The sequence below is a fragment of the Saimiri boliviensis genome, chromosome 10 (genome assembly GCF_048565385.1).
Source record: "Saimiri boliviensis isolate mSaiBol1 chromosome 10, mSaiBol1.pri, whole genome shotgun sequence".
In the NCBI taxonomy this organism is placed as follows: domain Eukaryota; kingdom Metazoa; phylum Chordata; class Mammalia; order Primates; family Cebidae; genus Saimiri; species Saimiri boliviensis.
The window spans coordinates 41305645-41377733 of NC_133458.1; the positions used below are offsets into that span (position 1 = coordinate 41305645).

At 37.0% G+C, this 72089-nt stretch overlaps 1 non-coding gene across 1 annotated transcript; it reads left to right on the forward strand.

Annotated features, from left to right (window-relative positions):
* Positions 1–34815: 34815 nt before the first annotated feature.
* On the forward strand, positions 34816–34943 carry LOC120365493 (small nucleolar RNA SNORA25). The gene has a single exon (XR_005580418.1). It is a non-coding gene; the product is annotated as a small nucleolar RNA SNORA25 (small nucleolar RNA).
* Positions 34944–72089: the final 37146 nt, after the last annotated feature.

The window sequence follows — 72089 nt, forward strand, 5'->3', positions numbered from 1 at the left end:
GTTGGAGTAGCGACATGAAAATTATAACCTTCTGAGATAGTTTGGAATGTTCCCAACCAAATCTCATACTGAAGTGTAATCCCCAATGTTGGAGGTGGGGCCAGATAGGGGGCGATATGATCATGGGGGCAGAATTCTCTGGAATAGTTTTGAACCATCCCCCTTGGTACTGTCCTCACAATAGCGAGTGAATTCTCCTGAGACATTCTCTTTTAAAAGTGTGTAGCCTCTCCACTTTCGCTCTTTTGCTCCTGCTCTGGCCATGTGATGTGTGTACTTCCCCTTCACCTTCTGCCATAATTGTAAGTTTCCTGTGGCCTCCCTAAAAGCTGAGCAGATGCCAGCATCATGTTTCTTGTACAGCCTGTAGGGCTATAAGCCATTTAAGCCTCTTAAAAAAATAAATTATACAGTCTCAAGTATTTCTTTTCAGCAATGCAAGAACAGCTGAATACATTTTTAAACAGCTCAGTATTTCTAGGGGAAGTGTGAACAGTCAACAATAATGATGCTTAATTTATTTAAACAACAACAAAAAAATCAAGGATAGATGACTGGGAGACTAAAAATCTGCCTCAATAAATAGGCAAAATCTGTTGCCAATTTCCAGACTTGAGCCTGATATTAGACCCAGAATCCACTGGTTGAAGAAGCTGGATTCCCAGAAAGAAGGATCCTGCAATCTTATGACAAATGTGTGTGGAAATAATTTCCCCAGTCTTTCCACATAAGAGATCCTCAACATTACTGGGTAACTGGGCATTGGAAAAAAAGAAAACAAGACATTCTGAGGATTGTTGGACACAGGAGTTAAAGAGACACTGATTTCCAAGCATCATAATGAGTCCTCTGCTGAAATAGGAACATATAAAGGGCAGATAAAATTAATAGACGATTGGCTTTTGTCTGTCTCACAATGAGTCTACTGTGTGTATAAAATACTCCATGTTTATTTCTCAATTCCCCAAATATGTAACTGGCATGGGTATAATTGTCAGAGACCTTACTTTGGATTCTTTGGCTTCTGTGTGGGGTTAGAACTATCATAGTGAGAAAGGCCAGCTGGAAGCTTCAATACTTTATATGATTTGGCTATATCCCCACTCAAATCTCATCTTGAATTATAGCTTCCATAATTCCCACATGTTGTGGAAATGATCCAGTGGGAGATAATCGAATCATGGGGGTAGTTTTTCCCATACTGTTCTCATTGTAGTAAATAAGTCTCACAAGAACTGATGGATTTATAAAGGGAAACCCTTTTTGCTTGGTTCTCATTTTCTCTTGCCAGTTGCCATGTAAGATGTGTCTTCCTTCCCCTTCACCTTCTACCATGACTGCGAGACCTCCCCAGACATATGGAACTGTGAGTCAATTAAACCTCTTTGTAAATTACCCAGTCTTAGGTATAGGTATGTCTTTATTAGCAGTGTGAGTCTAGACCAATACACTACCCTACACTTTTTGCCAAGAAAGTAAATCAAAAGCATATTACATTCCTGAGGAAATGGCAAATATTGGTTTGGTGCCATTCATTAAGAACTAGAAAGGTGGGGGTTCCCATTATACCTCATTTTATTGACTAGTATGACTCCTACAATAACCAGTTGGATCATGACAGAGAAAAACTACTATAAACTCAAATATAACTAGGTCATATGTGGTATTCTGTAGTCTCAATTGCAGCTGCTGTGCTGCTGTATGTGATATATTTGCCATAGTAGGTTAACATATTCTCATTTATATGATTTGTAGCTATCATTTGGTGAATGTGTTCTTTTCCATCACCGTCAGGAAAAAAGATCAAAAAGAGTTCACTTTTATGTGGGATGGATAATAGTATCTGTATTAGTCTGTTTGCACTGCAATAACTAATTACCACTGACAGAAATTTATTTTCTTACTGTTCTAGAGGCTGAAAGTCCAAGATCCAGATGCCAGTCCGAGATCTGGTTTTTGGTGAGGACTTTCTTCCTGGCTTGTAGATTATCTGCTTCCTCATTGTCTCCTCACTTGGCCTTTCTTCTAGCAATTCTTGTAAAGAGGACACCAGCCCTGTTGTATTAGGATCCTATCCTTATGACCTCCTTTAATCTTAATTACTTCCTTAAAGACTCAATCTTTAAATACAGTTACATTGGGGCCTCAAAAAAAAAAAAAAGCCTTTTCAGGGGACACAATTCAGTCCTTTTATAGTCTTGCCTCAAGACTACACTGACAATTCCACCCTCTGTTATGAAATAGTCATAAGGGATCTGAACTGTCTCACATCTTATAAAGCATCATATTGGCTCACTAAGTCAAGGGCATCATACTAGAAATATATACTATACATGGACTGGAAATATACACAAGTTTTACTTGTCAATTAAAAAATAAATTTTATTTTAAAAAAAGAAAACATCAGGCCAATATTCAAAATGAAAATAGATGCAAAAATCTTCAATAAGATATTGGCAAACTGATTGCAACAGCACATCAAAAAGCTTGTCCATCATGATCAAGTAGGATTCATCCCTGGAATGCAATGCTGATTCAACATACACAAGTCTATAAACATAATCCACCACATAAACAGAACCAAAGACAAAAACCTCATGATCATCTTGATAGATGCAGAGAAGGCCTTCGACAAAATTCAACAGCACTTTATGCTAAAAACTCACAATAAACTAGGTATAGATGGAATGTATCTCAAAATAATAAAAGCTATTTAAGACAAAACCATAGCCAATATACTGAATGGACAAAAACTGGGAGCATTCCCTTTGAAATCTGGCAATAGACAAGGATGCCCTCTCTCACCACTCCTATTAAATGTAGTATTAGAGCCAGAGAAATTAGGCAAGAAAAAAAAAGGATATTCAATTAGAAAAGGAGGAAGTCAAATTGTCTCTATTTGCAGATGACAAGATTGTGTGTTTAGAAGACCCCATTGTCTTAGCTCAAAATATCCGTAAACTGATCAGCAACTTCAGCAAAGTCTCAGGATGCAAAATCAATGTGTAGAAATCACAAGCATTTTTATAGACCAATAACAGACTAACAGAGAGCCAAATCAAGAGTAAACTCCCATTCACAACTGCTACAAAGAGAATAAAATACCTAGGAATACAACTAACAAAGGATATAAAGGGCCCCTTCAAGGAGAACCACAAACCACTGCTCAAGGAAAGAGAGAGGAAAAACATTCCATGCTCATGGTTCAGAAGCATCAATATTGTGAAAATGGCCATACTGCCCAAAGTAATTTACAGATTCAATGCTATCCCAGTCAAGCTTCCAACAAACTTCTTCACAGAACTGGAAAAAAAAAAAAAAAAGACCTTAAACTTCATAGGAATCCAAAAGAGAGCCCATATAGCCAAGACAATTCTAAGCAAAAAGAACAAAGCTGGAGGCCTCATGCTACAGCATAGTACTGGTACCAAGACAGAGATATAGACCAATGGAACAGAACAGAGGCCTCAGAGGCAATGTCACACATCTATGACTATCTGATCTTTGACAAACCTCACAAAAACAAGCAATAGGGAAAGGATTCCCTGTTTAATAAATGGTGTTGAGAAAACTGGCTAGCCATTTGCAGAAAGCAGAAACTGGACCCCCTCCTGACACCTTATACTAAAATTAACTCCTGATGGATTAAAGACTTAAACATAAGACCTAACACCATTAAAAACCCTAGAAGAAAACCTAGGCAAAACCATTCAGGACACAGGCATAGGCAAGGACTTCATGACTAAAACACCAAAAGCATCAGCAACAAAAGCTAAAATAGACAAATGGGATTTAATTAAACTCCAGAGCTCTGTACAGCAAAAGAAACAATCATTAGAGTGAACCAGCAAGTTACAGAATGAGAAAAAGTTTTGCAATCTACCCATCTGACAAAGGGCTAATATCCAGAATCTACAAAGATCTAAAACTGATTTACAAGAAAAAAACAAACCCATTCAAAAGTGGGTAAAAGACATGAACAGACACTTTTCAAAAGAAGACATATATGAGGTCAACAATCATATGAAAAAATGCTCATCATCACTGGTCATTAGAGAAATGCAAATCAAAACCAAATTGAGATACCACCTCATGCCAGTTAGAATGGCAATCATTAAAAAACCTGGAAACAGCGGCCGGGCGCGGTGGCTCAAGCCTGTAATCCCAGCACTTTGGGAGGCCGAGGCGGGTGGATCACGAGGTCAAGAGATCGAGACCATTCTGGTCAACATAGTGAAACCCCGTCTCTACTAAAAATACAAAAATTAGCTGGGCATGGTGGCGCGTGCCTGTAATCCCAGCTACTCAGGAGGCTGAGGCAGGAGAATTGCCTGAACCCAGGAGGCGGAGGTTGCGGTGAGCCGAGATCGCGCCATTGCACTCCAGCCTGGGTAACAAGAACGAAACTCCGTCTCAAAAAAAAAAAAAAAAAAAAAAAAAAAAAAAAAAAAAAAAAAAAAAAAAAAAAAACCTGGAAACAGATGCTGGAGAGGATGTGGAGAAATAGGAACACTTTTACACCATTTGTGGGAGTGTAAATTAGTTCAACCATTGTGGAAGACAGCTTGGCGCTTCCTCAAGGACCTAGAAATAGAAATTCCATTTGACCTAGCAATCCCATTACTGGGTATATACCCAAAGGATTATAAATTGTTATATTATAAAGACACATGCACATGTATGTTTTTTGTGGCACTGTTTACAATAGCAAAGACCTAGATCCAACCCAAATAAATGCCCATCGATGATAGATTGGACAAGGGAAATGTGGCACATATACACCATGGAATACTACACAACCATAAAAAATGATGAGTTTGTGTCCTTTGTCAGGACATGGATGAATCTGGAAACCATCATTCTCAGCAAACTGACACAAGAACAGAAAATCAAGCACTACATGTTCTCACTCATCGGTGGGTGTTGAACAATGAGAACACATGGACACAGGGAGGGGAGCTTCACCCACTGGGATCCGTTGGTGGAGGCTAGGGGAGGGACAGCATGAGGTGGGGAGGTTGGGGAGGGATAATATGGGGAGAAGTGCCAGATATAGGTGACGGGGCGATGGAGGCAGCAAACTACATTGCCATGTGTGTACCTATGCAACAATCCTGCATGATCTGCACATGGACCCAAGAACCTAAAGTATAATAAAATAATGATAATTATTTAAATACAAAAAAAATTTTAAGTGACAAATATATTGAAGGCCCATGGTAAGATATATGTACTTTAAAGGATAGAAAATAAACCCTACAAAGAAGTCTACCACATCAAGTTATTTTGGAATCTATGGCAAAGGATATGGCAAGACACCTCCCTAATAAAGGACAAAGTATTGAATTTTGCAATTTCTCTTGCTAAGAAGAAAGCCATGACTGATAGGCTTATTTGGGTACTAAAGGGATAAAATTTCACACTTGAGTATATTGTTGCAACCCATATATCAAATGACACAGAAGTTTGCCTGCTTTGAATGAAGCCCAGAGGAGGAAAATATCCCTCTATAGCATATCCAGGTATGTTATTAAAGGTATCTATGGTGGAAAAGCTACCAGGTGGATTTATTGAACTTCCAATAGGAGAATAGCAATACAGACTCATAGGATCTGGAACAATGGCAAACCATCTGCATCAGAAAACTATAAACCATTTGAAAAATATCTCCAGACAGGCTACTGGACGCTGGAAGGATGGAATAGTTGGCCATAGGTTAGCAACACAGCCAGAACTGTCCCTCATGAACTGCAGTTCTGTTGGATCTACAAAATCATAAGGACCATCAGCAATTCATTTTAAGTTGGAAATAGAACATTAGAGATTGTGCACAAGCAGGCCAAAGTACTAAGTAAGCACACAGACGATAACTAAACAATCAAGTAGACAATATTACTTGCCAACAGAAATTAGCTAGCCTCTGGTATTGGTATTATTCAGTGCTGGCACGATGGGCTCAAAAGGGGAGTAGCTATGGGGTAGGTATAGAGGATGAATTGGGGTCAAGAATATAGGCTCACATTTAACAAGGCTCATCTAATGCCATATGCTGCTGAATGTTCAACCTACTAACAGAAATAAATTCCAGTATTGTGTCCCTGATGTTGCACATCTCCTCAAGGAAATCAACCAGCCACTTGGTGGCAAGTTAAATATAATGGAACAAATTTCCTCATTGGAAGGTGCAGTGATTTATTTAGTGTGGGCTTGATGTATATTCTGCATTTGGGTTTACCTTTCCCATAATGTGACCCCCCCCATTAGATAAGGGATCACAAGTTGTTTGAAACATTGGCATGATTCCATAATCTCTTTGAACTAAGGGATCCACTTAATACCAAACGCGTAAAAGTGGGTAAATAACCATGCGATCCAATAGCCCTATTATATACAACCAACCTGACAGAATGATGGTATTACCTGTGAAGTTAAAGCAAAGGTACTGTTTTGCAAATGATATCTGCAAGGAAAGGGCTTTATCCTTCAGAATGTCGTGTAACCCTTAATTGACAATCATATGCTGTGGTGTCCCCAGTGGGTAAATGTCAGAGTTCTTTTGCATGATGGAGGCAGGAAGAACACATATGCTACTCTGTTGACCTACTGGGAGGCTCTTCTAGCACTCCCCTGACCTATTTTGATGGTAAACGGATAAGTGCAGCAGCATTTGTAGCCTGGGACCATTTTCAGTGAGTGGGACTACATTTTATCCCACTGACTATTGTCTTAGGTTTCAGCAAAGACAGCCACCTGAATCCTGGAGATGAAGCTCCCTGAAGGAGTAAACTTATGATACAAAGCAAGTGGGTCTGAGTGGTGCAAGGAGCAGCCTGTAGTTTACTGACTGTTCTGATGTGTCCACTAGATTGCACTCCAGGGCTGTGACACTAATTTTTCCCTCTGCGAGTAATGTTGGTCCCTGATAGCTTACAGCGATGTGACTTTCCTGGAAATTCCCCTTAGCAATGGACACTGCCTCACACAATTTTCACTCCAAAGGAAGCCCTTAATCAATGTCCAAGTCATTTAATGTGAGATATAAAGGCTTAATTAACCTACCTCCTAAAACTTGGGTCCAATCTCCATGGCCACCTCAATTCTAGAGTTCCCAGTCATGGTTCCCTCACTCCCTTATAGATTTTTCTCTGAAATTATTTTCCAGTAAACTTCTTGCATGTATTATCCTCAGAATGTTTCCTTGTGAACTCAATCAAGATACAATAAATTATTGTGTTCCCAAATGAAAACTTCTTTAACTTTGCATGATTATGAATTTTATATGACAGATGCTTGCAGTCTGTACTTCTTTGCACCTTTCTTTTTACATTCAATATTATATACTTGAGATTCAATTTTGAATCATCAAGTGATAGTCTGTTAATTCTCATTGCTGTATTATATCCAAAAATCCATATACTATACATATTCTTCTCTTGATAGACATTTGGTTGGTTGTTTTCATTTTTCTTCTGATATTATAAACAATGATACTAAAACAATTTGTATCCATGTGTTGGTGGGTATAAGAGTTTCTGTAAGCCAGGCACAGTGGCTCATACCTGTAATCCCAGCACTTTGGGAGGCCAAGGCAGGTGGATCACTCATTTGAGATAAGCCTGGCCAACATGGTGAAAACCCATTTCCACTAAAAATACAAAAATTATCTGGGTGTGGTGGCAGTCCTCTGTAATCACAGCTACTCAGGAGGCTGAAGCAAGAGAATTGCTTGAAACCATGAGGTGGAGTTTGCAGTGAGACCAGATCATGCCACTGCACTCCAGCCTGGGTGACAGAGCAAGACTCTGTCTCAAAAAAAAAAAAAAAAAAAAAGTTTCTGTAGAGTATTGTAATACTCATTGTTTGTAGCAACAGTAATCTTCGATTTGGATTGATGAGCAAACAAATGAAAACCAGTTTCACCCAGAACCAAATCTGAATATAGCTTTTAGAAAGGATAAGGGCAGCCAACAATGCATGCATAGCAACAGCAAAGCAGAGGTCTTGTAACTTTCAGAAGTTGCTTCTTGTTCTCTAATCACTTTGTGCTAGAGGGACATGTAGTCAACAGAAGATGTGACTGTGTATGGACCACCTTAATTAACAACAGCCATTCGATTTAGAGACTCACCCATATTTATATCTTGATAGTAATGTAACCTCCTAAGGAATGTGTGGTGCCTCCATCTTTCTGTGCAGCTGCATGCCAGCCATCCAGTGAAGAATCTTGATGACCATGTATGTGGCTCAGTACATAGCACCCTCAGCACGACTCTCGTTTATCTTGGACCTTGTACACTGTTATACATTCCTTGTGCTAGTGTTGCAAGGGATTTCAATAAAGCTCAAAACCTCATATCTGACACTGAAGAAGAAATTACAGTCCAGCTATTCACACTTCCCTTTCAAGTAGAAGAGTAGAATTGCTAGGACAGGAGGTTTGTGCATATTTGTCTTTATAGGTACTGCCAAACCTCTCCAAAGTTGATGTATCAGTTTGCATTCTCATCAGCAATAAATAAAATTTATTTTGCTTCACATCTTTGGACATTTTGAGACTGTCAGATTTCTCAGTTTTGGCAATTGAATGGATATACAAGGATATCTTATAATTTGAATTTGCACTGCCATATCATTAATAAAATTGAGCAGTTTTTCATATGCTATATACTACTGTTGTCTCAATATGAAATAACTATTCTTTTTTGCCTATTTTCTCTATATAATTATTGGTCTGTTTCTATTGATTTTAGGAGTTCTTCATATCATGTGAATACAAATTCTATGTCAATATATATCACAAATATATTTAACTGGCTTATACTTGTTTTCTCCCTTTCTTTTATACATTTATTTTAAAATCCAGTGGAATTTGTAGTCTCACTTTGTGGTTTGTGATATTTGGGTCATGTTTAATAAACCACTCCCTACCACAGAGACATAAAGATATTCTCATGTGGATTTATGGAAGGTTTCAATCCTCTTGGAACTGATGTATTTTGATGACTGTGTGAGATAGAAATATTTTGCATGCACGCACACACACACACACACACACACACACACACACACTAGTTTCTGGACAACTTTATAACTAGTCCATTCTTTCACCAGTTATCTGCAATATTTGTCTTATGTTGTACAAAATAACAAGTTTTACATATAGCAGGATTTGTTGTTGAAGTTCAAAATATCATGTGGTTTTATTTTTTACCATAACTCTAGAGAATAATATTTACAAAATTTAAACATAAAAACAGATTTTTTTGGTGGGGGGACAGAGTCTTGCTCTGTTGACCAGGTGCAATCTTGGCTCACTGCAACCTCTGCCTCCAGTGTTCAAGCAATTTCTTGCTTCAGCCTCACAAGTTGTTGGGATTACAGGCATGTACCAGCATGACCAGCTAATGTTTGTATTTTTAATAGAGATAGGGTTTTACCATGTTGGCTAGGCTGGTCTTGAACTCCTGACCTCAAGTGATCCACACACCTCAGCCTTCCAAAATGCTAGGATTACAGGTGTGAGCCACCATGCCTGGCCTCAGATTTCTTTTATTTATTTATTTTTTGAGATGGAGTCTCCCTCTGTCACCTAGGCTGGAGTGCAATGGTATAGTCTCAGCTTACTGCAACTTCTGTCTCTCAGGTTCAAGCACTTCTCCTGCCTCAGCTTCCCAAGTAGCTGGGACTACAGGTGACCACTACCACACTTGGCTAATTCTGTACTGTTAGTAGAGATGGGGTTTCACTATGTTGGCCAGGCTCATCTTGAACTGCTGACCTGGTGATCTGCCCACCTCGGCCTTCCAACATGCCGGGATTATAGGCGTGAGCCACCCTGCCTGGCCTCCATTTTTAAATTGAACCTAAACTGGACAATTATCTTTCTTGTACATTACTCAATTCAATTTGGTAATATTTTGTCTAGGAAATTTACTCCTATGTTCATGAATGTTATAGGCTTGTAGCATTTTTAACTTGTATTATCCTAGTCTAATTTGACTATCCAAGGAATGCAAGTGTCATAAAGCAGAAGAGGAGTGTTTCTTCTTTTTTCTATTGAGTATGTGAAAATAGGGAAATCTCTATTTTTTGAAAGTATGTTTAGACATGTGTGTATATGTTTGTGTGCATATATTTATGAGATACATACCTTATGGGAGGTTATGGAAAAGGGAACTTTTAACTAACTCAATATCTAATTTTTAAATTATAATATTATTCAGATTTTCTAATTTTCTTGTCAACGTTTTATTTTTCTAATAATGTATCTACTTCATCTATGTTTTCAAATTTGTTGGGATTTTTTAATAATACAGTATCTTAATATATTTTAATTCTTAGATATTGTACATAAGGCGATTGTAGAAATCTTGCATTTTCTATCAAAGGCAATTTTTACTTAATAAAATTTGTAATCAAGATAAATAATTTAATTTATAATATTCTTCAAAAGGAAAATGGTAATTTATTCATTAATGATGGGGTTATTCACTTGACATAAATATTAGGCCAATTTTTTTATTTCAGACACATAATATATACCCCTATTCCTGGAAGGTAAGAATTATAAAATAAAGTTAAAGCTTTGTAGAACAGTGTTGCCAGGTGTCAGCTGATATCTACTATTACTGAAAAGAAGAGGTACTTTTTTTTTTTCAAATTCTAATTAGTTTTGCAATAAATCCAATTATTAGACACACAAATGCAAACAAATGTGTGTTAAGAAGGTACATGTATCCTACAATTTTATAAAAGACTGCTTATATTTCCTCCTTCTTATACAAGCCACAGGCAAATTTCTCTGAGGCCAAACTCAAACATTTACCATTCTATTGGAGTCCCAGAAGGTATACATTCTGAGATACAAATGAGATCTTAGAAAATTTCTCCTGATTTATTCTTCAAATGTCAATTACCTGTGGTAACCAATTTTACTTCAATTCTCAGTAGGCTAGAAACAAATAAAACACTTTACATTTAAGTAAAGCAATGTTGGTACATATATTTCTAACAACAGAGGGAATATTGAATGAAATCTGTACTTATAAATTGCATGCCTCTGCTATTTTCTATGCCCTATAAAGCAGGTTGATTTATCAGTTAACAAAATATAACATGCCCAAACTAATGTTTCAAAATTATTTGTAAAAGAGAAACACTGAAGAGTATTGATGCTTGAGAAAATAAATGTATTGTGAAAGAAATTGTGATTTTTAATGGATAGGCACTTGTAGTTATGTAGGTATTACTTCAATTGCTTTTCCCTATTTATATAAGAATAATATCTAATAAAGTTCCAGAAGAGACTAGATACATTATATAGCATAATTGTTAGATTTCTAGAAGACAGCAAACTCAATGCACATTGAGGCTGGTAGTTCTTACCATTTAAATATATTTTCCAAAAGAATATGAATTCAAAATATCTTAATTGAGTATACTAATGATTGGCAGTGTGTTTACACTTAGTAAAATTATAACACTAGGAGTAACAAAATCTTTACCCATGCACACATGAGAGAGGTTAATTTCTTACAAGTTTATCTACCTTATGCTATTGCACAATGAATACATGGCAATTGGGTAGATTTTTTCCCCCAGTGGCTTTCTCATGTTTGTTTTGAAACTTTTATTTTGCATATTCACTTTGAAAAGGTAATTTCTGGCCTCCTGGATTATTACCACAGATAGTGTATCAAAATACAATTTGAGACCCATTATTAACATTGTCTAATTTTAATAAAGAAATGTTATTGGACAGTTATCAGAGGATGGGCAGCAGTGTGAAGGAGGATGGAAACCATGTGTAATGAATTAGTAGCAGAAAAGATTATGTGTAGAAAGGAATCATTAATATGATCTTGTTCATTCTTTCAACTTACTTACTACATACCTGTTAGAAGCCAGGCATTGCACTAAGTCTGGTGTTACAGTGATGTGCTAAAGCAAGCATGGTCTTGGCTGCCACATAGCTTACAACCTACTGGAAGATCATTATTTGAATGATCACACAATTGCAAAATTACAGAGGTAAGAGCTCGAAAGAACAGGAACTAGATGCTATTGAAGTACATAACAAAGGAATCTGACCTATGTTGGAGTGGGGGTCATGGAACATTTCCATATGTACATTAAGTTTGAGCTAAGTAGATATAAATGATAAGTAGGGATACACAGGGAAAAAAAATCCTGGGTGGAATAAAAAGCCTTCCAAGAAAAGAATGTGAAAAGACTGTGATGTGCTGGATACTGATGGAAGGCTTTCAACTACTAGAACAGGATAGACAACAAGAAAGGTAGCTCAAGATAAGGCTCGAAAGGCAGAAACCATTTCACACAAGACTTTGGAGGCCATGTAAACAATTTTAGCCTTTATTTTAAGAACAGTATGAAGTCAGTGAAGACTTTGGATACATCTTCATATATGCGAATGTATAGACTAAATTGCTGTAACAACAAAAACAACAAAACACTAATGCATTGGTGTAAACAAGGATGAAGTTAACTTTTCTCTCTTGTATAACAGCCTAAGCAGACAGGCAGCTCTCGTGCAAAAAGTCATCTGTTGACCCAAGTTGTTAAGCCACTCTGGTGTCTTTATCACAATACTTCCTTATTTCCTCCAGAATTTTACTTCTAGTGAGTAATAAGGGAGAAAAGAAAGTAAAGTGCAAAGGTCTTTGTCTTTAATGAGATGCACATGACACCTCCACTCATATCATATTGGCCTTAACTAAGTCACATGAGTAAAATATTAATTTTAAATATAGGTTGTTTTCACTTTAAACTGTTTAATGGCTATGCATAGTCCTTTACCTAAAGAGAGCTAATAGCAGGGAAGGCATAATAAGCACCTAAATGTTTTCTGAAACAGCTTAAAAATGGGTGACATAAATGTGATTTAATCAGAAAATGTGGCAACAGTCAGGTGTTGACAAGCCCTAATAATTTATAATACCTGAAAATTGTCTTCACTATTAAGTGTGATTTGACTATAATTCAGTTATCATTTTTTTTGCATACAACTTAGAAAAGTGTGCACCCAAACTGACGTATCTGTGAAGCACTGACATAGAGATAGTCATCAATGAGACAGCTACCAAACAGAATTTGGGGTGGGAATTGAAAAGGACTTCAAGGTTCTTACTAGTTGGACTGAAAGATATCTTGGTTCTGGTGAAAGCTCATTTGGAAAAAAAAAAAAATGAATTCAGTTCACTCACTAAATTCAATAAACAATTACTAAATCCCAGTGCTTAGTTGTTGGAAAATACAAAGAAGATACAATTTCTGCAAAGATATTGTGTAACTAATCACGATGGTGAATAGTTATAATGAAGTATGTGCATGATACTGTAGCTGTCCAAAGTGTAGTGTTAATAAACTGTTTTAAAGACATCAATTTATGCAGCAAGGAAGAGAACATGGTTAATCTGGGTTATGAAATATAAATTCCAAGTTGTCCAAGGAAAAATGAGGAAGGATTTTAGTTAGAGGGAATTATGTGTGTTAATTTGCAAAGAATAGCCAAGATGGCCAAATAGGAACAGCTCCAGAGTGCAGTTCCCAGCAAGAACAGCACAGAGGTGAGTGCTCACTGCATTTCCAAACAAGTTTTCACTACTCGCAGACTAGGAGATTCCCCAGCCGAAAAGTGCCACAAGTTTTCAGCAGGGCAGTTTCAGCTGGTGCTGGGTTGGCACACAGAAACTCACACAAGTCTGGGCGACTGTTTTGATTGGTGCCTATAATACCTGGGAGACAGAGCTGCCCATTCAACTGAAAGGGAGGGGGCTGGGACAGGGAGCCAGGTGATCTGGCTCGGTGAGTTCCACCCCCACAAATCAAGCAATCTGAAACACTCTGGATCAAGAGTTTCACAGTAAGCACAGCTGGACCCAGGAAGGTCCAGCTCAGTGGGGGGAAGGGCATCTCCCACTACCAAGGCAGTTCACACAGCAGCTGGGCAGAGCTTGCAGCAGCTCAGCAATGCCTCTGCTGGCAGACTGTGACTAGACTACTCCTTATGGGGCAGTACATCTATGAAAAAAGGCAGCAGCATGACACAAACTTATACATAAAGATGGCCTTCCTAGGACAGAGCACTTGGGAAAAGAGGCAGTTATGAGTTCAGCTGCAGCAGACTTAAAGGTACCTGCCCAGCAGCTCTGCATGGAACAAGGGAGCTCCCAGCACAGCACTTGAACTCCTATAAGGGACAGACTGTCTCCTCAAGCAACTCCTTGACCCCCATATACATAAAGAGATCCCTCATAAAGGAGAGCTCAGGCCAACATCTGGTGGGTACCCTTCTGGGACAAGGATAGCAGTGGAAGAAACCAGAGAAAACCATTGCTGTTTTGCAGCCCCTGCAGGTGATACTCACGTGAGCAGGGTCTGGAATGGACCTCCAGCAGTCCTGCAGCAGAGGGGCCTGACCGTTTCAAGGAAAACTAAGACGCAGAAAGAAATAGCTTCAACATCCACAAAAAGGACATCCACTCAGAGATCCCATCCAAAAGTCACCAACTACAAAGACCACAGGTAGATAAAGCCACTAAGATGGGAAGAAACCAGGACAAAAAGGATAAAAACACCTAAAACCAGAACATCTCCCCTCCTCCAAGGGATCACAACTCCTCACCAGCTAGGAATCAAAGATGGATGGAGAATGAATCTGATGAATTGACAGAAAAAGGATTCAGAAGGTGGGTAATAACAAACTTCTCAGAGCTAAAAGAACACATGCTAACCCAATGCAAAGAAACTAAGAACCTAGATAAAAGGTTAGATGAGATGGTAACTAGAATAAACAGCTTAGAGAAGAATATAAATGACTGATGGAGCTGAAAAACACAGCACAAGAACTTTGTGAAGCATATACAAGTTTCAATAGCTGAATCAACGATGCAGAAGAAAGGCTATCAGAGATTGAAGATCAACTCAATGAAATAAAACAAGAAGGCAAGAATAGAGAAATAAGAGTAAAAAGAAATGAACAAAGCCTCCATGAAATATGGGATTATGTGAAAAGACCTAATCTATGTTTGATAAGTGTACTTGAATGTGATTAAAGAATGAATCCAAGCTGGAAAACACTCTTCAGGATATTATCCAGGAGAACTTCCCCAACCTAGCAAGGCAGGCCAAAATTCCAGTCCAGGAAATACAGAGAACACTACAAAGATATTCCTCAAGAAAAGCAAGACACATAGTCGTCAGATTCAACAGGTTGAAATGAAGGAAAAAATGCTAAGGCAGCCAGAGAGAAAGGATGGGTTTCACAAAGGGAAGCCCATCAGACTCACAGTGGATCTCTCAGCAGAAACCCTACAAGCCAGAAGACAGTGGGGTCGATATTCAACATCCTTAAAGAAAAGAACTTTCAACCTAGAATTTCACATTCAGCCAAACTAAGTTTCATAAGTGAAGGAGAAAGAAAACCCTTTATGGACAAGCAATTGCTGAGAGATTTTGTCACCACCAGACCTGCCTTACAAGAGCTCCTGAAAGAAGCACTAAGCAAAGAAAGGAACAACCAGTACCAGCCACTCAAAAAACATACCAAATGGTAAAGACTTTAGACAAAATGAAGAAAATGTGTCAATTAACAGGCAAAACATCTAGCTAGCATCAAAATGGCAGGATCAAATTCACACATAGCAATATTAACCTTACATGTAAATGGACTAAATGCCCACAATCAAAAGATACAGACTGGGAAACTGGATAAAAAGTCAAAACTCATTGGTGTGCTGTATTCAGGAAACTCATCTCATGTGCAAAGACACATACAAGCTAAAAATAAAGGGGTGGAGGAAGATTTATCAAGCAAATGAAGAGAAAAAAAAAAAAAAAAAAAAGCAGGAGTTGCAATCCTAGTCTCTGATAAAATGGACTTTACCTAACAAAGACCAAAAGAGACAAAGAAGGGCATTACATAATGGTAAGAGGATCGATCCATCAGGAAGAACTAACGATCCTAAATATATACACACCCAGTACAGAAGCACCCAGCTATATAAAGCAAGTTCTTAATGACTTACAAAGAGACTTAGACTTCCACACAATAATAGTGGGAGATTTTAACACTCCACTGTCAATATTAGACAGATAAACGAGACAGAAAATTAACAAGGATATCCAGGACTTGAACTTAGATCTGGACCAAGCAAACCTAAAAGACATCTACAGAAATCTCCTCCCCAAATCAACAGAACATACATTTTTTTCGGCACCACATAGAACCTACTCTAAAACTGACCATATAACTGGAAGTAAATCACTCCTCAGCAAATGCAAAATAATGGAACTCATAACAAACAGTCTCTCAGACCACAGTGCAATCAAATTAGAACTCAGAATTAAGAAACTAGCTCAGAACTGCACAACTTCATGGAAACTGAACAACTATTTCCTAAACGTTGACTGGACAAACAATGAAATGAAGGCAGAAACAAAGATATTCTTTAAAACAAATGAGAATGAAGACACAACATACCAGAATCTCTGGGACACATTTAAAGCAGTGTCCAGAGGGAAATTTATAGCAATAAATGCCCACCAGAACAGTGAGGAAATATCTAAAATTGACACCCTATTGTCAAAATTGAAAGAGGTAGAGGAGCAAGATAAAAAAAAAAAAAAAAAAAAAAAAAAAAACCTCAAAAGCTAGCAGAAAACAAGAAATAACTAAGATCAGAGCAGAACTGAAGGAGATAGAGACACAAAAAACCCTTAAAAAAATGAATAAATCCAGAAGCTGGTTTTTGAAAAGATCAACAAAATAGACCACTAGCCAGATAAATAAAAAAGAAAAGGGAGAAGAATCAAATAGATGCAATTAAAAAACAATAAAGGGGATATCACCACTGATGCCACAGAAATACACACTAAAATCAGAGATTACTACAAACAACTCTATGCACATAAACCAGTAAACCTGGAAGATATGGATAAATTCCTGGACACTTGTAACCTCTGAAGCCTAAGCCAGGAGGAAGCTGAAACCTTGAACAGACCAATAACAAGGGCTGAAGTTGAGGCAGCAATTAATAACTTACCAACCAAAAAAAGTCCAGGTCCAGACAGGGTCACAGCTGAATTCTACCAGATGTACAAAGAGGAGCTGGTACAATTCCTTCTGAAACTCTTCCAAACAATACAAAAAGAGGGACTCCTTCACAAATCATTTAATGATACCAACATCATACTGATACCAAAACCAGGCAGAGACTCAACAGCAACAAAAAAAACTTCAGGCCAGTCTCCATGATAAGCACAGACACAAAATCTTCAACAAAATACTGGCAAACCGATTGCAACAGCACATCAAAAAACTTATCTATCATGATCAAGTGGGATGCATTCCTGGGATGCAAGGCTGGTTCAGCCTATACAAGTCTGTAAACATAATCCACCACATAAACAGAACCAAAGACAAAAATTACATGGTTATCTCAATAGATGCAGAGAAGGCCTTTGACAAAATTCAACAGTCCTTTATGCTAAAACTAGGTATTGAAGGAATATATCTCAAAATAATAAAAGCTATTTATGACAAAACTACAGCCAATATCATACTTAATGAGAAAAATTGGAAGCATTCTCTTTGAAATCTGGCACTAGATAAGAATGCTCTCTATCACCACTGCTATTCAATATAGTGTTGGAAGTTCCAGCCAGAGCAATTAGGCAAGAAAAAAAAGGGGGGGGGGTTTCAATTAGAAAAGGAGGAAGTCAAATTGTCTCTATTTGCAAATGACATGATTATATATTTAGAAGACCCTATCATCTCAGCACAAAAGCTCCTTAAACTTATAAGCACCTTTAGCAAAGTCTCAGTATACAAAATCAATGTGCAGAAATTACAAGCCTTTCTTTGCACCAATAACAGAGTAACAGAGAGCCAAATCATGAGGGAAATCCCATTCGCAATTGCTGCAAAGAGAATAAAATACCTAGGAATACAATTAACAAAGGATGTAAAGGACCCCTTCAAGGAGAACTACAAACCACTGCTCAAGGGAAGCAGAGAGGACACAAACAAATGGAGAAACATTCCATACTCATGGTTAGGAAGAATCAATATCGTGAAAATGGCTGTATTGCCCAAAGTAATTTGTAGATTCAATGCTATCCCAATCAAGCTACTAATGACCTTCACAGAATTGGAAAAAATGACCTTAAACTTCATATGGAACCAAAAGAGAGCCCACATACCAAGACAATCCTAAGCAAAAAGAACAAAGCCGGAGGTATCATGCTACTTGATTTCAAACTATACTGCAAAGCTACAGTAATCAAAACAGCATTGTACTTGTACCAAAATAGAGATATAGACCAATGGAACAGAACAGAGGCCTTGGAGGCAATGTTACATATCTACAACCACCTGATCTTTGACAAACCTCACAAAAACAAGCAATGGAGAAAGGATTCCCTGTTTAATAAATGGTGTTGGGAAAACTGGCTAGCCATGTGCAGAAAGCAGAAACTGGACCCCTTCCTGACACCTTATACTAAAATTAACTCCTGATGGATTAAAGACTTAAACATAAAACCTAACACCATAAAAACCCTAGAAGAAAACCTAGGGAAAACCATTCAGGACACAGGCATAGGCAAGGACTTCATGATTAAAACACCAAAAGCATTGGCAACAAAAGCCAAAATAGACAAATGGGATCTAATTAAACTTCGGAGCTTCTGTACAGAAAAAAAAAAAAAAAACCATTAAAGTGAACCAGCAATCAACAGAATGGGAAAAAATTTTTGTAGTCTATCCATCTGACAAAGGACTAATATCCAGAATCCACAAAGAACTAAAACAGATTTACAAGAAAAAGACAAACAAACCTGTCCAAAAGTGGGAGAAGGATATGAATAGACACTTTACAAAAGAAGACATTTACAAGGCCAACAAACATGAAAAACAGCTCATCATCACTGATTATTAGAGAAATGCAAATCAAAACCACATTGAGATACTACCTCACAGTAGTTAGACTGGCAATCATTAAAAAGTCTGGAGACAACAGATGCTGGAGAGGATGTGGAGAAATAGGAACACTTTTACACCATTTGTGGGAGTGTAAATTAGTTCAACCATTGTGGAAGACAGAGTGGTGATTCCTCAAGGACCTAGAAATAGAAATTCCATTGACCTAGCAATCACATAACTGGGTATATATCCAAAAGATTATAAATTGTTCTATTACAAAGACACATGCACATGCATGTTCATAGCAGTACTGTTTACAATAGCAAAGACCTGGAACCAACCCAAATGTCCATGGACGATAGATTGGACAAGGGAAATGTGGTACATATACACCATGGAGTACTATGCAGCCATAAAGAATGATAAGTTCATGTCCTTTGTAGGGACATGGATGAATCTGGAAACCACCATTCTCAGCAAACTGACAAAAGAACAGAAAATAAACACCAAATGTTCTCACTCAGGACAGTGTTATGAGAACACATGCACACAGGGAGTGGAACATCACACAGTGGGGTCTATTGTCGGGAGGGAAAGGAGGCACAGCAGGGTGGTGCAGAGGTTGGGGAGGGATAACATGGGGAGAAATGACAGCTGTAGATGACAGGAGTATGGAGGCAGCAAACCACATTGCCGTGTGTGTACCTATGCAACAATCCTGCATTATCTGCACATGTACACCAGAACCTAAAGTACAATTAAAAAAAAAAAAAAAAAACACAGAATTTAAAAAAAGTTGCAAAGAATAGAATTGTAAATATTTATTGCATGTGTATTATGAACTAGGAAGTTTTTTAGTCTTTGTAGATAAATCATAAGTGATATCTCAAAAAAATCCTTATCTTCATCATACTTATTATATAGTTGGAGAGAAATATAATAAATGAACTAATAAAACAGTATGTCAGATTAGCACTTTGGGAGGCTGAGGTGGGTAGAGCACTTGAGGTCAGAGTTTGAGACAAGCCTAGCCAACATGGTGAAACCTCATGTCCACTAAAAAATAAAAATAAATCAGACGATAAATTACAAGTGCTATGGGGAAAAAGAAACATGAAAGGGAGAGAAAGTACTCTGGGTGGAAGAACAAAAAATGATATTTTTAAAGCAGGGCATTTGGAGTAAGTATTACTGATAAAGGGATGTTTGAGGAGCTAGCTGAAGAAAGGAAGGAAGCTTGTCAGACAGCTATGGTGTGTATGGTGTGTTGTGGTGATGGTGGGAGGTGTTTCAGGAAGAACAGTAACTGCAAAGTTTCTGAAGCAGAAATGAGTTTTGATACATTTAAAGGATAACAAAAACAGTGTCATAGAAGTGGAATTAACAAGGATAAAAATGGAATAAAATGAGTAAAGAGGGCCAGCAGGAACCACATCATGTAGAGCCTTGCACGTTATTGTTCAAACTTTGGCTTTTACTCTGAGTAAAATGGGAAGCTATTGTACTCTTGGAGTGACATGATTTAGTTTAGTTTAGGATTGAAAAGTATCTTCATGGCTTCTGTGATGAGACTATACAGCAGAAAAGTAAAGGTGGAAGCAATACAGTTAGGAGGCTACCAGAATAATCCAATGTAGCCTGTTTGATAAAATGCACATTGAGATGCACAAAAAGAAAATGAACATAGAGAAGTGTGTCAAGGTCAAATAGCAATGCTCTTGCATGCCACTAAAAGAGATAAACTTAGTCTTGTATATTGAGAAACTACTTAAGGATTTTAAGAAAGATGATAATTTCACTAGTGAGCATCAGAAGCAAATTAATCCCTGTCCTGAACTATAATCCACACTCCCAGTATCTTTATTTCCATCTTCAGAGAAGCTTCATTTCATATATTGAGTTTCTTCATTCACCAGGAAACAGCTGGTAGCATATCCTGGTCTCACATCTTACGCTTCTTCAAAATTTAGGGCACCTAACCATCTTTTCTGATAGGTGTTGCACCAGAGGGCATGGTCTTCTGATGGGCAGCCTTCACTAAAAGCACATGTTTGCAGTTCTGCTTCTTCCTAGGATGTAGCAAAGTTGGAAAGAAGGCCACACCTACCCCCAACAATGAAAAAAAGCTAGATAAACCACAAAGCGTAACTTTTTCTTAACCCATCAGAGATCTGAATGACAAGGAAACTTAACAGACTGAAATTTAAGGAGGGATAGGCCTCTGTAAGAAGTGAGGGGATATACAGATGGTCTCACCTTTGCCAGAGTATAGAAAGAATTGTGCCTTCTGCCATACAGTAGCAAAGAAGAAATCAACAAAACTGTTATCACATCTCTAAAGGCTGAGTGTGGGAAAGAGTGACAGTGTAGAACCTCAGGAAGACCCAGACACAATGGGATTTTGTATACACTCACAGACTCTTTTCCATGACCTTGGTCAGGTGCTCATGGGAAAGACTGGCATCAGAGAAGAAGACTAGGGAAAGTTTCCCTTGGTATTGCAGCTAGTGAGAGGATCATTTGCTGCTACAGGAAAGGCACAAAACTCTACTTCTCACCCGATATCTCTTGAACACAGCCAGAGACGTGGGTGGGGAGAGAGAAGAGAAAAAGCGAATGTCAGAGAAGAATTCCTTGAAAAGACAGTGAATAATAATTTCCCCCAAATAATGAAAGACATCAAATTGCATGCAAAAACTTGAGCATGGGTAGCAGGATAAATGTGATCATACACACACAACGCCACACAATAAAGACACCTGTTTAGGCACACCTGTGTAGCAGGATAAATGTTATCACACACACACACACACACACACACACACACACACCCACCCCAACCACACAATAAAGACACCTGTTTAGATACACCTGGGTAGCAGGATAAATGTTATCACATACACACACACACACACACACACACACACACACACACCAACCACACAATAAAGACACTTGTTTAGGTACATCATATTCAAAGTGCCAAAGCAAAAGACAGAAAATTATAAAGCCTGCCAAAGTAAAAGTGACACACACAGAGAAAGAGAACAGAATTACATTAGACTTCACATCAGAAACTGCTAACTGAAAGAACAATGAAATGACATGTTTGAAAGTACTGAAAGAATAAAAAAGGTCAATCTGGAATGCTATACTTAGTGAAAACTTCAAAACAAAAGCTGAATAAAGAATCAAATGTCAGAGATTGCTATATTAAACTAAAAAGCAAGATCCAGCTGTTTTGCTCCCTACCAAACAAGTATAGTTTCATACACAATTAGGCTGAAAGTAAAATATATACTATGCAAACAATAATTATAAGAGAGCTGGAGTGGCCATACTAATAGATAAAATAAACTTTAATACAGAAATAATATTGGAGAAAAAATCGGATGCTTTGTAATGATAAAGGTATCAATACAGGCAGGGTGCGGTGGCTCACACCTGTAATCCCAGAACCTTGGGAGGCTGAGGCGGGCGGATCACAAGGTCAGGAGTTTGAGACCAGCCTGGCCAATATGGTGAAACCCTGTCTATGCTAAAAATACAAAATTAGTTGGGTGTGGTGGTGTACACCTGTAGTCCCAGCTACTTGGGAGGCTGAGGCAGAAGAATTGCTTGAACCCAGGAAGCAGAGGTCACTGTGAGCCAAGATACCACCACTGCACTCCAGCCTGGGTGGCAGAGTGAGACTCTGTTTTTTTAAAAAAAATGTCAATACATCAAGAAGATGTAATAATCATAAATGTATATGCACATCATAACAGTGCCCTAAAGTATATAAAAAACTTATGTAATTTAAAAACCAAATAATTAGACAATTATACTTGAAGATTTTAATGTTCACTTCTCAAGAATCACTAAGACTATATACTATTTTCTGTTTAATCACTAAACAGAAAAGAAGTAACAATATAGTTTTGAGTAACACTATCAACTTGATAGGATACTCTACCTGATGTTCCATAAGAGGAAATAAATATATACCTAGGAGTTCATCAAAATGTAAAACATTTATCTCCAAAGATGGTCATTAATAAAGTGAAAAGACAAGCCACAGACTGACAGGAAGTATTTCTAAATCATGTATCTGTTAAGCACTTGTATGCAGAATATATGAAAAATTTTGCAACTTAAATAAAAAAGACTACTCAATTTAAAAAGTGGGTAAAGCATATGAATAGACACCAAAGATGACACGTGAATAAGAAACAACTGTGATTGTTAACGCATTATTCAGTTGGAACCTACAAATTAAACCACAGTGAAATACTACTACATATCCAATGGAATCGCTGCCATAAAAAAAGATAGTGTTATTGTTGAAGATACAGAAAAACTGAGACCTTCATACGTTGTTGGTGGGAAATTCAAATTAGGTATACAACTTTGGAAAAGAGCATGGCCATTAAGTACGATGTTACACATACACATACCATAGGACCCCAAAATTTCACTCTTAGGTCGTTTCCCAAAAGGAATGAAAATATATGTCCACATAAAGACATGAATGTATGTGTCTTGTCATCTTCATTCCTATTCAACATAAACTGAAAAATCTAAATGAACATCAACTGGTAAATGGCTAAACAAATTGTGACATTTCCATATAATGACACACTTTCAGCAATTAAAAGGACAATCACTGATAAATGAAGAAATACATATGATCTTTAATAGTATTATGCTGAGTGAAAAAAAATCAGAAATAAATCATACATATTTATATGTTTATATTTTTATGAAATTTCTAGAGAAGGCTAAGTTATAGATGCAGAATACAGATTGGTGGTTTCCTAGGAATGGGTGGGATGGGGAATTGACTGTAATTGGTTATATGAGGAAGTGCTTTGGACCAGTGGTTCACAACTTTTTAGGCATCAGGGATCGGTTTCATGGAAGACAATTTTTCCATGGATGAGGCAGCAGTGGTAGCGGATGGTATGGAAAGAAACTGCTCCATCTCAGACCATCATGCAGTCAACTGATTCTCATAAGGAGTGTGAAAGCTTGGTCCCTCGCATGTGCAGTTCACAACAGGGTTCACACTCATATAAGAATCTAATGTCCCTGCTGATATGACAAGAGGCGGAACTCAGGTGGTAATGCTCAAGCGCTGGCAGCTCACTTCTTGTTACGCAGCTCAATTCCTAACAGGCCACGGTTTGGTAGGGGACTGTGGAAGTGCGTTGGACAACAGAAGTGTTTTAAAACAAAATTGTGGTTATGGTTGTATGATTGTATGAAATTACTAACATTTCCTTAACTGCACACTTAAGCTGAATGTTATAGCATGTTAATTATACCTCAGGAAAACTTTTTCAAAATATGGAAGGGAAAAAAGAAAAGCTTCTTGGTTAGGAATGATCTAATTCTACCTAACATAAATTTTCTTGTTTCCTCTCTGACCTGGATGAGCTATTCTGTTATACTCAGGCTTGTGCTGAAGAGGGACATGGAAATATTCACCTCTCATTCTCTCTCTTCATCTCTCACTTTTTTAATCAAATGGGAGGACTACAGTTAAATAAGCTGAAAGTAAGGACTGACTCCCTTGCTAAATTTAGAAGATTCAGTCTGTAACCTGCATATATTCACCCACTTTTTTACAGCCTTTACTATAACAATGATCTTGAGAAAGAGAACTATTGTTATTCATTGGGGGGAAAGACATATGAAGTTAAACTGCTGCTCCTAACCAAAATAAAAAAAAATACTCAGGTAATTCTGAAATAAATACCCACACATACCCATAACATGGGTAGAAACCAATAGGTTTGACTCCAATCACAGTTAATTGCAAAGTAAATTAGTTTTGATAGTTCTTGTTTCTTTTTATCCAGATAGTTGAGGCTTAATCATAGGTATGCTCAAAATCAGTCCAAGAACAGGTTAAAATTCTATCATGTAAAAAAATTTCCAAAAGTCCTGCAGTTAATTGATTAACATATTTACCTCCCTATTCAGGTGAAGAGATATACAAGTATGAAAATGTGAGGTGAAATTGGTAATTTAAAGGTAATCTACTTAGAATAGAGAACAGATTTCTACAGGGAAATAACAGAAGCACAGGCTATAAACAGTTTGAAGCCAGGTAACAGAAATCTTTGAAGTCTAGGGAATGTGCTATGAACTACAGCCTATTTTTAACAGAGGAGTTACAAAAGGAAAATGATATTTTATAAGAAATAGAGTTGTTGCATAACAGAACTGAAATGGGTGGAAATGGAAGAATGAAGCATTAGGGTATATTTTTGTAGTAGTAAACTAGGCATGTGGTAGTAACTAGGAAAGTGGCATCAGTGATGAAAATAACATTGATCACACTCATCAGTTTTTGAGAATTTTTCTATTCAGCAAGCACTGGGCTAAACCTTTACTTCATTATTTTATCTTCTCAGAATTATAATCTATATATTACATATATATATATATATATATATATATATATATATATATAATACTTTAAGTTCTGGGGAACATGTGCGGAATGTGCAGGTTTGTTACATAGGTATACACATGTCATGGTGGTTTGCTGCATCCATCACCATGTCATCTACATTAGGTATTTCTCCTAATGCTATCCCTCCCCAATTCTCCTACCCTCTGCTATCCCTCCCCTAGCCACCCTGCCTCCACACACAGGCCCTGGTGTGTGATGTTCCCCTCCCTGTGTCCATGTGTTCTCATTGTTCAACACCCACTTATGAGTGAGAACATGAGGTGTTTGGTTTTCTGTTCCTGTGTTAACTTGCTAAGAATGATGGTTTCCAGTTTTATCCATGTCCCTCAGAATTTTTGTTAGGAAAATAATATGCCCCAGACTACTCAGTGTGACAATTTGAAATCTGTGGCTTAGAACAGTAAATAATTTTCTCAATATTCTTTAGTTGGGAAATAGTAGAATAAAAGTACAAACTCAAGTATTTCTTCTTAACTCTATTTTAAGAAACAGGACTTAATGTATATTAAGTACATTTAATTTGTTTAATTAAAGTGGCTGAGGACACCCACTGTAGAAATTCCAGGTGGAATTTTCTTGGATCTAGAATTTGGATTGTGATTAGGAGAAAGCACTTTAACAACAGGAAACCAAGTAGCAGAATAAGAATTCTGAGATGCTCTTTAACTGTATTGAGGTACTAACACCAGCGCTGTTCTGCGGTGGTATATAACATCGTCAATGCAACTGTGAAGGCCATCCCATATTAACAACGTATTTCCATTTATCTTTGTAAATAATGTACAAACTTATACAAAGATGGATGGAATACCTAGAGATTATTTTCTAACATGGAGACAGGGATCAAATTTTAGTTTCCATCACATCAATAATAAAGGCTTTAATTACTGAGGATAGTATGTTTAGGTGAACCTTGCTAACAGGGCTGAAATCCCAAAGCACTGAACCATTCTGTCTGCTTTAAAACATGTTATAATCTTTTTTTTTTTTTTTTTTTTTTTTTTTTTTTTTTTTTTTTTTTTTTTTTAATTTTTGAGACGGAGTCTTGCTCTGTTGCCAGGCTGGAGTGCAGTGGCATGATCTAGGCTCACTGCAACCTCCACCTTCTGAGTTCAAGTGATTCTCATGCCTCAGCTTCCCAACCAGCTCAAATTATAGGCACGCACAATATCCAGCTATTTTTTCGTATTTTTAGTAGAGATGGGCTTTCACCATGTTGGCCAGGATGGTCTTGATCTGCTGACCTTGTGATCCACCTGCCTCAGCCTTCCAACATGTTGGGATTACAGGTGAGAGCCACTCTGCCCGGCCAGTGATAATCTTCAGTTGGCATTAGATAAACTATAAACCTTGATTTTCTTTAAAATTGTGTCAACCTTTGACATAGCATTAGTGAAACAAAGCAAAGCAATGATAATTTTTTATTAAGAATTTTCTCAAATATCAAATATTAAAATATTCTTTTATAATTAAACTGATGGGAAAGTCTATATGATAAAGGAATATTTTAAAATATAAATTAAAATCACACTCATATATTTTATTTCTTAAAAGTGATTATTCTGTCAGTAATAAGTCTGTGGTCTTTAAGACACTACTGATTAATTCTCAGTTTAGTGGATTTAGAGGCATGCAGAAAATGTACATCCCAGGAACTCATCAATCAGTCCAATCGTGTGATCAGGAGTCTCTCATTTAATTAATAATCCCACTTCATATTCATATAGCATTTTATAAATCTGTTATCTTTAAATTTGGCAGACATGCTTTATCTGCAACAAAGAAAACAATCAGAATTTGGAATAAGATTTTAATGCGTAATGCCTTAAAATATGAGATCAAAGACACCCATCACTTTTTTCAGAAAAAGGAAAATGTGATTACCAAGCTTAAGTGTGCTGTATATTAAATGAAAATCCTGATCATAAAGAAAGGTAATATCTACTCAAAGCATAATTTCTGTACTTTGAAAATCATCTCAGCAAGAATTATCTTCCCCTATCAAATTGTAGCACTTGTCAAAATCAACTGTAAAGCATTTCAAGTGCTCTTCTGAATCAACAAAACAGATGTATAGCAATGCGAGGTTGCAAGGAGAAGGAAATAACAGTGAACCAGAGTCCCATCAGTGCCCTTAATCTCTTGAACTCACACTTAACACAGTAGACACTGTAGATCTTTGGGACACTGCTCATAAGAGGGAAATACAAGGCTGATTTTTAATAATATGTAAAAATATGTAAAAATTATTTCTTTCTGCTTTGCTGCTAGGCTTGTCCTTTCTTTACATTCCTAAATAGACCATAGACATGTCGTATTTTTTTGGGGGCGGGATGGGGGAGTGGTTGCTACTAGTAATTATAAGAACTCTAATACAATTTGAGAAATTAGAAGGTAAGGCTGTAGAAGACAATAAGGGAGTAATTATTATCACAGGTAAAATTTTGCTCTTACCTTTGCTTTTTAATCAAAGTTTTTTTCTACTTTACTGATCAGCAGTTCTTTCCTTTTGTTTGACAGTATATTTCAGCATTTAGAACCAGACCCTCTGTAGTCAGACTTTCAGGCTTAAATCCTAGCTCTGCATTCTATTATGTGAGCTTGGGTAAATTAGTTCGCCTCCCTACACCTTATAGGTAGAATGGAGATAGTAACGACAGTACCTACCTCATGGGGTTGTTTTGAGGATGCCCTGAGATGATTCTGGTAAGGCACTGAAAATACTGCCAAGGACTTAGTACTCAAATATGATTCTTAGATTTTTGTCTTGTCAATGACATTCAAATGCTATGGGTCTCTTTGTTAATTGAGAATAACCAAATCATTCTTACTGATCTTTTCTAGCATACTGTAAGAAACAACTACAAATTTGAGTCTTTGAGATTATATTTATAATTTGTACATACATTTTAACATAACAATAAAAGTAATCATATTAGCCTAGCTAAATCTAGATTTTCACCTTTTTTAGAAAGAGTTACTCAAGTGGATGATTGTTTCTTGACATAGACAAAATTATATGGCTGGGGCTAAGATTTGTGTGGTCCCATCATAAGCACCCTTCACTTCTATGTTGACTTTGGAACCTAACCACTGTGCAAGGTGTATTTTCTTGAAAAAAGTATTCAAATGATATGAGAATGAAATGTTTTTCTTGAAGGGCACTACAGATAATACCAACTTTGAAGAACAAGAACAACAGACAGATTTCCCTTAATTTCCATTCTCTTACTCTCAGAATTTTAGTGAGGGGAAGGTGAGGACAGAATGAGACATATGTCCAAAGCTCCAAACACACTACTCAGAAAGCAGTCTTAGGAAAATCTACAACTCAGAAGTGAGGAAGCAAGCACAAAACATTGCCTGAGCAACCATTTTATCATCACAATTATGCAATTGTTTCTTCTCTCTACATTACACAATCCTACCCAACATTTAAGACCTAAATAAATATTTGCATTTCTGGGTTACATTTCTCAGCTCCTACAGACATATTTATCTACTCACTCTTTTGTGTTTTCAGAGCCTTTGTGGCAGTTATATCACATCATTCAAATTGCATTGTGATTTATGTCTTCTTTTTCTCCATTTGATTATTATCTCCTCAAGGAAAATAGCTACTATTACTAACATTAAGCATGGTGCCTGGTGTGAATTAGGAACTCAATAAATGTCCACTAAAATCCATTGTTTGTTTGTTGACTTCCTGTCTTGAGGACCTGTCTAATGCTGTCAGTGAAATATGGAAGTCCCCCACTATTATTGTGTTCCTGTCTACCTTATTTCTTATATCAATTAGTAATTGTTTTATAAATTTGGGAGCTCCAGTGTTAAGTACATATATGTTTAGGGTTGTGATACTTTCCTATTGGAAAAGGCCTTTTACCATTATATAGTGTCTCTCTGTCTCTTTTAATTCTTGTTGCTTTAATATTTGTTTTATCTAATATAAGAATAGCTACTCCTGCCTTGCTTTTGGTGTCTATTTGCATCAATTGCCAGTTTCCACCCCTTTACTTTAAGTTTATGTGAGTCCTTACATGTTAGGTGGGTCTCCTGAAGGTAGTAGATATTTGACTGGTGAGTTCTCATCCACTCTGCAATTCTCTATCTTTTAAGTGGAGCATTTAAGTCGTTTACATTAAATGTTAGTATTGCGATGTGAGGTACCATTGCATTCACCATGCTTTTTGTTGCCTGTGCACTTTTGTTTTATGTTTTGTTTTTGCTTTTTAACATGTACTTTTGTTTGATAGGTCCTGTGTGATTTATGCTTTCAAGAGGTTTTGTTATGATGTGCTTCCAGAATTTGTTTCAAGATTTAGAGCTCCTTTCAGCAGTTCTTATAGTGGTGGCTTGGTAATGGCAAATTCTCTCAGGGTTTGTCTGAAAATGACTGTATCTTTCCTTCATATATGATGCTTACTTTCGCTGGATACAAAATTCTTGGCTGATAATTGTTTTGTTTGAGGTAGCAGAAGATAAGGCCCCAGTCCCTTCTAGCTTGTAGGGTTTCTGCTAAGAAATCTGCTATTAATATGATATAGGTTGCCTGGTGCTTCTGCGTCATAGCTCTTATTTCTTTTGTTTTAACTTTGGGTAACCTGAAATGATAATGTGCCTAAGCAAAGACCTTTTTGTAATAAATTTTCCAGGTGTTCTTTGTGCTTCTTGTATTTGGATGTATAGGTCTCTAGCAAGGCCAGGGGAGTTTTCCTTGATTATTACCCCAAATATGTTTTCCAAGCTTTTAGAGTTCTCTTCTTTTCAGGAATACCAGTTATCCTTAAGTTTGGTCATTCAGCAGAATCCCAGACTTCTTGGAGATTTTGTTCATATTTTCTTTTTTTTATTTGTTGGATTGAGTTAATTACAAGACCTTGTCTTCACGCTCTAAATTTATTTCTTCTACTTGTTCAATTCTATTGCTGAGACTTTCCAGAGGATTTTGCATTTCTAAAAGTGTGTCCAAAGTTTCCTGAATTCTTTTATTTTTGTAAAGGTATCTATTTTCTTGAATATTTCTTCCTTCACTTTTTGTGTCATTTTTTGGATTTCCTTGCAATTAGCTTCACCTTTCTCTGGTTCCTCACTGATTAACTGAATAACTAACTTCCTGAATTCTTTTTCAGGTAAATCAAGAATTTGTTTTTGAGTCCCATTGTTGGTGAACTAGTGTGATTTCGATTGCGGCGTGGTCGGGGGGCGGGGGGGATCGAAAAGCCTTGTTTAGTCATATTACCAGGGTTGATTTTCTGGTTCCTTCTCATTTGGGTAGGCTCTGTCAGAGGGAAGGTCTAGGGCTGAAGGCTGTTGTTCACATTCTTTTGTCCCACTGGTGTTCCCTTGATGTAATACTCTCCCCCTTTTTTCTATGGATGTGGCATTCTGTGAGACAAACGGCACTGATTGTTGTCTCTCTTCTGAGTCTAGCCACCCAGCGAGTCTACTGGACTCTGGGTTGGTACTGGGGGTTGTCTGCACAGAGTCCTGTGATGTGAACTGTCTATGGGTCTTTCAGCTATGGATACCAGTGCCTGTTCCAGTGGAGGTGGTTGGAGGGATTGCAATAAACTCCATGGGGGTCCTTAGCTTTGGTGTTAATGGTCTACTTTTGTGCTGGTTGGCCTCCTGCCAGGGGGTGTTGCTTTCCAGAAAGCATCAGCTGTAGTAGTGTGGAGAGGACTGGCAGTGGGTGGGGCCCCAGAACTCCCACGATTATAAGCCCTTTGTCTTCAGCTTCTAGGTTGAGTAGGGACAGTCCATCAGGTAGAGGCAGAGCTAGGCATGTCCGAATTCAGACTCTCCTTGAGTGAGTCTTGCTACAGCTGATGTGGGGGTTGGAGGTGAGATTCCCAGGTCATTGGAGTTGTGTACCTAGGAGGATCATGACTGCCTCTGCCGAGTCATGCAGATTGTCAGGTAAGTGGGGGAAAACCAGCAGTCACAGTCCTCACACAGCTCCCACACAAATTGAAGGGCAAGTCTCACTCCCACCAAGCACCCCCCAACAGTCCCCAGTCTGTTTCCAGGTAAGAAGGCATGCCGGGCTTGAAAACCTACCCCTGGTTACCCACCTCCCAGCTGTGAAAGAAAACTTACACCTGGTTACCCACCTCCCAGCTCAGATCTTCCCCCACCTGTGGAGTCTGCACACTGGATTCACATCCTCTCTGGAGTTCCGGCCGGGAGGCTTCTTGCCCCATTCACGTTTTTATCAAGTTCAGCTAGAGATTTCCCTCTCCCTGTGGAGCTTTACCCCCTGCTCCTCCGGTCACCCTCCTGATGGATCCCTGTGATGCCAGGTAGGAATAATCTGCTGGGGGATGCAGTAAGCTCCCAGGGCCCTTCTGCTACTTCCTCTACCTCTGTATTTCACTTGGCTCTCTAAATTGACTCAGCTATAGGTAAAGTCAGAAACTTCTCCCAGAAACAGACCTTCAACTTTTCCAGTGGAGATGTACGTTCAGGAAAGGAGGATCTCCCTTTCCCACTTCTACAGGTGGGGCACTCACGGTATTTGGGGTGTCTCCTGGATCCTCTAGGAGTAGTCTGCTTCCTTCAGAGGGTCTGTGGGTCCTCTCGGGATTGCTGGTTTGTTCTCACAGTCAATCTGGAGCTGCAATTCACAATGCGAGCTTTCGCGGCTGCTCTGTTCAGCATTGCAATCTAGTCCTGCCTCCCATCCACCTGAGGAGTTCCACAGCAAACTGCATGGGATTGAAAGACACCGGAGAACTGCCAAGTCTGTGGGCCTTAAGCCCGATCTATAGAAAGGGGCTGTACTGCTTACCTCACTGTGTTCTGTATCTCCACCTAGACATCCTCAATTTGTCACCTACTGAGTCTTCCAAGGTCAAGGAAGGAGGAGGGGTCATGTGTGGAATTTTGTAAAAAGAAAAAAGCAGGTTTAATTGGTGCTCATTTTGTTCTCATTTAGTCCGCAATACCCTGTGAGGGGTTCACATGCTAAATGCTGAATTGTCCATGAAGCAGAGGTGGGCTCTTCTGTGTCCTCGTTGAACTACTGCATTGCACCACTCTCTAGTTAGCATCTCAGCTCTTGCGCACATCGGTTCATGTCACTACTTGTTACTGCTTCCATGGAAGAAAGCCCTTTTAGTCCAAGAAAGACACATGGAAACTGCTTGAGCTTCTCACTTTTTGTAGTATCCACTTCCCACATAGGAAACGATGTATCTTTTCTGAAGGTGGGATGACTCTTGCTGCCCTCTTTGGGGTCAAACTTCTGCCTTGAAAAAAATTGCAAGATAGAAACTCCAAAATTCCAAAGGATACCAGCTGACGCTCCTAAGACTTTTCTTACCATATGCCACTCAAGTGGCAGCATGGGTGGGCCTGTGCATGAATGCAGCTCAGCAAGCATCCAGCCAGGGATAGCAATGCCAGTTCTTGCACCATCCTTAATCTCTAAAAGTAGTTCTCTTTGGAGCACAATAATCACTTAAAGGAATGGCATCCTTTGCCTTTCCTTCAGATATGGGATGGGGTGGAAAATAACCCAGCAAGGCTCACTTTCTGCCAACTTTCCCCTTCAACAAAATTAGGAAGTTAGCTTTTGTTCACTGGATAGAATGCTGGGTATTGACAGCAGAAGGACCAATTTGGCTAACTCTTAGCCAACTCAAGAGAGGAGAGTCTGACAGCTTTTTTGGCTGTTTTGATTAGAATGTGGAAGTACTTACTACTTGTTGTCTACAGCATGGGGCTTTAGCCAAAATTTTAAAATGCAGGAAAGGTCCCATTTCAACGTATTATGACATAGGGTCTTTGAAAGTTTCAGAGAAGTACAAAGAAGAAAATTAAAATCACATGTAATTTCTCCATTGCTAGTTTTTGTGTCAATGTCCATTATCTTTTCTGGCTATACATAAAATAAATCCATGTAAATATGTGTTCAGAATCATACCTATCCATTTAATATTTGATTTTTTACTTGAATTTATTCAAATAAAATTTATCACTCTCATAAAGCATAATCTTCAGTGATGCACAGGTTTGCATTTTTTACAAAAGTTGCAAAAAGAAAGACAAATTTCTTTTGGTGCTTATGTGATCCTTTGACAAACAACTTTTCTCATTAATTCATTTATCAAATACATTTTCAGTGCCACTGTATGCCGGCATACATGTATGCCTGGAATACGTTAGGAACAAGACAAACATGGCATGACTTTGTTAGCACAAAGGGGTAAGAGGGAAACTTTGGGGTTATGAATGTGTTCACTATCTCTACCGTGATGATGGTTTCATGGCTATATCTATATGTCAAAACTTAAGAAATTTTATACTTTCAATATGTATAATTTATTGTACCTGATTTATACTTTCATAACACTGTTTAAAAAGGAAAGAAGTGTCTACTGGGAGAAGACAATGTTTGGTAAGTATATTTAAATACCATACACATTTTGAAGTCAAAGTGCAGTTTAATATGGAAGCACATAGCAGGAAGCTCTAACTTAATTTTGGAGAGGGTATCAGAGAATGTGTTCCTGATGGTTTAGAGGAGGACGAAGCATGAATAAAAACTAGTTTGGTTACAAGATGGGCAAAACAAGGGGACGGTTGGAAAATATTTCTACACAAAAGAGACTTTCAGAGTTCCATGATCCTGAATTGCAAAAAAAAAAAAAAGAAAAAGAAAAAGAAAGAAAAGAAAATGAAAAGTACAATGATCTAAAAGAGGAGGACCATAAAAGTGATTTAAGAGAAGCTCATAGAATAGCGAGACATGAAAGTAAAGAATGAGACAGAGACCAAAATCTAAAGGAAAGATTTCCTGAATCACATTATATTGTAACAGCAGAGTGTTAAGCAAGTCTGTTATAATAAATGATTTGTGTGTTTGATTATGTATGTGTTTAAATATCGCTGTGCCTATTATGTCGGGGAACTGCTGTGGATTCGGGAGGTTTAACATAATTGAATTAATGTGGCTACATAGTACACTGTTGGGATGGGTATGACATAAGATTACTGCATTAGTTTAGTCATATCTGAGACTGTGATTTGTACTAGATTAGCCACAATAGGCATTTAGGTGGCAGACCTGCTCAGACTTGGTAAGTGATTGTATATGGTAGCTGAGGAAAAGGGACATATATTATAAACCCCAAATTTTCAGTTAGGGAGCCTGGGTGGTACCTTTTATTGAGATTGTTAACACTGGAACTACAGTGAGCTTGAAGGAAGGAAAGGAATTTGTTCAGTTGTAAATAACATTAAATTTGAGATGTCTGTGTGATATTTAAGCAGGGAACTAAAGTAAGCAGGTGTATCTACTGGTAACCAAGCAGATGAGCTTGGGATTTGGCTTTCAAGAGATTTCAGAGTAGATATGATTGCTTAGATAATAAGCAATGTTTTGGTTTTAGACTGAGTCTTTAGGCCATTTTAAAGAGGGCTCATGGAACTGTGAAAACAAGAGCTCTTACTACTGTGACCAAAAACTGAAGTTCTCTATAGGTTGCCAAAGCATTCAATGGTGCTATGTTTTCCTGAGGAGATAAAAGACTTAGAAAAAGAAAAAAAGAAAAAAATAGACAGAGTCTCAAGAAACTCTACCATTTACTATTTTGGTAGAAAGGAAGGAGTAAGCAAAGGAACCTGAGAAGAATCAGCCACAGATCTAAAAAACAAACAAACAAACAAACAAACAAACAAAAACCTCTGGTGTTAAAGAGCTGAGAGGTTGCTACTGAAAACTAAGAGGAAGACTAGGAATTGTCTGCCATTTGACTTATTGCATGGGGCTGTATTATCTTCCTATTGCTGCTGTAATAAATTAGCACATACTTGGCTTAAAACAACACAAGTTTATTCTCTTCCAGCTCTGGAGACCAGAAATCTGGAATTAGCTTTACTGGATTGACATAAGGTGTTAGTAGGGCTGATTCTTTCTGAAGTCTCTAGGGGAGAATCTGTTTCTTTGCCCGTACTGGCTTTAAAAAATGCATATTTTATTTTAATACCTTTTGGGGTACAAGTGGTTTTGAAATATGTGGTGAATTTCATAGTGGTAAATTCTGAGATTTTATCACACCTGTCGTTTTTTCATTTATTTGCCTTTTCTAGCTTCAAAAGATTGGCTGAAATTTTCAGCTCCTGACCTTCCTCAAATCACTTCAACCTGCAACCTCTTTTTTTTTTGCTCTGAGACCAGGTCTCAGGCTGAAATGGAGTGGCACATTCATGGCTCACTGCAGCTTCAACCTCCTGGGCTCAAGCAATCCTTCTACCTCAGCCCTCCAAGTAGCTGAGAAAACTAGTGTGCTTTACCCTGCCTGGCTGTTTTTTTATTATTATTATTTTTAGCAGAGATGAGGTTTCATTATGTTGTCCAGGCTTGGCTTGAACTCCTGGGCTCAGTGATACTCCCCCTCTTGGCCTCCCAAAGTGCTGAGGTTACTGTAAACCACAGCACCCAGTCCCAAGCTCTTTCTTATGTCATATCTCCTGCTACTCTCCTGTAGCAGCTGTTCCCTCTGCCCCCCTATTTTAAGGCCGCATATGATTACATCGTTTGGCCCACGCATAATCCAGGCTACCTCCCAATCTTAAGATCATTAAATTTAATCATATTTGCAAAGTCCCTCTTGCCATTTAAGATAACATATTAACAGGATCTCAGAATTAGAATATGGGCATTTGGAAAGGAGGTATTCAACCTACCACAGAGGTCATTGTACAAATACTAAAAAACTAATGCATATCAAGTTAAAGAGAGCTTGGTAGTGGTGGGAGGTGAGAACAACAGAGAAAGAATGTGTAACCAATTTTGTAAAATTTTGCCATGATTTGGGAGAGGAGAGAAAAATTGGAAGGGAGGAGATAAATGTGTTGGAGGAGGGCTTTTAATTATAGTAGAAAATACTGAATGTGTTTAAATGCTGATGGGAAAAATCTAAAGAGCATTAGAGAGTGAAGATAGAGGAAGACAAGAGTTAACAGGCTTTCAAGTTTTCTGATAACAGCTGAGGGGCTGCAGTGAGGATCCTGGAAGGACTATGCATCCTTACTTACTCAGAAGTATTTCTGAAGCAATTTGAGTGTGGAATACTGTAACTAGGGGACGGCTTTGTTTTTATGCTTTTGAATTTAGTATTAACTTTTAAAACACAGTACATAGCTATTTATCCACTTTATGGTTTATGTTTTTATTAAATTTATTACTCTATTTTCTTTTTATGTCCTTTTCCCAAAGAAAATATTTTAAAAAACCCAAACTATGTTTCCTAGAAGTCTGAAATGAACAACAAAATTCTTGCTGAGGAAGGCTCTAGTTCTACAGATTCTGCATAATTGCTCTTCTTCATATTTTAAATTTCAATTTTTTTCTAACTTTGCATTGGTTTGGATTCTCTGTCAGATTTTACTAAACTATGCTATCAAGTGAGCTACACTGAATATGTTACTGTTCCAAAGGTTTATACTTAACATTTACATCACCCTTTTTTTCTCCCTTTCTTTCCATTGTCATTTCTGTACATTCCAAATACAACAGATCATAGCTTCCACTGGGGAGCTCCAGGTAGAGCATTTCCAGTTTCCTATGATTGGTGCCTGCCATACCTGCTCACTGAACATTATGTAAATTATGGCAGAGACCAAGTACCCAGAGGGGTGTGTTTGTGTGAATTAATGTGTATGTGAATTAGTGTGAGTGTGTGAATGGAATGTGTGTGTGCGCATGTGCAAATGGTGTCCATAAATGTGTGAATGATGTATGTGTATAAATGAATACAGGTGTGAATGATGTGTGTAAATACCTATAGATAGCATGTGTGCAAATGTGTGTGAATAAGTGTGAGTGTGTGAGTGCTGAATGTGTACGTTGAGGAGAGGCTAATGACAAGATTTTAGTAACAATTTTCATATAGAAGCTTTCTTACCAACTTTCGTGTAGATGATACAGATTTCATTGCTGACAATTCAATTTCATACAATTACCGAACATTTATTGTTTGAAAAATATGGTACTGGGGACTACTAAGGAAAACAGTTTTGTTCTTGAGAAGTAAAAAATCTACTGTCAAAGTGGTAGGTAAAATATGATAGAGGCCTAGGGCCGACTTCAGCTTGGTTGTGCAGACGCAGCCTCTCTGAGGACACTGCTTTTCAAGCTAAGTGCTGAATATCAGAGTTATCCAACCAGGATGCTGAATGGAATCTCATAAGGATATTGGGAAATACTATGAAATTTCAGAGAAGTTAGTAATCTAATTTGGTTTTAGGATTTAGAAAGTTTTCAGATAAGATATGACATTTTGGAAAGGTGGAACATGACAGAAAGGAATAGAGGGTAAAGGGATCAAAGGAGTTGTGGGAGCAGCCATGTTTTGGCACCAACAGGGAGGGACAAAGGGTGAAGCCAGGAAGCAGAAAGTGGTCCACCTTGCTTGGAGCTGAGGGTTGGATTGTGAAATAAAGTGGAACAGGTACTTGATATCATATTTGGAGGATCTTAAATGATTGCATTAAAAAATCTGTATTTTAAGTACATGACATAGCAACATTAAAAGTACAGAATAACATAATTGAAATTATAATAATGAGAGCTGCCTTTATTGAACAGCCACTATTGGTCAAACACTAAAAGAGGTATATAACCTCTTTTTATACACTCCTTAGAGAACTGTAGAAGTATACACACACACACAGACACACACAGACACACACACACGCACACAAAAATGTATATATATATTACATATTTTAGATGGATTATTGCTCTATTGCTCAGGCTGGAGTGCAATGGCACAATCTCAACTCACTACAACCTCTGCCTCACAGGTTCAAGTGATTCTCCTGCCTCATTCTTCAAAGTAGCTGGGATTACAGGCACGCACCACCATGCTTGGCTAATTTTTGTATTTTTAGTACAGATGGGGTTTCACTATGTTGGCCAGGCTGGTCTCGAACTCCTGACCTCAGGTGATCCACCCGCCTCGTCCCCCCAAAGTGCTGGGATTAAAGGCATTAGCCACCACACCAGGCCCAAAGTATATTTTTAGAAAGAGTTAAACTGACGCTTATCTATGATAAGTAATATGCCTGAAAGTCATAAAGGCTTTTACATTTTTCACTGAATTAATATTGCTTTTCCTTATTATTGTATAAACTTTATAAACATTTTCCTGCTTGTCTAATATTCCATTACCTGGGTTTCTACTACTTTAATTATAATCACTTATATACTGTTTCCATCTAGGTTGTCTTTGATATATTTTGATAGCTTTTATGTGTAGATTTTTTTTTTTTTTTTGCATTCAGGATTATATACTTAGACTAGATTTTCAGAAATAAAATTCTCAAATCAAAGAATTTAGTCATAAGAAAATTCATGATTCACATTACTAGAAGATTTTTCCATTTAAATTCATGTCAACAATTTTTGAGAAGCACATTTTACTATAATCTAAAAGTAGTATTACATTTGTAACAAGATATTAAAGAAAAAATTTAGCTCAATACTTTAAAATAATAAATGTCAATGAGATATAAGTCAGATCATTCTGCTGGATTTACAAAAAGTAGGTTGCCAAGACCTGGCTAGATGATTCCTAAATCTCTTACCCACATAGATTATCTTTTAAAAAATAAAAAGCTGAGAGAGCAGATGAAGAAAGGATTGCAAATAGATTTTTATTTTGCGAGGGTGCTGCTAGTGTTGGGGTTCAGGGTAGCCCTCAGTTCCCCTGAGAGGACATTTCTCCAGGTTCTTGGTCTATCACTCCCCAAGAATGAAAGAGGAGACCACAGCACAGTATGCTCGTAAAAGTAAATGCTGGACTCAAAAGTGTTTGTAGAAAGTAATTTATTTAGGTAAAGAGAGAGAAAAAGGAGGAGAGAGAAAGAAATAGCTAGCTCTCACACTGAGTGAGAGACGGAAAAGCCGCTCTCACACTGAGTAAGAAGGGTTCCCAGAGAGGGAAAACTAGAGCAGGAAAGCTCCTCTCACACTGAGTGAGAGAATCCAGAAAGATGGAATCCAGGAGAGAAAAGACAGCTTCCACACTGAGAGTGGTAGGGAACTGAGAGTGAGAGATGGAGTTTAGGAGAGGAAAAGCAGCTTCCACACTGGGGGGAAGGGGACCCCAAAGGGTAAATCCAGGAGGGGAAAGAGAGCTCCCACTATGTGGGAGGGGAGTCCAGAGAGCTGGAAATCCGGTGTGGGTGAAGGAGGAGGGGAATTTATCCTGGGAGAAATTCCCACCTCCCCAAGTTCCTGTGGCCAATGAAAGGAATTCCTTTAAACTTCTGCTGGGATGATTGACTCTTAGTTTCTTCCTGTGCCCCCAAAATTTAAATATAAACTTTCAAATCTCCCAGATGGCGAGAGATGGGAGCGGGGCATGGCTCTGGGAAATTCTTGCCCTTAAAACTATGCCCCATTATGGACCTAGAAAGAGAACTCATTCCCTCACTAGTTTTCTGTATATCAAGCTCATTTTCTAAGTGAGGTAGGGCTGGAGTACCTGCTTCTCCTTTCAAATCTTACAAAGTTACCGTCTCTGTGAAAATGGGAAATCCTGAGTTGTGTCCCATTCTGCTGGAAGATTAAGTGGACTGGAATCTGATTCTCTCCTGAGAAATATCCCGTTTGAGGAATTAGCTGAGTACTAACGGGAGTCAGCACTGCTATCTGAGTTTGTTTTGGAAAATAAAAAATAATCACATGAGAGGGAAGTGTGATGAGGTGATTTAGGCCAGACACGCTGGGGAGGTGTACAGACCTCACCAGAGGGAACCTGGAGGCAAGCTAATATTCTTGGAAGGAGGAACCCCTCACACTCAAAGAGATGCATTTCTGCAGGCAGGCCATGGTTTTGTAGGAAAGACAAGCTCAACCTCAACACAGGCTTCTAAAGCACCCAAAAAGGCTTCCAAGAGAAAGATCAAGCTTTAATCATTTGCCAGCACCTGAGAGAGATTTGGCCGAACAAAGAGCGTATTTCTGGTAACTTCTTGCCTTGTTTCCTTCCAACCAATAGCTTGGGGTCTGTCCTTTTCTTCCAAGGGATGGGCAAGAACTCACGCTACTGAATGCACTTAGAAGGATGATAAGGGATAAAGAGAAAGGAGAGTACTGTGCCTTTTGGTTTTCAGTATTTATTTGGGTAATTGTGAGGTTTGAGAATTTTTATCAGTTTGGTTAACAAGCGATACTTCTCTTTCAAAGTATCAATAAACATTATTATACGTTTTAATGTCAAGTCTTTGTGTTCTCATCTAAAATACCTAAGATACTATTTTTATACACTTTAAATTTGATGAATGTGTAGTTCATTTACAATAAAGTTCAATTTTGTCCTAGTTATTACAAAATTAATACTACTTAGAAGAGTGTGTGGCAGTGTAAGAGGCAGTAAGGGTAGTGGAAGTTACACTGATAATTTGACATCAGAAGAGCAGAATTCAGCTTCAATTGGCTTCTAATTACGTGACATTGGAAGGATAATTTAATCTCAGAACCTCAGGTTTTAAATATATGAAAACCCAGAGAGCTGTCACTGAGTGTAAAATAACATGGTATTTTTGAGGCAAAATGGAGTTTTTGTTCCTTGAATTCCCACTCCTGTCCTTGCACCACATCCACTTCATATTCTCTCCCATTTGTAAGGAGGGTGTCTTTGGTAAGATACAGATCCAGAGAATTTATTTGTATAATAACATCAAAGTTATTCTAAAATAGGCCATCAATGTGAGCAAGAGAAAAATTCGTTGACATTTCTTTCTGAAGTGCCATAATAGAATCAGCTGGGGCAATCTCTTAAATTTTAGAAGGGTATCCCAAATGTTACAGATTATCTGCAAGAAAAATAAATACCGATTTCCTAGACGTGAACACATTTTTCCCCTCTCCTCCACCTACCACATGGAAAGCAATGTGGAACTAATAATTATTTCTTCAGCAGTGCAAATTACCTCTGTCTTTTATTCCCACACTATCTTAAACACAGAGTTCCCTTTCATGTTATAGCCAGAAGGGTTAGCTTGTTAAAAACTTGTCCCACCATTCTCCAAAGTGTCATTCAGATATCCACTCATGCGACTCTCATTAATGACAAAGACCTGTGTCTAAAGGAGTATGCAAAACCCCAGAGAGTGTAAAGATTCAAAGTGTTATTGAGGCCAAGCTATCTTATCTATAGGTGAGCCTTCCGGGTCATGGTGGATTCACCCCAGTGAAAATAAAGTGCAGATTTTTTTTTTGTGGGCCTGAGCCTCCTCTGCAATCACTAAATGCAAAGCTTTAGTTCACCTCCCCCATACTAAATACAAATTACCCAATAAAACAAATAAAACCTTTCCAAAGCTGTAGCATACATCATATAAATTGTTTAACCCTATTCAAAAAACAAGTATTATGCCAGTTAGGTAGCAACATTAAATATCTGCATTTGCAAAAGTTAAAAGCAATTGCTTAAAACCTAATTGCAAATTAATTTATTTCCACATTTCTTTCAAAGCTATTTCATAAAGTTAAAAATTCACCTCAAAAAGCCCAATATATGCTCGCTTTCTTTATGTAACTTTCATATGTGTATAGCTTTTGTTCATGCAGTTTTACAGAGGTAAGGATTCTAAAGAAAATATTTCTATTAACTCAGATATTGCAGAACTGTGAGGGACTGCTTATTCAGAGCATTGATTAAAACGTACTTCCAGTTTGAGGAGTTTTATACTCTGCTGGAGAACTGAACAAAACCCCTGTAATTTAGTTATGCAACATTACTTAGTTTAACGGGCACTTTATGTTCTCCCGTGTTCAAATGAGAATGGGGAAGGAACATTCCTCATCCATCGGAGGACACAGACTGTATTTTGTTAGGATCGTCATCTTGTTATGTTCCATTCAGCTCAGCCCCATTAAGCTCTTGGGCCTAGAATTGCTGCCTGCTGCCAGGATTAATATCTCAGTATTTTTTCCTCTTTAGTTTATGGTTACTTTTCAAGAATTAAATGATCATTCAGAAAGTTAGCTTCAGTTTATGAGCTGTTAAACCTATGGTAGATCTGATACAGAAAAAGCAAAAGGATAAATGTTATGAGTAGTAAGTTTCCTTTTCTGACATTTGCTCCTTTGCTGCTTTCATTTTTTTTTTTTTCCAACCAGAAAAATCCATATTCCTTCCGAAGCCATCATCTGTATGATCCCAGGTCTTACTTCAGTGGGGACTGGGCTTCCCCAGGCAGAAAAGGAATGCTTATCCAGTAACCATCAGCATTTCCTCCTTTAATAGGGCAGTCTTCCACATATGTTAATTTTCTCTCTCTCACCATCATATTTATTCTACAAGTGAGTTAACACATCATATGCTATGGTAATAAGTTCTAGATAAATGAACAAATGTAATGGAATAAATTTTTTTCTCTTGATGCTTTAGATTCTCTATATGATTATTGATAAAACATGTCAGATTCACAGCCCTGGAAATTAAAAATCTGTAGTTTACAGAATAGATTCAGCAACTGGAAAAGCACAAGTCATCATTGTCAGCAACCAGTATTTGTTGAACTCGGTTTTAAATATCTCAGCTAGTTCAGACATAAATCTCCTTAGTTATTAACTCTTTACAATCAGAGTACTGTTGCATTAAATGGAAATTCATGAATGAATGTATGAATTAACACAGATGCACAAACTGTTTGTTAGCTAGTCACGTGCTCCACCAGTTTCTAACTCTCAATACACTCAGGAAACTCACTATGGATATTTTCTCGGGAAAGTACTGACTCTGGCAGTACTTGGTGCTGTGTCACTCACAAATACAAGTAGGTACTGAAAAACTAAAAATAACCATCTCTTGTAACATCTCCATTCTGAGACAAAGAGAGTACTAGTGAAGCACACAGCATTTTTTCAATGGAATAATTAGCCATGTGTAAATATGTTACATAATTCAAGAGACTTTTTACTTCTACACATGGTTTACACTTGGCTAACTTAAAGACTCTTTTTAATTCAAATTAACTTAATTTAGAGCCTGCAAAAGGAGAAAATTTTGAGACTGTTTTAAAAAGTGAAAAAGCAAGCATTTAATTATGATTTCAATTAAAATGTGAGAGCCTCATTAACCACTGCATTTTTTTTTTAACTTACCCCCAGGTTCCAGCTCATGGCTTTTTTTTAAAACCTTCTATAACATACTGCCTTCACACCACACTCTCATCTCAGCAAATGCCTGCTTCTGGGACAGTTGACTGTATTTCTCTTTTTTGGCTACCTTTCTAACTTATTTACATATTCCACAGTATGGAAACCAGTTGTTTGAATCTGTTTTTTTTTTTTTTTTTTTTTTTTTTTTCCTACTAATCTGAGAATTCATTGAAGGAAGGATCACAATTGAAGACATCTTTGTAAACATATCCCCTTTGCCTTTCACAGGATCTGGAACAATGTGGATACTCAGTCAATATGCATAGAGTAAATACGTGTGTCTTATGACAACATCTGTCCCTTCCAATCATCACTGCCACTCATATTTCATCCTGTACTTACTTGCTGGATAGCCCCCTAAAACTTTTTATTGTTTTGAGGAGCAAGTTATGCTTATTTTTTTTTGAACTGATATTTTCAGATCTTGAGTACACTGGGTCTAAATCCCCTAAATAAGCAAATAGTTTTCAGGGAAGCAGGCTACCATCCAGCCCTCATTGGCAGGGTCTAAACTTCTCTAATGAGGCCTGGCTGCTATTTTGAGCCAAGAGTTCTGTCTGTCTGTTTCCATTTAACAGCAAAATCCTTAATCTTCATCATTCTCAGAAACCCCATTTGTTTTCCAATTTTTTCTCACATTCCTGACATCAGCCAAATAAAGTAGTTCCATTTCTTGTCCATTTTAATATCATATTTTTATAGGATATTCATGGATATCGGATTTTTTTTTCATCTTCTCCACTAGCTAAATCATTATTTCTGCTTTCAATCTGTAGAGAAAATTTCCATTCCACTGGCTTTTGATTTTGGTTAAGAGTAGCCTTCTCTATTGTGGAAAGCTGATAGTATAGCATAGTAGATGGATACATACCTAAAGAATATCTTAATGCAGTCTCGATCAGTGCTAAATGTGAAATATGTTAAGGTACCAAATAATACAGAGGAGAGAAAGCTGCTATCCACTTGGTGATTTCAAGGACTAGCTCCAGAGTCAGATTAACAATGTGTAAAGATCCAGAGGCATGACAGAGCCTGTCATGGAGACTGCAAGAAGTTCTGTATCTTGGAAGCACTGGAGAGTTGAAAGGGTGTTCAATAATTAGGGGGATAATGTGATTGCCTTCCTCTTTTAGAAAGTTAACCCTGGTATCATGGTAGAAGCTAAGATAAAGGGGATGAGAATTATGAGCGAATCTAAAATCATTCTGAAGTGAACTCCAAGGCACTTAATGATAAAACAGTAAAATGGCAGCATTAGGGAATTAACCATTTTCTATCCTGGAGAAAGGAGGACATTTATAGGGTTACAAATTAGGAGGAAGGGTCAGATCTCTAGGGATAAATGTGCACAGAAATTGGAAAGTTCTAATTTTGACTGAAGAACACTGAGTTATATGTATATTATTGAGAAGTCTCAGATATATATATGGCAAAATTCCATAGGATTATATAATAATATACATGAGCAGCTCTGATACGCTCTGCGCCATGCTACATGGAAAGAGCACATGTGAAGAAAGAGAAAAAGAAAAGCTTCCTGGTTGTTAATTGTTGGGGACTTACCAATATAAATCTGAAACAAGTTTCAAAATATGTTCTGAGTTGCAGATTTTAGCGTTGGGGGACTTCAGAAAGAAGTCAGATCAATGTCTTCATGAAAGATGTCAGATGTGTAGAATTTGGAGAAAGTAGGAAGTATAGCATTTAACCCCTGGGGGGATGATAAGAAGGAAAGAAGAGAAAAAGAATGGAATCTATCCGATTCGTGAAATAGGAGACTGGACAGAAGGTAACTGGTTTAAAATCAACTGAGCATGTTGAGGGACAATAAGCAAAGGTTTTATAAGTACAGTGAAAACAGATCACAGGGGAAAACACAGCACTCAGACATGGAACACTGATGGAGTTGGGAACTTTGAAACCCTAAAGCCTTCATCCCTAGTAGCATCAGGCACTGGCATAATGGAAGACTAGTCTTGAAAGATGTGAATGATGGATTCACAGAAGGCCAAGTGTAACCTCCAAAAACAGTTCCTGATCACCCTCTTGCCTTGGCAACACAAGACCTCTAAATCCTTCCTTTTGTACTCTTCTTGTGTTACAACTTGTTTGCTTTTATAACTTTTTTAAATATAAGTTTTGATTTATTTCTCATAGCTAGAATGCTGCAAACATCCCTCCTCTGTGGAGAATGGAAAGATGAGTTTTATACCACTGCATGTAAAACTCCTACCTCTGCAGGCAAAGGCTCTTGCTAGAGGTTTCTTTTCTGATTTGACTTGAAATGTTTATTTTCTTGCTTGTCTGCCAAACCCATGCACATTTTTTAAAAGGGGGAGGGGGATGACATCAGAAACAGCACTGTACTGGGCACATTGAAAGCAAATATTACATATTGTCTGAATAGTATAATACATAAGCATAAATCTATGAACAATTAGAGAAATATTATTATTGCTGACACTGTAAGCCTGCTTTTCTTTCTGGGCATTTGATGAAATCTGTAGGCAGATGTATTAAGTCCTGCTATCCTGCCGTTCTAGAGCATTATTGTAACTGCAAACAACTGAGACTAATTTCCACACCACGCAATGAAAGTCAGGCCTGCCTTTGAGTTCTACCTTTGTAACACTTGGCTTTCAGGTAATAGTATTTTAAGCTTCATTTAGTTGTACTGAAAAGCCCACTATTGCTATAATAGGTATTAAAAAAATAATTCTAGTCATGCATACTAGATTTATTGAGTAAATACGTGTAGTGGAAAAAAGCAACGTATTAGGTCTGGTCCTAGTTTGAGGCCTGGCAAACAATAAAATACTCTATGACCTTTGAGTTTTTCAAAGTGAATTCAGTCCTAGAAATCCACACTTCGTGGTGGCATTGCAGTGATGGGCTGCTGCTGGATTGCTGACAAACTGTTCCAATGACATTACATGTATGTATGCCAAACCTGGGAATTTAGGAAGAGAAAGGGAGAAGGAGTGATTCAAGGAGGCAATTACTGTCAATTATACCCCAAAGGCTTAAGGCTATATGTGGAAAACATTAATAAAGCATTGAAGAGTAAAGTGCTGGGAAACTGACATCTAGGTGGAAAACAGTGTATTTCAGAAGCAGCAAACTGGCAGCCAGGTGGTCTGAATCTGGCTGGAATATGTGTTTTGTTTGGCCTTGGTATTTTAAAAACAACACAAGTTTGACTGCCTTTAAGCATGTCATGTGTCCTCTGACTCTCTACTTTCCCCACTACTTTCTGTTGTCATATACACAGCACGTTTGATTCATTTTGTGCTTGATGCTATTTGAGTTTTCAACAGCTAAAATAATTTTTTGGACTTTTTTTTTGAGACGGAGTTTCGCTCTTGTTACCCAGGCTGGAGTGCAATGGCGCGATCTGGGCTCACCGCAATCTCCGCCTCCTGGGCTCAGGCAATTCTCCTGCCTCAGCCTCCTGAGTAGCTGGGATTACAGGCACGTGCCACAATGCCCAGCTAATTTTTTGCACTTTTAGTAGAGACCGGGTTTCACCATGTTGACCAGGATGGTCTCGATCTCTCGACCTCGTGATCCACCCGCCTCGGCCTCCCAAAGTGCTGGGATTACAGGCTTGAGCCACCGCGCCCGGCGCTTTTTTAGACTTTTTATAGCAGTATAGCATTGCAATAAAGAGACTTTGGAGGCAAAATATTTGAGATGAAATTTGAATTAAGTGATTCAATCACTGTGCAGTGCATCTCCCTGGACTTCATTTTTCTCATCTTTAATAAGGAAAACTAAAAATAATCCTACCTGCTGTACTTGTAGATGGGCTAACCACAGGCTAAGTGTAGATCTCAAATAATATAAAGTCTAAGAATGTTTACCTATAGTGCCTTATAGTTAGCTATTATTTTCCTTCAAAAAAAATGTGTTTCTTGAACTCTAATTTCACTTAAACTTAACAACAAACAATTTATTTTGTAACCCTGTGTCTGAGGCCTTTCAACTTGTTGCCATGTATGTACATAATTCAGTAGTTCCCAAAACTGAATGCATGTGAATCAATGGTGGAGCTTTAAAAAACACTGATGAGTGATTCACATCCACAATGATTCTGAATTAATTGGTATGGGATTGGCCTAGGCTTCAAAAACGTTTTGGTTTCTTTTTGTTTTTAACTCCCTAGTTGATTTTAATGATCAAAGATTGAAAACCACAGCTTACACCTATTCAGTACAACCATGACTGAATAGTGAACTTCAGCACAAACTGATTTCGTTATTCTTGGTATATTTTGTAATCAAATGAATAACCATGGCTATTGCTGGTTAGTTGTTTCAACGTTTATGTCAGTGGTCCTAAATGTGTGTCAGCATCAGTATCACCTGGTATTGTAGGCTGAATAATGGTCCCCTAAAATGTCCTAATCCCCAAATCTGTGAATATGTTACTTTACATGGTAATAGGAACTTTGAAGGTATGACTAAGTCAACAGTCTTGAGATGAGGACATTTTCCTGAATTATGCAAGTGGGTTCAATGTCATCACAGAGTCCTTTTTAAGAGAGAGGCAACAGACTTCTGGTCAGAGATATAAGGACAGAAACTATGGTCAGAGAGGAGAGAAGCAGCCACTGCTGGAAGCACTTCTGTCCGAATCAGGGAAAGGGACCATAAAGGAATACAGATGGCTTCTAGAAGCTGAAAATTGCAGGACAATGAATTCCCGCATGAATCCTCCAAATGGCATATCTTGATTTTCACCCTTTTAGACCTCATTTCAGACTTCCCTCCTTCAAAGCTGTAAGATAATAAATGTGTGATTTTTAAGCCACTACGTTTGTGGTGATTTGTTACAGCAGCAATAGAAAACCAATACACCTGAGAATTTCTTAAATATGCAAGTTATCAAGGCCTACCCCAGAGTAACTATATCAGTATATCTAGGGATGGGGCTCTGCATGAGTTAATGAGCTCTCCAGGTGATTCTGAGGCACAGAAAAAATTGAGAACCCCCCGCTTTAGATTATTGTGTTTTAATCAGTTTTTTTCCTAAAATACATGGTTTTAATGGTTTTGCAGTGGGAGAACATGTACACTCCACTCATTTTTTACAAAAGGGTTTCTATCATAGAATAGATTAAAGGGAATCCTAGCAAGAAGGCATTTAAAGTGAAGCCAATGATCGGAAGGAAGATTCTCAATGTCTAGCATGATTGCCGGGCTTGTAAAAATGTGTGTTTTAACAGAGTTCTGATCTTTGGTACAGAAATTACAGACTTCAATTTAATACATCCTTATTTGGTGAACACACAGTTGCTAATATTACTAGACATTCCTTTTTGTTATAGGAGGCTTTGAGGAAGAGACAAAGTCAACCTAAAGATCCCAAATCATGTCTTCTTTTCAGTTCTATGCTATTCACACACAAAGTTTAATTTGAAGCTGAAGTGGAATAGATAGTGAATATTCACATACTTTAAAAGTCTGCATTGTCAGAAAGAATGAGAGGGGGGAAAAGAATTTACATTTTAACAAAATGTTTGCAATTTCAAAATGCCTTGATTGACTACCGCCCAGTGAGTGAAAGCCATATGCAACCTGTAAACGTGAAAATTTTCTGCTGCTTTGAGTCTCATAATGAAAACTTTGAGCAGCCCCACATCTGTTCCCTAAGGTCTATCTAATCCCATTGTGTCTGTTTAAACTGTCGGCAAGTATGTACATGGTTTGAAGACTAGGTGCCTCTCTGCGGGAAACAGCATGGAGACTTCTGATTCATATCCCGGACGTTTCTGATGTATTGAAAGCCAAAACTTTCCACTTTGACATTGAATGGTGACTAGTTTAGCTACCATAACATTACCATCCTGCGACCCTTGAAACTGCCTGTCTATGAACTTTTCATTTGACCCAACTGGGTACTCTACATTTGTCACTGGAACCTAAGAACAATCTTCTAAAAATATTGAAGTCACTTCTTCTGTTATTTATAGCACAGTCTGTAATTTCTGCGTCAAACTACTTAGCTGCATTTTATCATACTTTTAAAAATACGGTGTGAGTATCTAAAGTTCAAGGAAGTATAACAATCCATTGAAAAATACTCACCAGACAAGTAATCATACAGTCTTGTGTCACCTGACATGCAGTGAACAAGCTGATAAATGAGTCAGGATTTAAATGGTAATTATCATTTATCATTATAATAGACTTATTAATTCATAAATTCTTGGTAAGCCAATTTTCTATAAAAAGGTTAATAATAAAAGTGGAAAAGAAAAAAATAGCCCCAATGTGATAAAAAATGTAAGACCTAAAGTATCTTTACTACCACATAACCCTTCTAATTATCTAGTAGTTTTATGTAAAAATATTTCTTAATACAGGACTATATTTTCTCAGTATTTTAAACAAAAAGTACATTAGTACATTTTTTTTATTATGTATCCCCTCACCTTCCTCCATATGAACCAGCATGAATAGAAGAACCAAATGAGGATAATATTTTTGAATACTTTAATGTATTCCCAAATAAATAAAGATAGTTTTAAGCAGTGACTCTTATTTTTAGTAAATTCCAGGGTATCACATTTGAAGTTGTTTACTGGACTATGTCTTCTATTCTGCACACAGCAGTACACACATACCTGCTGCAGATTTATGTGGGTAACAATGACAAGCTGAGCCAAAATAAGCTTGATTAAGTCTGTTTTAGCTTAAGAGTACAAACTAGCCATGTTGCATTCTATCTCAATAGTACCAGTAAAAGAGCATTTTAATTGTACTTTTCATTTCTTAATAATGCTATAAAAAGACATGAAACTATGAGAAAGAACTGAAGAAAAAGAAATCATAGAACCCAGCTTAAAAAGCTGCTAAAACATAAAAACTGCCGAAAAGTCAAAGATACAACCTTTAGGACCTAATTTATTTCTTTCAAATGTTTAACCCATCAGTTTAAATTGTTATGATTGATTATAGTCAGTGAAATTAGGCAAATTATCTGTGTAACTTCAGTTCTCAATTTGAGACATGAACTATGGAATGCCATGATTAGCAATTTTTACAGTATCTTTTGTTTTCCTTTGGGTGAGAGGTAGTACAAAAATGGGCTATCAAGTGGGTGAAACTGAATTAAATAGAAATAAAATTAATCAAAATCTTTCAGTTTAGTCAACTACATAGTCAGACTATGAGAGTTTACTGAATGAATATGTATCCAAATTGTTAGGAAACTTTTGGTCATAAATCAAAATAGTACGTTTCCATGAAGTTGGGCACAGATTTGAAGGAGATAGAAAAAAATCATTCATTATCTTACAACTGATAGAATAGAGATTACATAAAATAACATGTAAGTATATCCCATAGCAAGAAGTCAAAAAACAATAATTACAAATTTTAAACTTCCCTTTATATGCATAGAAATATAGTTAATATGGTTTAGGTCCAAGTGTCTAGGCCACAGGTAGATAACATGATATTGGCATTAGTTATTAAACTTTCGTTTAAATAATAACTGTACAATTAGGACCACATTGCCTGGTAAATGTTTAACACATACAGCTTCCAAGGTTTTACACACCATGGAAGAAAAGAAGGGACCATTTACCAAAAATTGATAATAGCAAAAACATGACATGGTAGAAAATCTTGATCAATTGATTGATTTTCCTGGTGTCTAGGTTGGAGAATATGTGTGTTAGGGGAGCACCCTAATGTCCTGCCTGGAAATTCCTGTATATGTTTCTGAAACCAAATAATGGTATAACATCTCACTTTGAAGTCGGAAAGTTTTGTTTTGTTTTGTTTTAATCAGAGTTCTGAGGAGATATTTAAGAAACTCAAAGCCATATCATATTAGACAAGTAAAACAGCTCATCCATTCCTTTCCTGAGTAATCCTTATTCTCTTTTAGAGGCCAAGAGCAGAATTTCCTGAGGAAGGATGCTCTTTGTGCGACAGAAAAACTCAATGTTCAACCACAATAAATGCATAAATAGATTAATTTATTTAAAAAATAAAACAGACTCATCTTTACTGCTTTATTACCAATTGCCTTCCAATCTTAAATACCAGGCTGTGTGGAAGATATAAGAAACGCTGCATTTGTTTCTTTAAAGGGAAAGGTGCACCACACCCAGAGCCTGGGGTTCTAAGCCCTTGTTAGATGAGATTTCCCAAGAGCTTTTAGGACATTGGGCCTGGCTTTAAATGTTAAATAGCTGGTTAGAGAGAGAAAAGCCATCGAGCTAAGAAAGTTGGTGTTATTGCTGAGACTCCATAGGACTAAGCAGTTTTCTGTAATAAACTCAAGTTGTATGAGAATTAGAACATCAATTACAAAGCAGTGCAATCTGAAATTCTTCACTTACTTGAATCAAAAGATACATGCTCATCAATATCATATGTTCTATTATGAGTTATTTTGCATCTATGGCCACTATATAGACTTTAGAATCTTTCTGATGACATAGAATGTTCATAAATGTGATATAGAAAGGTTGTTGTTTATGTTGATGTTAGAATTGTTCACCTGTTACTTATTCTTATCACATTTTCCATACATTCTTTGGCAAATATGAAGTTTATGTACTTTCAGAATTGTTAAAATATACCAATTTCTTTCTCCATGGAACCTCTAATTTCAGGTGTTGTTTTTTGTTTTTTTTGGGTTTTTTTTTTAAGTTAACTTAAAAGCTTTGTTATTTACTTAAACTCTATTTCGGAAAGAGTAGGCTTTTAGTTTTGTTTTGTTCGCTTTTTGGAGAGTACTGGAAGTGCCGATTGACAGAGGGAAGTGCATTTGCACTGTAAACATAATTCGCACAATCTTGCCTTCCATCTAGAGAGCAATCCATCGTGATGGATGTGATGAGCTGCAGTGAGTAAAGATGGCACAACATGAGCATTTGCAGAAACCATTTGTCCTATCTGTAACTCATTCATTGTTTCTCCAGTTTTTCTAACATTCTCCCACACACCTCTGAAAAACTGGCAGAAGATGCAGATGGGTTTATTTTCATGACCTCGTCGTTACACTCTATTCAATATTTGGGGGGAAATACCAACTCTCATGCTGACTTCTTTCATTAAATATATTTTTTAAATATACATGCTCTGAAAACTGAGAACTCTGTATTTATCTAACTAGTCAATTTACTGCATAAGATACCTAATCTAGCACTTAACAGCCAGCCACCCCACAGGCTCCTTGGAAAAGAGAACATGCTTATTGTGGTAACAATGAAACACTGTTTTGGGGATGAATTCCCTCTCATCTGCCCGCACAGCACATGAAACCCAAAACTAAACTGTTGGGGTGCTTATTCTCTAAGCTCCTTCACTCTAGGAAGGATTTCTCTCTATGCTGCCATTTAGAGTACACAAGAAGGGGTAGAACCCAAATGCCCATTCTCCAACCTGGGTTTTGACTATCTACCTGGGATAAATCAAATCAATATGATTCCTTTCATTGCCAAAGGATGTCCAAAGTCAAGGAGAAAGTAGGCCTCAAGATGGGTAGAAATGGACAAATATTCCTGAGCCTATTGCTCAATGATCTCTCCTTTGCCTAAATTTGCTGTTAGAAATTGTGGAATACTAGAGTGTGTATTTGGAACTTATATCACTATTTTTACACCTAACCATATTTTAGATGGACTTCACCTTTTGCGAATAATATTTTAACATTTCCACGTTAGGGGCTGTTCTTTTTATTTCTGTATGCCTTCACAGTACATGGCATTTCTGCTTTTTGTTTCTCTGCTGGATGTGAAAACATGAAAACACTTCACTGACATGCTCAGCAAAGCAGATTTTGGCATGCGAAACTCTTGGCATTAAAAAGTAGGTATGTACAATTAAATGCACATAGGGATTTTTACAACATGCAATTCTAACCTTTCAAATTTTGCTTAAAAACCTCTGGGTTAGAATTTCAGCTGCCTCCAGGCAGGAATTTGTCTTCTATGTTCACTGCCATATCCCCAATGCCTCGCATACAGTAGGTACATATATGGTGTATATTGTATAAATTAGAAAAATGTCATTAACCCTGAAACTTTAAGAAAAAGAAAATTTGTAATACAAAAAGCTATAACTTGATTTGTGATTTAAATTCATAAGGAGTAAATAATATTGACTGAAAAAATAATGTTGAAGTACAGGGAATATACTTTGTTATGTGGGTTCCTGTTGGCCTTGAATCTTGGCAATTTTTTTTAAATAGGAAGTTGGCTTAAAGTCAAGAAACAGGAATCAACATAAAGTTTCTGTTTGGAGGGAGATGTCTTCCTGCAGATCTGATATGTAGCTGGTATGGCCATAATAAGTGTTACATAAATAATGAAATGTTTCTATACAGGCTGTTAAGTAACTACTGAGACCTTCAAGCAGTCTCCACATCCCTGGGGATTGTAGTGTCCCCAAGAATTCCCTAACCTTCCCATAATCCCACAAAGAAAGGAGTAGGGCCTGGCAGAGCAACGGGCCCCCAGCATTGTAGCCAGGCATCAATCTGACTGGTCAGTGACTCTGCTGTACTGCTTGCTAAATACTTTGAATAGTATCACTGTCTTTCTGTTAGAGTTCTGGGAGGAAACCAGTCCTTTCCCTTCCCAAAAGTTTTATAAGAGTTGACAACTTGTTCTTCCTCCTGTGCAGAAGGTCATTCAAAGGTTTGTAGAAAATGAAGGGAAAAAATGTATAACTTTAAGAGATGTCAATAGCATAGAACAAAGGAGAATGAGATGGGTACCCCTTGAGAAAGAGTTATACATCTTTAAAGCGGAAGTCAGAGAGCAGAGATAAGAGAGTGATGCCTTGTCTTGGACTGCACTGGTTAGTAACAAGACATGTGTAAAATAGAATGGCTTGTCTGCACAATGATGGGAAGAAACCAGAAAAGGGAGGGAAAGGACTAGTGAAATAAATCTACTATAAAGTGACTGTGGCTTTACTCTATGGACATCCAAGCAGGCTAATGTAGTCACTTAAGTGTGCAGCAGGTACTTGCATATACACATATAAGATACATCAATCAATGATATATATATGAAATGCATCAATCTAATGGGTAAACTAGAGTAGCAGAAATCCCAGAAGTGAAAAACCACTGAAATAAGGCAAAGAGCAGTAAAGCAGTCCTGGGTGGTCAAAGTAATGACTTGACATGAATAGAAGTTGATGCCAGAACCAGAGGAACAAAGGTAGGTGGAGGAGAAAATGTCCTGATGTCAGGTGTCAAGGTTGTATGTGTTCCATGAGTCATTAAGCTAGTCAGTACCTTGCGTATTCAGATTTTAAAGTTAGCATTTGAGGAAATCACTTGAGATTATTTCTCCTAAAATTTATTTTTCCTTTGATTTCTTCATTTTAGTCTCTAACCTACTAACTTTGTAACTTTATCTTTCACTTAAAAATTTACTCCCTTAAAATGCTGTGTTCATACTTTTTGAGTCCTGGATCTTGGCTCTAGCTTATCTAGCATATACTCTAGTTTTCTCCAGCCTTCCTCCTAGTGGCACTTGTGGCCCCACAGTGCTGGTAAGTTTCTTATTTCACCTCTAGTCTTAATCATAAGGAGTGGTCTTCAACCTGGCCACAATGTTCAGCAACCAGCTGGGCACTTCTGGCCAACTCATCAGCTAAAGGTGCAGGAATTCTTATAAGAGCTAGAGAAGCAAGATAAAACAAAACAAAACAAAACAAAACAAAAAACTCCAAAGCTAGTAGAAGACAAGAAATAACTAAGATCAGAGCAGAACTGAAAGAGATAGAGACACAAAAAACCCCTTCAAAAATCAATAAATACAGGGGCTGGTTTTTTGAAAAGATCAACAAAATAGGCCACTAGCCAGATTAATAAAAAAGAAAAGAGAGAAGAATCAATTAGATGCAATAAAAAATAATAAAAGGGATATCACCACCGATTCTATAGAAATATAAACTACCATCGGAGATTACTAAAAACAACTCTATGTACATAAATCAGTAAGCCTGGAAAAAAACGGATAAATTCCTGGACACTTGCACCTTCCCAAGCCTAAACCAGGAAGCAGTTGAAACCCTGAATAGACTAGTAACAAGGCTGAAGTTGAGGCAGCAATTAATAGCCTACCAACCAAAAAAAAAAAAAACCCAAGTACAGATGGGTTCACAGCTGAATTCTACCAGACATACAAACAGGAGCTGATACAACTCCTTCTGAAACTATTTCAAAGAAATCAAAAAGAGGGAATCCTGACCAAATCATTTTATGAGACCAACATCATCCTGATGCCAAAACCCAGCAGAGACTAAAAAAAGAAAACTTCAGGCCAATTTCCATGACGAACATAGATGCAAAAATCTTCAATAAAATACTGGCAAGCCAATTGCAACAGCACATCAAAAAGCTTATCCATCACCATCAAGCAGGCTTCATCCCAGGGATGCAAGGCTGGTTCAACATATACAAGTCTACAGACGTAATACACCACATAAACAGAACCAAAGACAAAAACCACATGATCATCTCAACACACACAGAGACCTTTGACAAAATTCAACAGACTTTTATGCTAAAAACTCTCAATAAACTAGATATTGATGGAACATATCTCAAAATAATAAAAGCTATTTATGACGAACCCACAGCCAATATAATACAGAATAGGCAAAAACTGGAAGCATTCCCTTTGAAATTTGGCACTAGACAAGGATGCCCCCTATCACCACTCCTATTCAATATAGTATTGGAAGCTCTAGCCAGAGCAATCAGGCAAGAAAAAGAAATAAAGAATATTCAATTAGGAAAGGAGGAAGTCAAATTGTCTCTCTTTGCAGACAACATGATCATATATTTAGAAGACCCCATCCTCTCAGCTCACAATCTCCTGAAACTGATAAGCAACTTAAGCAAAGTCTCAGGATACAAAATCAATGTGCAGAAACCACAAGCATTCCTATACACAAATAACAGACTAAAAGACAACCAAATCAAGAGGGAACTTCCATTCACAATTGCTACAAAGAGAATAAAATACCTAGGAATACAAGTAACAAAGGATGTAAAGGACCTCTTCAAGGAGAACTACAAACCACTGCTCAAAGAAATAAGACAGGACACAAACAGATGGAGAAACATTCCATGTTCATGGTTAGGAAGAATCAATATTATGAAAATGGCCATACTGCCAAAGTAATTTACAGATTCAATGTTATTCCCATCAAACTACCTATGACCCTCTTCACAGAACTGGAAAATATCACCTTAAACTTCGTATGGAATCAAATGAGAGCCCGCATTGCCAAGACAATCCTAAGCAAAAAGAACAAAGCTGGAGGCATCACTACTTGACTTCATACTATACTACAAGGCTACAGTAATCAAAGCAGCTTGGTACTGGTACCAAAACAGAGATATAGACCAATGGAACAGAACAGAGGCCTCAGAGGCAACACCACACATCTACAACCATCTGATCTTTGACAAACCTGACAAAAACAAGCAATGGGGAAAGGATTCCCTGTTTAATAAATGGTGTTGGGATAACTGGCTAGCCATATGCAGAAAACAGAAACTAGAGGCCTTTCTGACACTTTACACTAAAATTAACTCCAGATGGATTAAAGACTTAAATATAAGGCCTAATACCATAAAAACCTTAGAAGAAAACCTAGGCAAAACCATTCAGAAAATAGACACAGGCAAGGACTTCATGACGAAAACACCAAAAGCATTGGCAACAAAAGCCAAAATAGACAAATGGGATTTAATGAAACTCCAAAGCTTCTGTACAGCAAAAGAAACAATCATTAGAATGAACTGGCAACTAACAAAATGGAAAAAATTTTTGCAATCTACCCATCTGACAAAGGGCTAATATCCAGAATCTACAAAGAACTAACACAGATTTAGAAGAAAAAAACAAACAAACCCATTCAAAAGTGGGTGAAGGACATGAACAGACACTTTTCAAAAGAAGACATATATGAGTCCAAGAAACATATGAAAAAATGCTTATCATCACTGGTCATTTGAGAAATGCAAATCAAAACCACATTGAGATACCATCTCATGCCAGTTAGAATGGCGATCATTAAAAAATCTGTAGACAACAGATGCTGGAGAGGATGTGGAGAAATAGGAACACTTTTACACTGTTTGTAGGAGGTAAATTAGTTCAACCATTGTGGAAGACAGTGCGGCAATTCCTCAAGGACCTAGAAATAGAAATTCCATTTGACCCAACAATCCCATCACTGGGTATATATCCAAAGCATTATAAAGTGTTGTATTATAAAGACACATGCACACATATATTTATTGTGACACTGTTTACAATAGCAAAGACCTGGAACCAACCCAATGCCCTTCCATGATAGACTGGACAAGGAAAATGTAGCATATATGTACCATGGAATACTATGCATTCATAAAAAACAATGAGTTAGGGTCTTTTGTAGGGACATGGATGAATCTGGAAACCATTTTTCTCAGCAAATTGACAAAACGGAAAATCAAACACCGTATGTCCTCACTCATAGGTGCGTGTTAAACAGTGAGAACACATGGACACAGGGAGGGGAGCATCACACAGTGGGATCTGTTGGGGGACTTGGAGAGGAACAGTGGGGGAGATTGGGGAGGGATAACATGGGGAGAAATGCCAGATGTAGGTGACAGGGGGATGGAGGCAGCATACCATATTGCCATGTATATACCTATGCAACAATTCTTCATGATCTGCACATGTATCCCAGAACCTAACTTACAATTTTATACACACACACACACGACTACTCGAGCTAAGGAGAGAGGAATAGAACAGTGTGTCAGTCCCAGTACAGAACTGAAGGATGAGACAGAGTGAAGCAGAAGCACCAAGTTATACTTTGGACCAATTCTTAAAGCACAAAATCAATGCTGCCACTCACAAGGCTGATTATTTGGTACTGGTTTTTTGAGTGACAATTTATAGGTCACACTGACTGGCAGTATTGTGAGTCTGGTTGAGCTTCCTACTTGGGTCAGCTTGGCCTGCAACTGGCAAACCTTACTGACCTTGTCTACAGGATGCTGGAGAACACAAAGTCACCTGATGCACGCGTAAAGACAGCATAGTGCATGAAGGGAAAAATAGTGGACCATACTGAGAAAGGGAAAATGACATATGTAGCAAGAAGAGAAACATTCTGAGAATAGCCCCTAATACCTAATGTAGAGAGAACTTGTAAACCTCCTGCCATACACATAAGAACAAGAAGGCAGTTAGGAATACAGAACTAACTATCAGCTCAGTCATTCCTGGAAAGAGAATTATTGCAAACTCCCTGGTCAGAAGGCATTGGTAATAAATACTAAATTCATACATCTGTAGTATAATTTTAATTCATAATTTATATATAACTGAATCTAGCTAGTATGTTATAAATTTATCCATACAATGATCAAATTCTTTTTCTTTTTATTTATTTTTTATTGCATTTTAGGTTTTGGTGTACATGTGAAGGACATGCAAGATTGCTGCATAGGTACACACATGGCAGTGTGGTTTGCTGCCTTCCTTCCCCTCACCTGTATCTGTCATTTCTCCCCATGCTATCTCTTCCCACCTCCCCACCCCCCCACCCCTCCCCCATTTTCCCCCAACGGACCCCAGTGTGTAGTGCTCCCCTTCCTGTGTCCATGTGTTCTCATTGCTCAACACCCACCTATGAGTGAGAACATGCGGTGTTTGATTTTCTGCTCTGTGTCAGTTTGCTGAAAATGATGGTTTCCAGGTTCATCCATGTCCCTACAAAGGACACGAACTCATCGTTTTTGATGGCTGCATAATATTCCATGGTCAAATTATTTTTAAAGAACTGTCTTGGATTTAAAAGCCCAACTAAATCTCCCCATCCAGGTGTTAAGAAAAGCTTCCAATAATTTGTTCAAAAGATCAATGCCTAAAAAATATATGACTTGTTCTTAATTTGGGTTTTTTACATTCATTACTTTTTTGGGGAAAAAATGTGGTGGAGACAATGAAAAGGGGACTACATGATTGGTATTCTAGAAACTTTTAATAACAAATTAAAAATATGAAAAGGTCAACTTTTTAGAGGTGGTAAAGAATTAAAACATAAACTATTAATTCTGAATTTGACACATGGACAATAAAAGTTTTCATGGAGTTACTCATAAGAATTTTTCTCCTTATGTCTTACATAGCAAGGACTGTTTTTAATAGCAATATTATCCATTTATAAAATAAATGTGGATTCAATTAATAAACTGTATTCATACTTGGTCTGTCAAATTCTTGTTTTTAAACAATTGGGTTCACTGAGCAAGCTAATTTAATGCCTTACTAAAAAGAAAAATATAATGGACATTCTCGCCAGTCAAAAACGCAAGTGGATAGAATTTAAGCCAGTAAGCTTTTTCTCTGTGGAATAAAAAAATGTAACTGAGTATATATTTTAAACATATACACACAATGGAAGAAACCAAACTAAATGTGTGTGTTTAACCTTTTCAACTTTTCAAATATTGGATGTGGTAAGATTGGGTATGACAGTCAAGTAGCTAAGTTGAAAGTTTTCTCTTTGTATATGTTATTTTTATCCTTCTTTCTTCAGAATCTAAATGGAAACAGATGACTTCTTCAGAAGTATTTAGCCATTTCTCTTGTAAATAGTGTCAATTCACAAATATAAACTAAATGATCATACCAATAATCAATATAAATCACAAGGCTGAAAAAGTTATACTATGTTTGCTAGTGGATGTTCAGTTTTTTTCTGCTTTTCATTCGATTCACATAAGATCATCCTTTGTAATAATAATAACAATGCATTCAAAGAAATGATGGCAGAAGAATAAATTATTACATTTTCTATTTATATTTAAAATATTTCCTTTTTATGCAACAAAACTGTTTATTTTTCTTTTGAAAATAGAGACCAGTAAAGATGTCCTAATTAGCATCTCTTATTTATGTCACATAGCCAAGAAAAATTAAATTTTGTTTCCAATTATTTTGATTCTCAAGAAAGAGTTTGTGAAAATTCATATTTGATGTCCGATTTTGTAAGGTTATTATTGCACCTGTGTCCATGTCAGGTAGGGTAGAAATAATGGACATATCATACCTTTTACAGAACTTTCAATTCTCTAGCATCTCAGCTTGATTATGTCACCAATGATGCCCAGGCGATATTATGGAGTAGATAGTGTTCTTTAACCCTTATCTACCTTGTCTCCCCTTTGGCATTTTTCTTTCTCCTTTCTTCAGAACTCACTTTTAGTAAATGGTTTTATCCTTAAGTCAATTTAGTATTAGGGATTTAACAGACTACCCCATTCAATAATTAATTGCAGTCGCACTTGTTTTGATGAGAACAAAGCAAATTTCAAAGGAAAATGTCTATAATGGAAGTTCAAGCACTATAGGTTGTAGAAAGGGAATAATCTTGGTCAAGAGGTCTTTTTAGCATCTTGGTTAAAACAAACAAACAACAACAATCTTATTTTTCATCCTTAAGTTGTCTCAAAGTTGTGTATGTTACATCTCTGTATTCGTGTGTGTGTGTGTGTGTGTGTGTGAGAGAGAGAGAGAGAGAGAGAGACAGAGAGACAGAGAGATATTTTTAATCTGCCATAATTTTGAGTATTGCATCCATAAAACCATAACCAGATAAAAAAGTACATTCACTACATAAATATAGGGTTTTGCATTCTACAGCATCCACTGGGGGATGCTTTAAAAATGCCAGTCTGATTTAATTCTAAAAGCAAGAAATGACAGGTGTAATTTGTGAAGATTGACAACTAAGACTAGGCAATCGCATTTTAACCAATGAGTAATCAGGATAGTTGACAGGTGTTCTTCAAGACTAAAATTTCCTATGAGGTACGACAGTTTGGCAAACAAATGCTAGTGAACCATGGTCCAGTGAAAGTCAATTTATGATTGCTAAAATTTTAGGAACTGTCAATAATTGCCAGAATATACATTACCAGCTGTTTAACTTTCATTAGGAAACATTTGCAAAAGAATATCTGAAGCTATAACTATATGTTTAATTTTTTTTGCCACTAGAAATATCAATTACTAAATACCAAACATCTTCTTCAGAGCTACTTGAGACATTAAATCAATATGTAAAATGCCAACAAGATATTGTGAAATACAGTCTTTGCTCTGTCAAAGAGCATTCTCTGGAATATTCACACTGGCGAATACTGCAGTCTACCAAGTAAGCTACCATCCTAGCAAGCAGTGAGTCACCATCTATAAAAATTCAGAACTTGCTTAAATTTGGAAGTTTATCAACTACGAGAAGGAAGTTACCATACCAGAAAAATGCAGAGATTCTGAGGCATTGCCTGAAGTTGTCTCATTTATTATCCAGTAGTCCACATCACCAAACGTATTTGTGTAAAAAAAATAAATAAATAATTAGCAAGCGGGATCAAATAACCATGGCCAGCCCTTTAGAAATCTTCAATAAGCAATTCTTCCCTTCTCCATCACTTTGTTCTTCTGATGCCCTTATTTGGCTTTTCTTCTTCCTTACTCCCTAGGTTCAAAAAGCATGCTTTGCCTCACAATTTTCTCTACTCTCTGCTCTTGCATTAAAAATAAACTTGTTCTGATTCTACATACTATAAAACTATACTTTGGAAGATAGTTTATTTTATTGACTTAAATATTTTTTAGAAATCTCCCATTTAACAGATGATATATGGGATAGGTGCTATGGGTACAAAGATAAAAGGGAAATCATTTCATCAAGGAGCTTCCTGTCTAGATGAGAATATTCTTATTAGTAAATATTTACTTAAATATATATTTAAGGCTAAAAATACATTATTTGTGAATGGTGGTCCAGTTTTTGCATTTTGATAGAATACTGCCCCAGAGAAAATAATCTTAGAAAAGTAACTTTAATGGCAAGAATTTTAAATACAGAATAGGGCATGGGGAGGTGGTTTAGGGTGTGGGGAGGGAGCTGAGATAGGTGGGAGGACTTTAAGTAATAGTCATAGAACATATTGGCTTATTCAATATTATTTTCAAGAAAATGTAACCCCATTACTAAGTAACTATACTGGAATACCTCCTATACAAATTATATGACCACTATAGAGTATTAACATATGATTTTCCTGCAAGTCCTACTATGGTAAAATCAACCTTAGAGGCTGGAAATTGAGTCTCAACTGTGGAGTGAGGTCATCCCCATTATCAATCACTTCAGTAAGACCAGCTGAAGGAATAGCCAAAGATAGAGAGTAATGGTTCAAACAAAACAAGTGGTTCATGTATTTGACAGTATCTGGAGACTGTTTTGATTTTCATAATTGGGGAAGCTGCTACCAGCACCTAGCGCATAGAGACTGGGGTTGCTGGCGCACATTCTGCAATGTATGAAACACCTCCTCACGACAAAGAACTATCCAGCTCCATAGGTCAATAGTGCCGAGGTGAAGAAACCCTGATATAAAGGGTTTTCTCAAAGGCAGCAACTCTTTCATCCTGAGGTTCCTCCCAGGAATGGGTTAGGGGAAAACTCACTGTGATAAGATTTAAAAGCTAATGTGGTCACCTATCTAAAAACATTTGATGTACTTCTCAAATTAGTGAGTATTAAGATATCTGGGACATGCCTTTAAAATACATATTAACTTCCAAGAGATTCTTATTCAGTAGGTTTCAAAAAGGAGTCAAGAATCTTAAATTTTCAGGTGGTCTAATGTGAGTCATTGAAGGACCATACTATGTGAAACATTGATCTCTTGTATAAGACCCAAGTTCTTTGACATTCTTTACTAGTCTTCACCATAGTCAAATTCCTGCGTATTTCTTCTGATGCACATATTATCTCTCTCTTCTCATATACTATGTTCTAGCAAGAGATCGACTTAAAGTTCACTGAAACTGTACTGTATCATAAATGACCAACTTTCACATGTTGTCTCTCTTCTGCCTGAATTCCCTTTCCTTCTTTGTCCTACTGGTGAGTAACCGGTAGCATGCAGGTGGGTAGATGTTTAGTGGCTGCCCCAAAACAAACAAAAAACCCCCTGGTTTGTAGTATTTGCCAATTTTGGTGGTATAAATACTCCCACCAAACCCAATTTCAAGCTACCAATATGACTTTCCTAAACAGTGAGACTTGGGAAGAGATGTATACAATCAGCTCTTGAGAACTGGAGTGAGCTATAGTCAATACATCACCGCAAGTAATCACTGTCCTTTATCCTCTCTTAAAGCCTTCTCCAATAACTCAAGTGTTACTTGCACAATTAATATTGCAAATATCATAGTCTCTCAAGCATACTTCTTAATATGTGTATTACTTAACTAGACTGTGAACTCTCATATAAAGGCCTGTGGTAATATACATATATTCAGTTATATTACATTTTTCACTCAAGTGTTTGTGTATTTCTGGTAATTTTGTATATGTTTTTCTTTTGATATCACAAATTATTTAATCAAGTTTTTAACGCTTCAAAATATTTTCTCAGTTTCAACTTTACCCGTGTTAAAGTGTGTCAAGCCAAAGGGCTTTTGTTCATTCTTAAGCCAAATAATAATGGGGAAAGTATACCTTCTGAGAGCCAGCCTAACCACCAATAAGAGTGAGACACATGACCTTGGAAAGTTAACTTTTAGCTGCTTTTAGCTAATGTGGGATTCTCTCACAAAGAATCTAGGTTTTTGGGTTATTTTGGTTTAAGAAAATTGTATTTACTTACAGTAAAGTACATTTAGTCAGCTTTGCTGAGTTGAACTACTTCTACTTTGAAATTATTAGGGACTTCTTAACCAGGACCATTTTTTCTCAAAAAGGATTTCCCTTACTGCTTCATTCCTAAGTAATTGCCTTCCTGAAATGCACCATGTTTTTGAGGTCAGAAATATTTGATGATTGCTCTGGTACCTGGAAAAGATATAAAGTGAAGACGTTTTATTCTGCCACAAGAAAGAGTGCACCTTGAGTATATAAGCAGATTGTTTCATTTCATTGGAAAAGGTAATACAGTTGTCTTTCTGAATCCTCAGAGACTCAAGATGAACACATATTATTTCAGTCATTTGCCTTCTTCAATCATATTTAAAGAGTAGATATTACAGTATATTTGTTTTACTCAAAGATCAATTCTAAAAAGTTTAACAGTAGTGAATGTTCTCTATCTCGTGTGTGTGTGTGTGTGTGTGTGTGTGTGTGTGTGTGTTGTCACAGATTCAAATGTATCCAACAAATCATAATACAGTATAAACAGAAGAAATCATCTTCCTGTAAGGGCATAGGCATAAGGATGAATTAAAGAAATCATAACATGCTACGGTATAGAATGTTCTTTCAATATTTTATGAAATTCCAAGTTGAAACCCAAAGAATAGTGTTTCTTCTGGGAGGTAATTATAAACAAAAGACATGGGGGAGTTTTGTCAAAAAAAAAAAAAAAAAAAAAAAAAGAAAACCAACAACAACAACAAAAAAACAAAAAAACCCTTACTTAGGAAATGCATTTATTTTGTGCACATACTACTTTTTGCTTATTTTCTTTTCAGTGGTTTATGGAAAGATGCAAGAAGAACTTAAGCTCATCTACATGTGATTCAGTAGGAGCAGATTTTTTTTTTTTTTTTAACATATCGCTGAGCCAACTCAAACTCTATTTCCAACTCAAAAGCAAACCCAAATAATATTTAACTTTTCTGGCTTAAATTACTCATTTAAAAAGTAAGTTTAAATTGGCAGTGAAAACAATTGTATAAGCTGCTGGGGAAGAAACCTTAGAACAATGATATTTTAGTTTAGATTATCAAATAGTTGATAAGACTGAAAATCATTTTAGAAGATCATTTTCATTTTGATGATTTGTGATTTTGGAGTTATTTATTTATTTGCCATTGAAAAATGACTTGCTCTCAGGCTTGTATCTCAAAAAGAGTTTGAAACAATTTTGAAAAATTAGTATTATATTAGGCAACATCCCAAAATTTGACAGGACACAACTGTATAGTAGAACTTAGTGATGTAAATGACATATTTCTCTTAAGAAATGGCCTTCACAACTTTTTTAAAGCTTTATCCCCTTTGAATGATGGGTCTTTTTGCCTAGGAGTGAAATAATTATATACAGTACTGTACCACCACACTCTTAAAATATATATTGCATCAGAGTCATAATGTTGTAATTTAGAATTTTAAAGGTATGAGAGTGGGCTTTTAAATTTAATATCCAAGGGAATTTGGATCCTTTCCACCTAAAACTTGGCTTACTATGTATCTCCACAGATGATTTTAATGGTTTAAATGATTATGGCTTTTCAAATTGTGAGGTAGCCAATAATTTAGCTTTGACCAGAGTTTAAACAATTAGTTCTAACCAACTCTAGTTATCCTAAAAATTAAATTTTAGAGTGAAAGCAGTAAGTGTGCTTAGTTAACATTTTGCATAGCTCAAAAACATGTATATTTGAAAATAACATTTTAAAGGTTTAAATCTAAAGGAGAAACTTATTATTTCTATGGATAAATTTAAGGAGCTTCTTAATTCTGTGAACAACATGCTGTGAAAACAAAATACTGCTGTATGCAAATGAAAATACAATATGGAGAGTAATAGTTTCAACACAAAAATCCCTTCTATCCTCTTTTATATACATATGAACACTATTTCCATGGTCTTGCTAAGTTTCATGTTTTGTAGTACAATTTTAAAGTCAGCTGTCACCTGCAAATTGTAGGAAAGAAAGCAGAGTTCCAATGATGGCATTAGTTTCCTGACTTTATCCCATTGCAAAGTTTAGCGTCTTTTGAATTGCCTTAATTTGGATTTTGCAAAAGCCTTCAGTGGCAGATTGCCAGTTTCCATTAAACTTACACAGTATTAGTCTTACTTGAGAGTTTTTGGATCACTGTTAAATAACTCAGCAGACCGAGGGATATAATGCCCATCTTGTATTGTCCCGACCAACAAGTGCACTCGAAGGCTGTTAGCAGAGAGGCTGAAAAGGAGGCTGCATAAGGAGACACAGAATCCTAAGTACCTTCTCATGGCTAACTATACAGTTTGTACTTGTGCCATTTTGTGGGCAATTGTGCTAACTGTGATCCTCTCTTATTCCTATTTAGAAGATGATTCAAATTAACATTAATACCAATGTAGAAAAGGGAAGATGGCTTTGCAAAGGCAGAGGCAATTAAAATAGTCACATTTTCCAAGTACCTCTTTCTTCCCCTTGCCTAAATGTTCTCACCTTTGAATAATTGTAGCAAGAACAAGGCAAATTATCTGATTTATCTGGGATTAAACATAAGTACAATGTGTTTTAACAAGTGGATTACAACCAATACAAGGCCTCTCAAATTTTCTTTTTTATTTCTGTAACAAAGCTTGGCTTGACTTCATAACAAGAGTCCACTCATCTATGAACTGTTAAGTTTAATGAATCTCTGAGTTGAATTAAGTGAATATGGTCAGCCTTCCATGTCCATGGGTAGCACATGCGTGAATTCAACAAATCAGGGATGAAAAACAGTTTTTAAAAATTGTGTTTGTACTGAACATGTACAGACTTTTTTTCCTTGTTATGATTCCCTAAACAATATACCATTACAGCCATTTACATAACATTTACATTATATTAGGTACTATAAGTATTCTAGAAATAATTTAAAGTATATCAGAGGATGTGGGTAGGTTACATGCAAATAATATTACACTATTTTATATCAAGAACTCAAGCATCCGCAGCATTTAGTATCTGAAGGAGTTCCTGGAACCAATACCACAAGAACACTGAGAGACGACTATACTATACTTTCTGTAGCAATTTGGCAAGAAAGTGAAAACAGTGGCCTGGAGCTGAATGCTCTGCTACTGTTATTGTAATCTAAACTGGACACAATCTCTAACTTCAGCTTTCCAGTCAGTCAAATGGGAGGAAGTTGATTAACCATTTTCTGAATTCCCACCTGCCATCAATTAATGTCACCACAACATTACAGACTATGGTCAGGACAAGATGAAGAAGTCAAAGAAGAAAAAGAGACAGTAACATTTGTCTAGAGACATCCAAATCAAGGTATTTTTACAACAAAATTTAATAATGGATTTGAAAAACAGAGTGAAAGAAAGAAGTATGATGTTGGTGTTCCAACTTAATAACTTCATCTTCTCCCTCCTGGATTCTACAGTCACTAAAACATATACAACTGTGATAAAGAGAAAACAGCAACCTCATACATCAACTTACACAATGCAAGGCCTGTCAATTAACAGGTGCAAACTACAGGGGGAAAGCTGGGTTTGGACCATCAAGGACTTCCTGTGTTCCCCTCTTCCTCTCATATAACCTCAGTGGTATCAGAAAGTCCACTCAAGGAGATGGAAATGGCGAGTAGTTGTGTCAGCACTGGCTAAGCGATGGGGCACAGTGAAGAGGAGGCTACATTGAAATGGATTGAAAATGGTGATCCTTTTGGGTTCAGCCCAGCACTCTGTGAATTATTCCATTCACGTTTTGAAAACTGCATCAGAATAAACTTAGAACAGGGTAAAAAATATGTGATAATGAAATCCTGTTAGAAATTTCCAATTGGACCTACTGTAACCTTAATGTTCTAGATATAGCTAATACTGGTTTATTAGGTAAGTGGAAAAAAATAGAAATGTGATAGAAATACAGTAGTGTGTGTGCTGAAAAATGTATAACTTCTTTTTTTCCTAATATAAAAAAGCATAGTGTCAATCAGTTTAGTTTTTGTACATAATATACAAAAGAATACCTTGGTTTATTTAAAAATTATTTTCTGTGTTCATCTATTAATTTGTGCATTCTAATAATCATTGAGTATCAACTACATGGCCGGCACCAGATACACTGAGATACAATAGTGAATAAGATACAGTCCCCATCTCTCAGGGGTGTGCTCTAGAGTGGAATAATACTGTATTGTATGTCCTTTGTTACAATAAAAAGTGTTAGCAGCCTATGGCATAATTATAATCTGACAGAAAAACTATTATATAATCAAGCAACTTTTTTCAGTTGCACATCCACTTCACAGCGCTCTGCTACTATGAAAAATTATATGCACAAATGCTCCTAGCATCTTTAAAAGATAAAAATGTCTATGCACTAAAAATTATCCCAAATCATTCCAGATATTATTTTATGTAGAATTAGAATATGAAGACATTAACCAAGAGAATGAAAAATGAGTGTACCTGCATACAACTGTGTGTTCTATTTTTCAGGCTTAACAGCTTAGCTGTAACATTTGTACATTAGCTAAATAACATCTCAAGGGGCGCTGGAGATAGAACCTTGATGTCTACTGATTGTACATGTGTGAGTTTGTGCTCTCAAAGGATGGTCCTTAAAAAAACTCCCTGCTGGAAGCTATTGTGCATATTGTACAAGGACCATTGCTAAGTGCCAATTGAGCTAGTACTGTATACTTGCCATTTAAAAAGAAGATTTCATACCACTTGATTATGTTAAATAGAAATGTTTGAAATTTATACAGAATTACATCAAAATGGCACAGTAGTTATATGTCTAAAGAGCTGCAGCTACTCTATCCCATAACTAATGTCAATCCTTCTGGTAGATGTTTTATTGTGAGACTGTCACAGAATGTATTACATGAGAAGTATAGAAAGCCTTGGAATAGTGATGCCATAAATATATATTGTAATAGAACCTAAAACCATGTTTGCATTGAAATACACCTACATATATATATACCACACACACATATATACAAGCTCTTGTGTGTGTGTGTGTGTGTGTGTGTGTGTGTGTGTATGTATGTATGTATGTATGTGTGCATGTGATGTATCAAATAACACAAATGGAACTCCTACTGAATTTTTAAGTACATACAGTCAGGTCTAAATCAATCAAGTAAGTTTTTTGTGTGTGCTTTCTAGAGTCAGAATATCACACAATTATTGATGCTTTCTGTACAGGGTTCTTGTGTGATGACAACATGTGTTACTTTTAAAAAATTCTTCTGAAAGTATCATCTCTTCAGAGACTTCTCAATTTCTGTCCAAAATAGGGGAGCAAGCAAATTCTTGAAATTGTCTTCATCAACCAATTATATTTTCAGTGGATATGTGTTCTATGTCCCCTAGTTGTAAAATACCCATGTCAAAGATGCAATAATAAGCTACCTTATGTCATAAAAACATGAAACTGGGAAGGACATAGATGAAAGCCCATGGCTATACCTTCTTTTCCTCCAAAATTTCAATTAAAATAACAGCAACAACAACAAAAACTTTTTTATGGAATAAAGCTATGATGCACATAGCAAATAAAAAAAGAGGCAGCTATGGGCCAGAAAGTTTAAGAAAAGCTTGGAAGATAGATTTTAAGTGAGGGGGGAAAGTAGAAAGAAAATGCACCATTCAGAATCCCAAGGATAGGTATGGACTTCCCAAGAGTCTATGAGAAATGTTAAACCTAGAATCAGCAAGAGTGTGATAGCATGTGAATTATACTTCAATAAAACAGTTTAAATTGGGGGGTGTGTGTGTGTGTGTGTGTGTGTGTGTGTGTGCGTGTGTGTGTGTGTGTGTGTCTTTTCAGAGGAAAAGAAAAAGAACATTAGTGGACAATGAGGCAGCCATCAGGGCATGGGACCAGCAAGATCCCTTGATCCCTTCCCTTCCTTGTAGGGTAATATTCAGGAGAAGGTCCACTTTCAGAACCACTCTTGTGAAAACTAAAAAAAATAAAATAAAATAATCAAAATGAACTGAGGAGGGAGACCTCCTTATGAAAGGGGGTCCTAAGAGTGGGAACAGAACGTAAACAGTTTCACTTAGGTCCTTACTATCTCCATGAAGAATTGGGAAGGGAGAAGAAGCATCTATCTGCCCAAGAAACAGAAGCACCTCCACCTTCATGGGAAACCTTACCAAATGTTGGCTTTGGGATGGATCCCCACCCTCATAAATCCCAACCCTCATAAATCCCAAGCAAAGCCTACTGAGTGGCCCAGTTTGTCCAATAACACAGATGCTGCAGCCAGCATGCCTCCTCCTCCTCCCTGCGCTGCTCCCAACTCCCATTCAACGGAACAGGTCTCTTAGTGAACTGACTGCTCATATTTGGGGAAATGAATGCACGCTGAATATACTAATCAACCTGGTCCTTCCTTTACAAATATAAATCTACCATGCATCAGCAGACATTTGGCTTGAAAGAGAAGGATCACCGACAACAAATAAAGGTAATACTGGTAAATAGCATCCTTAAATTTGAGAAAGTGTTTCACAAGCTGCTATAATAAATGTTTTAATTAGAGAACAAAATCAATTTCTAGGAATATAAATATGATTGCAAAATTAAAAAAAGAAAATCACCAAACTACTGAGTAGCCAACCTAATGAAAAAAGTTTCTTTAAAAAGTGATTTCAGTAAAAAACTTTAAGAAATGCTTCAGTGCTTGGAGCAAAAGACAAAAAAAAAAAAAAAAAAGATGTTAAAAGATATGGGAGTTTTATCCAGAAGATCCAAAATTCTGCATAAGTTTTAGAAGTAGAGGACAGAGGCTGGGCATGGGGCTCAAACTTGTAATCCTAGCACTTTGGGAGGGTGAGGCGGGCATATCATGAGGTCAGGAGTTCCAGACCAGCCTAACCAACATGGTGATACACTGTCTCTACTAAAAATACAAAAAGTAGCTGGGTGTGGTGGTGTACTCCTATAATCCCAGCTACTCAGGAGGCTGAGGCAGGAGAATCACTTAAACCCAGGACATAGAGGTTGCAGTGAGCTGAGATTGTATCATTGCACTCCAGCCTGAGGGACAGAGCAAGACTCTGAAGACTCCGTCTCAAAGGAAAAAAAAAAAAAAAAAAAAAAAAAGGAACAGAGATACGGGTGTGGAACACAGAATAGAGGAAAAAACTATCATCATATCTCACAACCACCAGAACAGCAAGAATTGAATTTGATAGCAGTGTGAGCAAAGATATGAGAAGTAGGCAATCCCACAAACTATAAGGGAGAATGTAATCTGTGCAATTTCTTTGAGAAGACATTAATTTACCCTTTAATCCAGTGTTTTGCTTATATGAATTTTATTATGTATAGTTTGTCCAAGTGAGTAAGGATATATTTTCTGCTATCCACTTTGGTGTGATTTTAATAACTAAAAAAATTGAAACAATGTGTTTATCTATAGTGACAGTATATTTATGTGATCATTTAAATATAAGGAAGTTAGTTATATGTTGATATAAATAAACATCAGATATACAGTGTTAAATGCCAACCAAAAAAAATTTAAGGAAAAAATTTTTGTGTTAAAAAAATACACAATTTTTACAGCTATAATTTGTGTGTTAAACACACACACACACACAATTTTATGTGACTATATAATTCTTCAAAAAGAACTGGGTTGCAGATTCAAATTTTAATGTTGCCTTTAATTAGATTTGTTCAAAATCACAATATTCTCAAAGACTGATACAAATTATTGAGTTATAAAATA